The following is a 60,972-nucleotide window of genomic DNA, read 5'->3' as shown; positions in this document are numbered from 1 at the left end:
CTGTGCCCCATCCCCGGCAAAAAATAGACCCATTTGACGATTAATCAAATAAAAATTCGGAGGTTTGCATTGCTACAACGCCTTTCCTCAACGTTTGCATTATTTTTTTCCTTATTGCTGAATGAGAAAACTGTAGACTAACCCTTTAACAACAATAATAGTAGACCCATTCGACACCAGATCTTATAAAATACTGAAACAACACTTCGGTTTGCATTGGTATATCGCTGGCCCTCTTTGTTTGACTTCTTTTTTTCCTTATCCTGAATGGAAAAACTGTAGATCGATCATATTAATGGAAAAAATAATAGATCCATCAGATGCAGAATCTTGTAAAATACGGAAACGCTATTTGGGTTTGCATTGCTACATCGCTGTTCCTCAGCGTTTGCGTTGTTCTTTTCCATTTTTCTGAATGGATAAAACTGTAGACAAACATATTCGCGGCAAAAATAAAGACCCATTCGACTCCAAATCTTATAAAATACGGGAATACTACTTGGATTTGCATTGCTATATCGCTGTTCCTCTGGTTTGCGTAGTATTTTTCAAATTTTTGAACGGGAAAAACTGTACACCAACCCTACACAGGGAAAGAATAAGACCCATTAGACGAAGGATCTTATTAAATACGGGAATACTACTTGAATTTGCATTGCTATATCGCTGTTCCTTTGGTTTGTATTTTTTTTTTCAAATTTTTGGACGCAAAAACTGTACACCAACCCTATACCGGGCAAAAGTAATAGACCCATTAAACGAAGAATCTTATAAAATACGGAAATACTAATTTCGATTTGCTTTGCTGTATCGCTGTTCATCTGGGTACGTAGGAGAGTCGTCCATTGGGGAAGGGGGTCTACGTCATTGGGGTCAACGGCGAAAGGAGATATGGGATAGGGCTGACGTAGATGCTCAAACCCTGTCGTAGTGTCAAATCCGCGATGGTGTCGACTGTCGAACCAGATTCACGTGTAACGCGATCGCACAACAGAGAAGAACAGCGGGATTGTTTGCGTTGGAAAGAAGACAGAGCGGCACATTGTAGCGCACAGGAACAGCGGTAAAATCAAGGGCATATGGATTGATAAACAGTTAGATGTATGGATGAATAGATGAATTTGCTTGATGGGTAGAACTATTGCTACGTAGGGCAGACGGAGATAGACTGATAGACGGAGATGGCTACATACATAGGTAGGTAGATGGGGGGAGATTGAGATATAGACGGAGAGCCATAGAGAGAGAGAGAAATAGACGGAGGAATAGAGATAGAGAGAGATAGACGTAGGGACAGAGGGAGAGAGATAGACGGAGAGACAGAGAAAGAGGCCGATGGAGATAGACGGAAAAACCGACAGAGAGAGAGGGAGAGAGAGATAGATGGTGAGACAGTTAGAGAGGGAGAGAGAGATATACGGAGGTTCATCGAGAGATGGACGAAGAGAGGGAGAGACAAAAAGACGGAGAGACGGAGACAGAAGGAGAGAGATAGATGGATAGACAGAGAGAAAGGGAGAGAGAGAGACGGAGAGAGGGAGAGAGAGATAGACTTAGAGACAGAGAGAGAAAGAGAGGAAGAGAGATAGACAAAGAGAGGGAGAGGGAGAGGGAGATGAAGAGAGATAGACGGAGAGACAGAGAGAGAAAGAGATTAAGAGAGATAGACAAAGAGAGGGAGAGGGAAAGAGACAGAGAGACAGAAAGAGAGGGAGATGGAGAGAGAGATAGTCAGAGAGACAGATAGAAAGGGAGATGGAGGTCGAGATAAGTAGGTAGACGGAGAGAGGGAGGCTGAGATAGCTAGAGAGAGAGGGGAGAGGACGGAGATGCTAGAGAGAGAGATAAATGCGCCGAGAGAGAGATATATGCTAGATAGATAGAGATGGGAGGAGAGAGAGAGAGACGGAGATTCACGATAGCTAGATAGAGAGAGAGAGAGAGACAGAGAGAGAAAGACAGATATAGACTGAGAGAGAGTGATAGACAGAGAGAGTCGTATTCATATAAGGATATAGTTGGTAAGAGAGAAAGAAAGAAATGGGAAGTATAACTGTAGGGAGAGAGAGCTAGAGAGAATAAGAGAAGAGAGAGAATTAAAGAGATGCTGAGAGAGAGAGAGCGAGGGAGGGGCGCAAGGAGACAGTAGATGAGTCGGTGGGAATAATAAGTTAATGGTGTGTGGAACCGGAATTACTTGGGGATGCACCGCCTCTTTCTTCAGCGATTTTGAAACCTGCAGACGGCAACAGAGCTGATGATGTACAGGTTTGACTGTGACCCAGACGAATAAGAATCGCAAATGGGTGGGCTTCTTGAATGCGGCGTTAAAATTCTGAATGGCGTTCATATTATCTCGCTGCGGAATAAGGAGACTGCGGACAAAGCTGGCTAGAGATAGAGAGAGAAAGAGCTTAAGGGAAAGATAGAGACAGAGAGACGAGACGAGAAATAGATAGAGACAGCGAGAGAGAGGGATGGGAGAGAATCGTATATATAGAGAGAGATGGACTGAAAGTGAAATGGCGTGAGAAAGAGAGAGAAAGGAAAATATGAATCAGGAGGCGAGATAGAGATAAAGCTACATAAATAGTGAAAGAGACATGAGATAGCAAGAGAGAGAGAGAGAGAGAGAGAGAGAGAGAGAGAGAGAGAGAGAGAGAGAGAGAGAGAGAGAGAGAGAGAGAGAGAGAGAGAGAGAGAGAGAGAGAGAGAGTTTATAGGTTCGGGAACCTTGCCTTTGCTAGACGTGCAATCTCAAGGAGATCAGAGCGTAGGGTTTCCATGGAAGGAAAAATGAGGGAGGAGAGAAAAAGGAAGAACAACTAAGCTGTGATCAAGCTTTTCTCCTCTGTCCCTCATTCTCCGATCAAAATCGCAGAGATGGAAGAACATCTGACCTCCTTCGCCATGACTCATCTTCTTCAGCACACCTTGCGAAGCCTCTGCATTCACGAAGATTCCAAGTGGGTTTACGCAGTCTTCTGGCGCATTCTCCCAAGGAATTATCCCCCGCCTCAGTGAGTAACACATCTCTACAATCCAATGACTAGTAATTTTCAGTTTTCTCACTCTCTTTCTTCCTCCTTCGTGAGCGAACAGATGGGATCTTCGTGCAGACGGCGCCGTTATGGATAGAACAAGGGGGAACAGGAGGAATTGGTAGGGTTCTTCGTCGCTGCAAATCTCGATTTTTCAACTTTATAAAAGATTGATATGTTTCGTTTTTTGTCAGGATCCTCGCGTGGGAAGATGGATTCTGCAATTTCGCTGCTTCTTCAAGTGGAGATGGTGGGTTGCAGCCGGCGGTGTTTTTTAAGATGTCCCACGAAATCTACAACTACGGCGAGGGGTATGGCGGTGAATTACACGTCTGCGATATCTCTCTCTCTTCTCTCTATAAATCTCTAGACAAGTCTATATCATCCTATCTATATCTCTCTCCTCTTATTCCCATGTCTGTGACATGGGCAGATTAGGATAGAGAGAGAGATAGGGAGAAAAGGAGAAGAGAGAGGTAGAGATAGGAACAATGGGAAGGGAGAGAGAAGAGAGACTGATATAGGGGGAGGAGTAGACAGAGGGAGATAGGAAGGAAGAGTAGGAGAAGATGGAGAGAGAGAAGAGAAACAGATTGGGAGAGTAGGAGAATAGAGAGAGAGAAGATAGAAGAGAGATAAGAGAGAGAGAAGAAGATTGGGAGAAGAGATAGGGAGATATAGATATAGATAAAGAGATAGATAGATAGATATAGAGAGAGAGACAGAGAGAGAAAGAGAGAAAGAGAGAAAGAGAGAAAGAGAGAGTTTCCTTGAGTTCTAATTTCGAGCTTGGGCAGCTTGGTTGGGAAAGTTGCTGCGGATCGGAGCCACAAGTGGGTGTTCAAGGACCAAGGAGAGAGAGAGAGCTGTCTTATGCCTTCATGGCATAGTCCTTCAGACACAGTAAGCGCCGCGCCCGTTTTATGGCTTGAATTCGTTTTCCGTAAAATTTCTTATCTTTTCTCTCCCCCTTCTCAAACCTTTGATCGCAGCATCCAAGGACCTGGGAGTCCCAGTTCAAGGCCGGTATCAAGGTTCTTCTCTCTCTGAAAACATCATTTTTCCTCCTCTTCTAGCATACTCAGTTATTCACCCCCGCAAATTCTTTCATAGACCATTGTCCTTATCGCTGTCAGAGAGGGCGTCATTCAGCTCGGTGCCATTAGCAAGGTATCTCTCTCTCTCCCTCTCTTTCCAAAACTTTATCCATTTCTTCTACTCTCTTATCTTATTCTCCTTATCTCTCTCGCTCTCTTTCTCTGTCCATATCTTTTTTCCATTTCTTCTTCTCTTTCAATCTCTCTCTTCTTTTACTCCACCAGTCTCTCTCTCGTCTCCTAGTCCTCTCTCTCTCCTAGTTTACCTCTCGCCCACCTTCTCTGTTTCAGTCCACCTCTCTCTGCCCCTCTCTCCCACCCACTCTTTTTCAGTCCATATATATATTACGATTCTCATCTCTCTCTCTCTCTACCGCTCCATTCTATCTTCTATTCATCTATCTACCATGCACCCTCCGATACTCTTGCTCTACCCTCCGATACTGCCCGAGGTGATAAATAAAGGGGATCCATGCACGCATGATAAATCTAATCCACGCCATAAATAGAAAACAAAAAGAGCGAGTCAGTGGCATCAACTTTCTCTTCCCTCTGCATGCAACGCAACGTGCAAATCCACAATCTGATCTACGTGATGGCCCGCCTTGACGCTTCATTAGGTAATGGAGGACCCGAGCTTGGTTCTTCTTCTCCGCGACAGATTCGCCTACCTTGAGACTATCCCCGGCGTTCTTCTTCCTCACCCTTCTTCCGTCGCCGCGCCAGAAGGCTGGCCGGGTCCGCCGCTGGTCCATTATCCTATTGGCCCGCCGCCGGCCATGAGCAGCCTTGAAGCTCTCCTCTCTACTCTCCCCGCCGTCTGCCCGCCGTCGTCGCCTCCATCTATCGCGCAAGCGAGCAAAGAAGAGCTCGGCGATTGCGACTATTCCGCCTCTCCTGAGATGAACGGCCACGGGCTTCTCTCTTCTATGCCTGCTCGGTTTCTTCACGCTACTAGGCCTGGGCATGGCTGCTGATCCGACTAGGTTCGTTCTTTACATGTCTGATTTGCTAGTCATTCGATGTCTGATTCGGGTCTCTTTGTAATTTTGATCCTGTTGATATAATCAGATTTTGTGAGGCCAGTGTTCCATTAGATGTCTTGGGTATTGGCCCACTCTCTGATTAGTGTATTTGATCAGTTATTTCAGTTTCTGCTCAAATCGTTCGTGTTTTCTATGTATTGCATTTTAGTTTTTGCTATTTTGCTGTTGCAGAATGTGAAACTTGTTCGGTGTGTTTGATTTGGGAGCCTTGTTTCTTGGAAGGTTGAGGGCGGAAACCCGCGAAGAAGATCGAGGGAGGAAGATAAACTGACGTTGACTGTTTGGGTTATGAGCTGAGAAACGGATTCGTCGCCGTAATGAAGATTTGGCGAGCTAAATGAGCCAAGAGTTTATGAAATCTTACGAGTTTATTAGTGATGTACTTACGTTAATTAATGCAAGTGTTACTTTTAAATTTACTGCCGTGCGAACGATGGAGTTGGATTCCTGTTCGAGGTCATTTACACTCCAGTCTAGTAAACAGAAACGAGGATCGAGAAAGGAAAATTAACAGACGATGACATTTTTTTAGTAATGAGCGAAGAAAAATATTGATGGCCTTAATGAATAGTCGGATAGCTTAATGAGCCAAGATCACGAATTTTTTTGAAAGAGTTCGTAAATGTCAAACAGAATGTTTCTTACTGCTGTAATCACGTCACTTACTGCAGGCGTTGCTTTTTGATTTAATGCAGTGAGAGATTCCGAATTATGTGAAATTGAGAGGACGATATGATTCTGGATTTTGTTCTAAGGTGATGAATAATGACATGATAAGATATTAGGCTTAAATGTTTTCAAATTTATCATTGAAGATAAACAAGGATAATAAAGAGAAAAAGTGTTTCGTGATTTGTGTTAGAGATGATATGATGAATAAGAACAAGAAAGAGAAACGGGGTTCTGTTTTTAATGCTGCAGAGATGAACAATGATAGGATAAGAACGCTAGGTGTTGTGATGGTGAGTAATGTCTAGAGAAAGATTAGAGTTCTGGGCTTTAAATTCTTTGTTATGGCGGTCTGGTAGAAAGAGAGAGGTTATTGTTTTGGGTTCTAAATAGTATGAGAAGATCACATACTGTTCATCTTATATTAAATTCCCAGGTTATTTATTATTCCGTAGAACGCACCTCAAGAAAGAGAAGAGAAAAGGATTGGCCTTTGGCGTGGAAACATGTGACACAAGAGTCCAAAGCGCACTTCTGTCCTTGAATTTTGGCGATAAGATTTGATTTGTCTGCGCAGACGAATATTGAATTATTGAGTGTCAGGAACTGTCGCTACCGCCAACTTCTAAGTAAGAAAGTTAGATCGTGATTACTTACTATGATTATGAAGCCCTCTGCGTTTGGAGCAAAAAAAAGAGTTGGGCATTAAAAACTGGGAGCATTAACTCGCAGGAAAACAATTAGGATTATAAAAGTATAATCATAGTGCGAGAAGAATCATAGCAGAAAAAATTAGCACTGAAAATTCAATAGAAGAAGGAAAAATGCTTTCATTGAGATTTGAACTCAAGACCTCCCGCTTACTAAACGGGTGCTCTAACCAACTGAGCTATGAAAGCTGGTTGTAAATTATTTATTTCAACCAAAACAATTCAATTGTTCATGTATTATATATTCGATCTAAATAAACTTAAAATATGTTTTCTATGAATATACCATTTGATGAATTTCATTTGATGCCATAAGAGGGTGTTAAGGAGAGTGTATTAGACCCATCAAAGAATCTGATACACTAAAATATATTTTGTAAAATTCGAGTCGGTGCTCATAAACTAGTGTAATCTTTTTCATAATTTAACCAATGTAAACCTCATTTATAGTTCAAAATTTTCAAATAAGTCAAATTCATAAAGTTTGAGATTGTGATGGGGATTTAAGTACTATGACATTTTGGTCCCTCGGAATCTCGCCTCTCAAATTTATACAAAATTCGGAAGAGGTTGAACAAATTAACCCAATACTATTTGAGCTATTTTGTCTTTAAGATAAAAATAACTATATTAACTTTTTTTATTGAAACTTCTTATAATTGAATTGAATAATGAAAGTTAAAAATTAAACTAACAAAGCTTTGTTTTAGTTCAAATTACATTCTAAAATGATCTGATGTGCACCAAAAAATTGAATTTTGAAATTAAAATACCTCCCTAAAATTTTACAAGAACTCAGGAGAAGAATCCAAGAATAGTGATAAACCGAAAAATTGGCGTTACTTTTTTTCATTTAAGGCTTATGATTTGTATTTATATTTTTCTTCTAGTAGATATCGACTAAGGGTCAAATTCACATTGAAAAAATATTGAATAAGATAATTATCTTTAATTTTTATAACATTTAGATAATTTTAAAAGATTCAATTTACTGAAAATTAATTAAAATTATCTAAAATTAATTCTAAAATAATATGAAAATATTTTATAATTTAGCTAATTTTATTCTAAATTTATAAATGGATTCCATTAAATTTATAAAATATTTTAACAGAATTCTATAGTAGAAAATACTAATTAATTCTAAACAAATACATTGTCTGGCGCTTTGGCAGCACCAAGTGAGAGTAGGAAATAAAATGTCTCGGATGTGATCGCTCGGACATGATGGTAACACATGGTGACAGACGGAAGCATGATGGGAAGTTTGACATGTCCCCTGTCCCTTCACGCATTCCTGGATTTTACAAAAATCCTTCATATCTTCGTTACCGTCACCTATCCATCCTCCCGTCCCCCTCACAGGGGACAAAATGACATCTCTCTCTATCTCTATCTCTCACTCTCTCTAGATCTCCCACTTAAGGTTCGCCATTCTGGACCAGGGACCTGTCAGACCAAACCGGACCGGGACCGGATGTGGTCAAACCCCAACCCCCCCGGCAGCCGTACCCGCCCACCCTCTTCCGGTTCGCACCGGCCGCCCCTCCCCTTCTTCCTTCTCTTCCACTTTCCTCTCTTTTGTCTTATTTTTCTCCTCTTCCTATTTTATTCGCTTCTTTTTTCTTCTTTCACTTTCATTCTTACTTTCTTCTTCCACTCTTATTATTTTATAAATCTTTTTATCTTTTGTTTTTTTTTCTTCCTCTTCTGTTCATCTTCCTTTCTTCTTCTTCTTCTTTGTTATAAATATTTTCATTCTCCTTTCTTCGCATTTTCACATTTGTCTCTTCTTTTTTCATCTTCCTTTTTTTAATCCTTTTTATTATTCTCTTACTTTTTTCTTCTGCTATTCTTCCTCTCTCACTTTTCTGTTCTTTTTCTTCTGCTTCTTTTATTCATCTTTCCTTCTTCTTTCCTTATTTTTTCAACTTGTTTTATTCTAAGTTTCTCTTCCTTTTCCATGTCATTTTTTTACTTATATTCGTTGACTTTGACATTTACTAGTCAACATGACTGGATGATCAGACAGGACCGGAACAAGACCGAAGTTTAGATAAGGTGCAGATCCTCTCTAGAAACCTGGACCGGACCAAGACCGTCAAACCCTATTCCCACTCTCCCTCCCTCTCTAGATCTTCCTCTATCTCTCTCTATCTCCCACTCTCAATCTTCCTCTCCCAGTCTTCCTCTATCTCTCTCTATCTCCCACTCTCAATCTCCCTCTCTCTATCTCCCACTCTCCCACCCTCTCTCGATCTTCCTCTCTCTCTCTATCTCCCACTCTCCCTCCCTCTCTTGATCTTCCTCTCTCTCTCTCTCTATCTCCCACTCTCCCTCCCTCTCTCGATCTTCCTTTCTCTCTTTCTATCTCCCACTCTTGATCATCCTCTCTCTCTCTCTATCTCCCACTCTCCCTCCCTCTCTTGATCATCCTCTCTCTCCCCCCCTCTCCCCACCTCTCCCTCCCTCTCTTGATCATCCTCTCTCTCCCCCCCTCTCCCCCCCTCTCCCTCCCTCTCTTGATCATCCTCTCTCCCCCCCCCTCTCCCCACCTCTCCCCCCCTCTCTTGATCATCCTCTCTCTCTCTCTATCTCCCACTCTCCCTCCCTCTCTTGATCATCCTCTCTCTCTCCCCCTCCCCCCCTCTCCCCCCCTCTCTTGATCATCCTCTCTCTCTCTCTATCTCCCACTCTCCCTCCCTCTCTCGATCTTCCTCTCTCTCTCTCTCTCCCACTCTCCCTCCCTCTCTCAACCTTCCTCTCTCTCTCTCTCCCACTCTCCCTACCTCTCTTGACCTTCCCCTCTCTCTCTCTCCCACTCTCCCTCCCTCTCTCGATCTTCCTCTCTCAAGATGGGATTGTTTGACCACAATTTTATCATATATTGACCTAAGGAAGATGATGCAATTAAATCCCTAGCCAAGATAGTGGAAATATAAAATATGGTGTCCTCTGATATTTTTTCACTCATCAGTACTAAATAGAATGAAAAATTAGGGTTGGATGTTTAACCATACCCTAAGTCATTAGGAGTCTTGCATATATAAAGAATTATAGATATACGGTAATGAATGGCGACAAAATTTCTATGAGAGAATCGACATACTTTTTTTAACTTGAAGGGCACAAGGTGTAACTTGGCACCCCAGGGACTGACATCTTAACTAATCAGCTAGTTACATTGATTCTTCATTAATTAATTTATAAGTATAATTAATTGATAAGGTCAGCGTAATAAAGGTTATTGTGCCATTGAAGTTATTAACTAGATTGATACATAAGCCTACATGGTCATACATGCAAGATTTTTAAAATATAGTGGATATATTCTAAGTTTTGGGACTTCTATTAATTGTTCCGAAGATATGGACTTAAATAAAAATTCCCCAAAAAAATATAAATAGAGGGGGCACCCTCATTTGATACTTACGCAACTCAGTTTGAGTGGCCCCCCTTTCTTCTCTTCCTTTTCCTTGAGTGTTTCTAATAGTGGAAATTGGCTGGAGAAGAAATCAGATTCCTAGCAGTAAAGGGAAGAGGCAAGAAGAGGAGATCCTGTGCTTTGAAGGTTGTGTGGATATGCCTAGAACTATATATTCAATCTGTGCAAATGTGATATTTTTGGTTTTCTATATTCTTGGTATTCAGATCCATTTACAATTCGATATTCCACTGCATAATCAAGTTTGGATCTTGTCGATTGAATCTCCAAAATTTCCTAGAGTTAAGCCTTCGGTTATGGGACTACGATTTGGTGCATGAAATCAGATTTGATGCAGCAAAAGCTAAAGATCAATCCAAAATTTATCTCTAAAATACATTATACGTAGAATACATTATGTGGATTTTTTTCCACCCTTGAGTTGCTTCCTTGGAGAGCTTCTTGAAGATGGTCAATTGCCCGAGTTCGAGAAGTATCCACAAGGCTAGAAAGGTTACTAGATCTCCTTTACTTCTTCACAAACTATTCTTGAAGACATTTTGGATCTTCTCACCATAAAGGAGTGCTTGTGGAGTGAGTGGAGAAAATTGAGAAAGAAGAAAGGGGAAGGGGCACTCACATCTAGCTGGCATGGGCATCTAAAATGGTCTGGTCCTTATTTATACTTATTGAGAATATTTCATGAATATTGTTATTAATAAAGTATGTCTTCCAACATACATTAGTGTTGTGTGTGTAACCTTCTAGGCGCATGTCAATTTATTTAATAGCTTTAAACGTCCAATAACATTTATTGATCAAACTTATTAATTATGTACATCAACATATAGATTAATTAATCAAAGATCAATTTAACCCAATCGATAGGTTATTTCCAATTGTAGGGTGCCAAGCTACACCTCATACTCTAGAAGATATAGAGTAGTGTTTGAACTCTCTCATGGAGCCTATTTTGTCATCGGTTTTTGTAAATATAAAATCCTTCACCCCCATGAGACTCTTGATGCATAAGGGGGATCATTGAATAATTTGTATCCTGACTACTCTGGCCAGGGATTTATTTGTATCATCTTACTTGAATCAATCTCCTCCTCTACCTAGGGCAAATGATTCTGTCTTGATCACTTTATCACCTATGTTCTGATGGAGCACGCCAGCCCGCCCTCGCGGAGATGTCTTCACTACCGGCATCCTCGTCATTCGACAGCCCGCTGGTTAGCTTTCAGTCTGACCGGCACGCCAAGGCAACAAGAAGACACCCGGATTCGAATATTCTGGGTGAAATATCGCTCGTGTCTTTATCATGTTTGGTTCCGTTCGTCCCCTTCGTTTAGTTGCATTTTTTTTTCGGTCTCGTCTAGTCGTTTTTGTCGAGTTGTGAAGTGCCCGTCGTGCGTCCGTATCCGTCGTCTTCTATGTCCTTTATTTTTGTTTTTATTTGGTTGTAATTGGGGCCCATTATATAAGGCCCCCCCCTTAGTAGACCATATTCCCCCACCTTATGGATCTCTCTAGGGCCCATTTATTTCCCCCTTTATAAAGGAAGAGTGGCGCTTCAAGAGAGGTTAGACTAGGTGTTATCTATTTAGTTGTTGTTGTGTTTTTGGTTGGTCTCACGAGGAACAGAGAAAGGAGAAGAAGAGGCGAGGAAAGATAAGAACAAGGAGAAGGGGATTGGGAGAAGGGAAGGAGAGGCGAATCCCTTGGCATAGGGAAACACCCATGCATCGGCTGTTCTAGCCGCCAGGTTCTCTCTATTCGCTCTCTATCCCTCACTTTTTCTTGCACTGGATCAATCGATCAAAGGGACTGGTGGATCCTTGTCATCGTCCCACATACGGGCATCAGCTTGCACCCGTACCGCCAGCAAACGGGGAAATGCTAGTCAACGGTTCTCCTTGTGCGACAGACAGAATTGGCGGAAGATTCTCGGTTTCTCACAACTAGGACGTACCGCCCACCGACTGAATGACTCGTATCCTGACGAGACCGCCGCTGATCTAGAAACCTGTGGTCAACGGCACGATTTGACGATGCCATTCTCTGGTTGTGCCAACCATCACGGGTGATCCCTGGCCATTGTGTTGCGGCCCGAGTCATCAAAAGGGGTGTCCCACTGGCCTACATTCAGAAGGCTCGCTAACCTCCGACGACCCACCCTGAAGCCACGGCTCCCTCGTTGACGACGCCCGGACCTACGTTGTGGGCGCATGTTGGATTCCATCGTAAGTGGAGGTTGTTGGTTATTTGATGGTCGGGGGGACCCCACTGACGACAAGGATGCCCTCATGCATTGTTGACGGCTGTGTTGCCCACAACTGGTTTCCCTCCTCCAACGGCCCCGATACCACCAGCTGCTCGTGCTCTACCCGATGATCTTTGCACACCAACGACTGACCCGCTCGAGAGTAGCCGGGTGGCCCTACTACCGCCACCCCGCCTCTGTGCTTCATTGGGTCAGCCGCCGTCGTCGACACTGTCGATGATGTACCTGACCACAATTGCTCTGGTCTACCACTAACGTAGCCGTACCGTTGAGCCCAACCGTTGTTCGTGCCCCTTCGTCTCTGCACACCCCGCAGTTCGATTCCTCGTCTTCAAACTCCACTGACACGCTCCTGCGCCCTATTGCCAGTCGAGCAGCTGATCCTCTCCGGCTCCTCTCCAGCCGCCTCCTGCGCTGGCTACTGCAACGACGAAGATCCTGCCCGACGAGCGGCTCGCCAATGAGGTACGTCGTCTTCTCGCTCACCTGTTATATTATCCCTTGCAGTATATTTTTCGATCGTCTGCACCGCGCTCGGGCTAGGTAGGTGAGAGAGAATTGAAAGATAACTACGAGAATATGAGTGTCTTAACGGTACGGGTCGAACCCGTCCGTTATGTGCGAGCCCCTATGGATTGATTCGGTTCGGCGCCGTAGACGCCTTCGTCCCTCCGACGAGGCTCGAGAGGCCACCGTTGTCATCACCCGATGACCCCATTTAGAACTTGGAGCTTGGCACATCTCATCGAGTCGGGCCAGCAATTACAACCACATAGGACACATCATTTCATTGTAATTACATACTCGTTAGGGTTTATCCGTCAGACAACGTCGTTGATGACTTCCGACACCACCATCTAGGTATCCGCGCATCGTCTCGGTACTGACCGGATGACGTCCTAGACGACGCCCGATATCATGTTCCCTTGTTACTATATCTGAACTAAGACTTATTTGAATCCCATGGTAAGATACTCATGATTCATAGTCAAAACATGGTCATCCATCCACAAATACATCCTTGGTGTCTTAAGTCACCATATCCCTTATACCACCATGAAATGAATCAACCTTCTTACTTTAAGTGGGTAAGGAATAACCTGGGGAGGTGAATTAGGTTTTGTATCAATATTATATTTTTCTTTGTTCAGTAATCTAAGATTTTTCTACCTAGGAAATTAGTTAGAGTAAATGGGAGAAATGATAATTTTTTTAGAAAGCCTAGGCTAATCCTTATTGCTGTTGGGGGCTATCCATCCCAAATAGCATTAAGGATATTATTCAGCAATATGTTTTGTATACTAATCCTTCAGTGGTATTCAAAAACACGGTTAAGGGTCAAGGATGACATAGCATCCCATTTTTTTCCTTTTTAGGTATCTTTGTTCAGCCTTATTTCCAAGTGATTTTCTTGGGGAGGTGGGGGGGGGGGGCATTCGCACAAACACAGTTAGGGCACATCAACACTTCGGGATGGATACCCCCAAACAATATCAAGGATTAGCCTAAGCTGTCTAAAAAAATGTGTATCTCCCATTTCCTCTACCTCAGTTCTTAGAAAAATCTTAGGTTACTAAAAAATAAAATGATACTATATCTAGAGAACCTGATTCACTCCCTCATGTTATTCCTTAGCCACCTGAACTAACACTATGCATTTATATAAGTGTTACCAACTAGTTATAAATTCAGCAAAAATCTCTAAATCAACCTAAAACTTAAATTAAAGATATCGAACTTATCAAAAGGGCTGGAGGACGTCAGAAATTCATAGGCATGCTTTCTTTCCTTGGAATCTTGAATCACCTTGAACTAAAAATCCTTTGGACTCAGATTGACATGCGCAATAAATATCCTCTTGAAACAATTCTGAAGAGTGGCTTGATATTTGATTTAGGGATTGAAAGAGCTATTTAGCTTTTGGGCTGAGATTGTCAGGGAACAAGGAGAAGGCAGTTTGAAATGTGAAATTAAAAACTCTAAATGTGAAATAAAAATCCTAAAGGGCATACTGATAATTTATCAAGAGTTGAATAGTCATATGTATTAATTATGATTAGACAATATGAAATAGTAATCCTCATAATTTTGAATTTTAATATTTACTATTTTTCCATAATTTCAAAACACCTCTCAAGTGTTAAGAGTAAAAATTAGCCATTATGCTGACAACCTCAACCCTAAAAAATTTAGAAATTTCTGTTACTTTTACTGCATCATTACTCAAGATATCACCATTGGATGATAATATATTCGTGTATTTAATATTCATTAAGTCATCAATAATTTCAGCCTTAAATACCCTAAAGTAGTTATCGGGAATTAGACAAAATCATTAAACCAATCAAATGAGGTAAAATCAACACAAATATTTGAACAGTCTTAGAGCATATGTTTGCATTCATGTCATAGAAAATTCAACTCCTAAATCAGTAATTAGACATGTTCACCATATTGTCAAACTTAGTAGCCTTTTAATATAACTAAGGATGATATTTGGACTTTACTTACAATCAGTCAACTAGTTGACGTATGAAATTTTATGCTTGGTCTCAAATGATATTAAGGCATGCATTACTTTAAACATTCATATAAAACACATGAAAACATTTGATTAAAATGCCCTTGATGCTTAAGTTTCAATCTCTCCCTTTTTTATCAATTTTAAAACATGCCACATCGCGCATATTTCTCCTCCTTTTTTAATATAAAAAAGGTATGATGGCTCCCACTAAGCTCTAGATTCCCCAAGCTCTAACTCCCCCTAAAAACTAGCTTACGCTAGTGAATAGCTCCTCATACATTAGAGGTTCCTGTCAATATTGGCAAGTCAAACTACTCATTGGATATCTACATACATGGATAGATTCAATATATCAATGTGAATATCTGAGACACAGATATGGGAGAATCCACATAAAATGGAAAAACAAATCATCATTTGGTGCAATAGTAGATGAAGATAACATTTTATTTATAGTCTCTAGCAGTGAAAAGATATTAGAAAAATATTTTCAAAATATTTTTATGGCGCTTATTGGGATAGTAGGAGCATCATATTTGATGTCTTATCTTTGATGGATCTAAAAAACATGTCGATAGAAAAAATTTGGATAGTCAGTCATCATAAATCTATAGCATGAGGCATACCTAGATCTCTTTGTAAAGTGCTAAACTGATCTTTACCTAAAGGTTTAGTGAATATGTCTACGACTGGCTTTTCTGTTGCTATAAAGTGAAGATCAAAGTCATATCTAGAGATATGATCTTTAATGAAATGATGCTTCACTTAAATGTGCTTTGTGCATGAGTGCATGATGGGGTTTTTGGCCAAATTAGTGGCACTTGTATTATCTCACATAAAAGATATTTTGTTCAATGTGACCCCATACTGTTTACATGCTACTTAGCTTAAAGAGTTTGAATGCAACACAGTCTACCAGCTATATATTCAACCTCAGCTATGGATAAAGCATTCAAGTTTTACTTCTTAGATGTCCATGATATGAGGCATACCCCAAAAAATGCACAAATGTCATTTGTGCTTTTCCTATCAGCTTTGCATCCTGAAAAGTCTGAATCACAAAATTTGACTACCGTCAACTTACAATTAGTGGTCCCTTTGAGGTACCAAAATACTCTCTTCACTGCCTTCAGATGTGATTCAGTGGGATCATGCTGAAACCTATCACAAAGACATATACTAAAAAGTATGCATTTTTGGCTAGTTGTCAAGTATAATAGGGATCCAATCATTCTTCTATACATGCGCTAGTAAATAATTTGACCAATGATGTCAAGGTCCACATTAGCATTTAGACTCATGGACGTGCTTGGACTCATGGGAGTGCTTGGACTCATGGCAGTCCTGTACTTTGAACTTTTTCAAGAGTTCCTTAGTGTACTTCTCTTGGCATATATAGATGCCATTTTGCTTTGTAGAATTTTAACTCAGCTGACATAGCTCAGTTTCCCCATTACACTCATCTCAAATTTATTCTACATGAGATGCAAAAGTTATTCTCTCAACTTTGGAGTTGTAGATCCAAATATAACATCATGAACATAGATTTGGACTAATATCAAGTCCTTTCCCTCTCTTTATAAAGAGAGTAGTATCTACACATCCTCTCCTGTAGCCATGGGACGTTATGTACTTCACTTCTCATACCAGACTCTAGGTGCTTGCTTATGACCATAGAGGGTGTTATGAAACTTTAGGATCCATTCAGGTTTCACTATATCTTCAAAACCTAGTGGTTGCTTCATATTTACTTCTTCCTTAATCTCTAAAATTAGAAAGGAACTCTTTTCTACCATTTGTAATGATTTAAAATTATCGACTAAAGTAAAGTCCAATAATACCCTAATAGCATCATGTCTTGCCCCTAGGGAAAGTATCTCCTCATAATTGACTCCTTTGATTTGGGCATACGCTTGAGCAATAAGTTATGCCTTATTTATATTGATTTCCCCTTTTTTATTTAGCTTGTTCTTGAACAACAACTTTGTGCCTATGACATTCTTAACCTTAGGTCTATATAATAGCTCTCATACCTTATTCCTTTCGAATTGATCTAACTCCTCATGCATAGTATTAACCCAATCTGGATCATTTAGAGCCTCATACAATTCTTTGGCTCAATTTGAGATGTAAATGCTACATCTACATTGTCTCTAAAGGTAGATTGAGTTATAATTTGATACATCGGACTTTCAAGAATGTTCTCTTGTGGATGTTCCTTAGATATTTTTTCTAAGTTTATCGCTAAGTTAATTCATTTCTCAATCTCTATGGTGGAAATATATGTTGCCGACAAGCACATCACACATTCCATATCTCATTCCATGTTCATAAATAGAACATTTTCATTATAGTGCATGTGTGATGCTTATAATGAAGTCCATGAATACATGATCTGACTTAGAGGATTATGATAGTGGTCAAGATGGGATCATTCACCCTCGATATAAAAGGTGACAACTCAAGGAAGACAATGTGATGAAGTCTTTGGCCAAGTTAGTGAAATATCGGAGAAGAGTTCTCACATAATTTCCAAATGCATCAGTACTAACTTGGATGATTGATTAGGGTTTTACAGTTGACCATACCCTAAGTCGTCCTAGGAGCGTAAAGTGGATGAGGGATTATACATACATGGTAACTGATGATGAACAGGTTCCATGAGTGAGTCGAAGCACACTCCTTTGTATCTTTTAGAGCATGAGATGTAGCTTGACACCCTACATGTTGGAGACTCAACCTATCGATTGGGTAAACTCGATCTGATGTTAATTAATCTATAAGATGATATAGTTAATTAATTTGGAAGGCCACTAAAGGTTATTGGGCCACTCATGTTCTTAACTAGACTGATACATGGGCCTAGAGGGTCACACACAAAAGGTCTTTTGGACATCAGAAGATATACTTAAGTTTTGGGGGTTTATGGAAAAATACCCACTTAGTATAAATAGGGGACGACCTTGAACAAAATTTACCCAGGCCATAATTGTTCAGGGGATTCCCCTTCTTCTCCCTTCTCCCTATGACTCCTCTCCATTCCAATGTGATTCCAATGGCATAACGACGATGACGGAGAGTAAATGGGGCTCATCAACGAGGAGGAGATCCAACGTGATGAGGACCGCGTGGATACATTTAGAGGTTGCACACTTGATCAGCTCAACTCGTCTCGCTCCGGGATCTAAGAAGTCACATATGTGATTCGTACACAGGTTCTTGATTTAATGATTTTGTCAATGCCATTAGGATAACGTTATGAGTTTCCGCTGCATGGAATCCTCATCTTTCTCTAGATCTAGGCCTCTAGAACCCAGCACTCTATAAAATTTTGAATTCTCTCTCTCCCTAATCTTGTCATTCATAGTCCTCTCCTCATTTTTCTCATCATCTTCTAGACCATCAATTGCTTCATCCTCTTAAGCCTCTTTAAATTTCACAAAATTCACATGGATAGATCCTTGATTTTTTCTTGAAGGTTTGTTATACGCTTGATAGGCCCTTGACATCTCTGAATATCTGACTAAATTCCCTTCATTGTAAGATGGATCAAATTTTCGAATGCCTTTCCCATTGATGTTCAAAATGTATCATTTACATCTAAATGGTCGAAAGAATCCAAGTATAGGTTTATTTCCTTTGTGAAACTCATATGGAGTCTTCTCCATATAAGGTCTGACAAGCACCCTGCTCAGAATGTAACTGGTCGTGCTCATTGCCTCTATCGCTAGGACCTTTGACATCTCATATTCCTTTAGCATAGTCCTCGATATCTCAATCAAGGATTGATTCTTCTTCTCAATCACCCCATTATGTTGGGAGCTCTTGGTGCTGAGAACTTATGTGTGATCCCATTCTCATCATAAAAATCAATAAATACCTTTTCTTAAACTCTCTCCTATGGTCACTTCTGATCATCTTAATCTTGAACTCAAATTCATTTTGGATTCTCTATGAAAATTTTGTGAAAGTTTTAAGGGCTTCATTCTTATGCGCTAGAAAATACAACCAGGTATATCTTGGATATTCATAAACTATGACTATGAAAACTATTCAAAATGTATTGTCATATATACCTCTTCTTAAACTCTCTCCCCCAGTCACTTCTGATCATCTTAGTCTTCAACTCAAATTCATTTTGGATTCTCTATGAAAAATTTGTGAAAGTTTTAAAGGCTTCGTTCTTATGTGCTAGAAAATACAAGCAAGTATATCTTGGATATTCGTAAACTACGACTAGGCTGTATACCTTTCCACCCAGACTTGGGGTTTGGTTTGGCCCAAATATGTCCATGTTATGTAACTTAAGTAGTCTCCTAGTACAGACACACAGCTTTGAGGGAAAACTTTCCTTCACATATTTTCTCTTAAGTCATCTTAAGACATGTTGAACACACTTTCTTTGTGAATTTAAACTTGTTTGGTAGGCCTATGACTAACCCTTTGCTAATCAGCTTCCTTAATTGATGATTTCCTATGTAACCCTTTGCTAATCCGCTCGTTGCCTCTCACCATAAAAAATGCCTTCTCTACTGATTGCATCTATATCTATCTATCACACAGTCAAATTACAAGCTGGGATAATTGCTCGAATCTAGCGCATGACGCCCTCAGTTCTTGGAGCAGAACACTGAGCAGTCGTGATCTCTTGTAACGGAAGTCTTTTGCAATAGCTTAAGATTTCATAAAAGGGGTTAAAGGAGAGGGTGGGAACGCAGTCCCATCTAGGAATAGGATCATTGCATTGATATCACCAAAGGGTTACATAGTCATCATAAGCATTACATGTGGAAGATCAGGGTTGATATCGAAGTAATGAGACAAAGCACTGCATGCCTTGGTAGGGGCACCTCTGTGACTTGAGGCCCTCAGCCCCACTTGCGCCAGCCAGCTCCACCGTTACACGTGTGCCCCCAGCCCAAGCGCTGCATGCCTGTGGGCATTGCGATCATACACGCCACCCCAGCCTTGGGCGATCACACACGTCATAGCACCCGCGCTGACACCTTTCGCTCGGTCCACTCGAACGCCATCGTGCTTGGCACCTCCAACTGGGTGCCGCATGCCCAACTACCCGTGGGGGTGCCACGCGGCCCAAGCCGTCTCGGCGCTCAACGTGCGCCAATACCTTAGTCTCTTAGCAGGATGTCTCCTGGCCCGTGCCCCGCACACGTGATACCCGTGATTCCCGCGCGCAATCGCACGGCTTCCTGCACAGCTCCGCATGCCGCACTGTGGCATCGCCACCAGCCTGCACGTGCCATGCGTGCACGTGGCACTTGGCACGCATGCACGCACACTCCTGCCAGCTCACGCGCTCCCGCGCACGTGGATCACCCTGCTCCCCGCGCAGAGCGTCTATGAGCACGTTCACCATCCATAGTGTGTTACCGCCACAGGGGCGATGGCCTGAAAGATTAGGGTTGGGTGTCACCACCCTTAGTGCGCTGCAGCATTTCACTTCATAGGACTCAGTCGTAAGTATCGTGAGTCAAATTGCGAACACGCCCTCCCAAAAAGCACATAGGCCTCTGGGCAGGGAAGTCACCTAGTTAGGGTCCTAATACTATCACATAAATATTTTATAATTTTTTCCACTAAACAATAGTTCTCCAATAGTGGAATTAAGGACAGTACATGTGTCCTTTGTGAATTCAAGTTGAAGGTTGTTATCACATAACTAGCTAGCATTGATTAAGGTCGTCTCAACAGAGACTAGCCTTTAAAAGTAAATTTAATAATTTAGCTATTGTAAATAAGCAAAAATAATAAGGATAGTAAATATAGTAAATGATAAGTAATTAGTAAGTGATAAAGTATTAAGTAGATGAGAGATTAGATATGGAGAGAATGTCAGATATGAATTATATTTCTTATACATATAAAAGATAATAAGAAATATGATGTTGAGATGAATTAATGGCGTTAGAGTTAAAGATGATATGAATATTGGTAGTGAAGAAGTATAAGACCATATGATTGATATATTAGTAAGATACTATTGATAGAAATAAGAGGATATTTATTTAACTAAAAGGAAGTTATATTTTAGATAGGAAATATGTATAATAATAGATTTTAAGACTTAATTGGTAGGATATAGATAATAATATAGATATCTACTGATATATTGATATGCTAAGAGCTAAATAAAAGGAGAGGTGTGATAGTAGATTTTATGTAGTTTTATAGGGGTTTAATTAAGTAGAAAGAGATAGTGGTTAAGAGAGAATAAAGGGTTTACTAAAGGTAATTAGGGAGTATATATATATTTATAAAGTTACCTATAGTAGTAGTAGAATACGATTTATAGAGGTATAATATTTATTATAGAGTTAATATATTTATTTTATATGTTTTTTATATTATATATAGTAAATTTTTGGGAGTTAATGGAAAGTTCTATCGAATAACCTTGTGGTGTTCAACAAAATTCTCAAAAGGAGATTGAATTAAGATAGATGTATATTTTTTTTATATGCCTCTTATAAAGCATAAAATCAAAGTTATTGGGGTAGTTCTGTCGAACACCTGAGAGGTGTTCGACAAAATGCCCAAAAGAGGTCGGAATAAGATATGTATGTATTTTTTTATTTTTTATAATATTGATAAAATAAACACTTATATAATTCGAAGAGTATTCCTCAATCACGCAAAGTGTCTGATGGAATGCCAAAAAGAAATCGCAGTACAGGCTTTGATCGGATTGAACTAAATTGATGAATAAAATAGCTTGATTCAAGTATATGTTAATCTTCTACTCTATTGCAACAGAGTCAAACTAGAAACTCACTAGATCCACCTTGATTTGAGGGACAAGAGTGGTGGCATTGGTTGCCGCCACGAAGCTTCAGTGTGCGGTCTCCCTCACTCTTCTCCTTCGTGTTGGTGCATAATTGAGCTCTCCTAACTCTTCCATGAAGCCTCCTTGAGCCGTTATCACCCACCAGAGCTGTCACGATGCCGCACAAGCTTCCAACTTCAAGAGTGACCTCCGCTGGCCATCTTCGTTCCTGCGACAAGAGATGGTGAAAATAGAGCACACAATCTTCCTTTAAGGGGTCGAGAGGGGTCCTCTCGATCCCTCAAGGGATCAGACTTGATCCAACGGCCCTCCAGGGGCTGTTGGATCGGCCTGTGGTCCCCTCATCGTAGGCCTCCACCAGTCGACCGACAAGGATGATGGCTGGGCCGAAGAAAGGTAGTATTGGCCCCATCCGTTAAATCTAGCTTTGAAATGGGTCAGCTGCTATTTAATCGCAGTCATGTTCTCATCTCTAATTGGTGTACCTCTTTGCCCAGGTCAGCTTGCCCCATCAGCCGCCTCTTCAGCCTTCAACCCTTCTGATTCGCCACTTCAGGTGGCCCTTGGTCTACGTCAGCCATCATGGCCAATCAAAGGGCCTGAAAAATAAAGAAAACAATATTAGATAAAATGAGGCAGATCTCACCGTCCGATCTTCTTTAAGAAGATCGGACGAATGAGATCATGTTCGTTTACTTAAAAAGGGCCCAAAATGATATAGGCTTCGGGCTGGGTCGACTCGAATCCCGGTCACAATGTCTTCCCTGTTTACTTAAGATTGCGGCTCATTGGGCCGCGATCACTTGGTTGCTCATTGACCCACCCTATTCAGATCTGAAAATAACACCCCATCAATCATCAAACCCTAATCAGTTATTCTAGTTAGTACCAATGCATGGCAAAATCATCTAAGAACGCCATATCCAGTATTTCCACCACCTTGCCTAAGGATCTGATGGCATCCTTCTTAAGTTTACATCCTCTAATATAAAGGGCGGACTATATAATCACTTTCGTGGACTTACAAATGCATCCGAGCTGGAATGGTTTAGAATATCACAGTTTGAGACTCGAAATGTAATTTTTAAAATACAACCACCCATCAATATTACATGAATCCAAGGATCGCTTAAACAACTATTACATGAATCATCCTTATTGTCTTTAGGTATAAGACCATTCAGGGATCCATACACCTCAATTTCTTGAGCTCTTTCTCCATAGAGAATCAATTACATTTCCTTCATGTATCCGCACTAATGGCTATGTGATCAGTCATACTCGTCATGTGTGCATCATTTGGATAAGAATATTATTTCTGGTTATTTGGTTATCCTTGTCAAGTATCATTTGAATAAGAATATTTAAAATACAAATGAACAGTGTATTATAATATCATCATAATTCACATGGTCATTTCATGTATTCATGGACTTGATAATTGCACGTGCATTATAACTATCATATTGTCTCAATGAATATTGAACAAGATATGGAATTTGGAATTGGCTTGGAGGTCACATACTTCCAAATGAAATGTCTTGTTTGGATTTAATATTTTTCACTATATCTTCCGTCACTCATGGAAGATCCTAGCTTCACATGGCGAAAGTCAAATCCTCTATTTGACTCCCTCCTTCACTTTGTGGAATTTGGAAGTCTGATTTTAGGTAATATTCCTCCAATGAGATATTTGAGTTGACTTCCTGAGTTAAGTGGATGCCAACATGAAAAAGGAATACATATACAAGTAGGTGATAGTGTACTGCAAGTATTGAAACTAGGTTAACTAGGTTGTTTCAGACATATTTACACAACTCTATACATTCATCTACATTTCATGTGATTATCTAATCCCATAATTGAAAGAATTCCTTAAGTTACTTATACTAAATCTCTCTATCTTTAATAATTTTGTGGTTGTAATATTTCACACTAGTTCTTACTATCAATTCCTATAGATTATTAATTTAACTCTATTCCTTGTGATTAATCTCTAACTCATCATATGTGCAAAGTATGATGAGTTACTTAAATGACAACTATGCTTGAACATGAGTATGATTTATTTATCATCATAACTACCTCTAATCCTAATTTGAGAAATGCATCTTATCCACTGTCAATTTAATATTGGTTGGGAAAAGATACTGCAGAATTTTCTGGGAAGATTATAATGGTTGACCAAATTAAAGGTGGATATTGTGAAAAGTTAGCTTGTTCAACCTAGAGGCAGTGATATGTTCAGTAAAATGTCTTTTTTTACCTGGTGTTGTCCCTGCGCCACATATTTGGTACAAATGATGTTTTAGGAACTTATAGAATTCGTCTCTAACCCCAAGTTTATGTCTTGAACAATGCTGTCATGTCAGCCTTGTTTTTTTTAATTCACAGTCAGAAATATGCGGTCATCTTTCTTCAATTACTTTCATTGTAGTTGAATTTAATGCGAGATTTATATCATTTTGGGTGTTCTGCGCTATTGTGGTGCTCTTGAATTCCTCTTCTCAGCATGTTCCTGACTGTGTGCTGCCTTTTGTAGAAGTACCTGATTTTTGTACTTTTGTAGAAAGCCTTCTTTTGCTGAGAGAAAGATAAGAGTGTAGTATATGATGCTATAAGGAAAGATGGGAACAATCGCCATGACATTCATACTACCAAACCACTCACATCCCCTGCCATTTAGAGAGAGGAGAAAGAAATAGACCAAGAGAGACTAAGATAGCGCTAGAGGCAGAGATGGAGATAGATAGACATAGGTAAGGAAGATCAGGAACCATGGGAATGTGCCATGTAGTTGGGCACCCTGTACCTTGGTGGAGGCTGATTGTCACTGCCTTGAGGGACTGCCCCAAAGACTACCTCATTTGTAGCATCACAGCTCCTCTGGAACACAGTCTGGGGCTGCGCCGAGTACAGCCTCTGCTGCAGCACCTGCTGCTTCCTCTCCCCTTCCCAGCTCCCAAAGTAAGCTCTTCCCTGCTTCAACTGCTGCAGCTTCTCTGAGTCCTTGCTCATAAAAGCATATGTCTTCCTCGGCGTCGGAGTTCTTGTTTCTGCCGGTGGCGGTGGCGGCGGCTCGTCCTCGTCCCTGATCACGAAACTCTCTTGTGCCGGCCATGCATGCCGCCGCCATGGATCCTGCTGACGTCTGGCGCTGCGCCTGCTGCGTCCGGGGAAAGGGACGATGGCAAGCAGCTCTCCCACGGCAGCTGCAGTGCCACTGATGAGCTTACCAAGGGAAGCAAAGATCCCCTCGTCCTCCGGCCTCTCGGGGTCGCCATCTGATGGGATCAGCGGCGGCCTTACTGAAGTCATGAAGGGTTTCTGGTATGGGCCAGGTGGGACTGCAGTCGCCTTTCCAGAAGCTCCCCGATCCTGTAGATAGTTCAAGTTTTGGAGAAGATGAAACCCAGAAAATAGGATTATAAATTTCAACTGGAAAGATTCTTCTGGAATGGGATTTTTATATAGTCCCACAAGAATGCGAAAACATTATTGAAAGCCAAGAAAGAGATCATAAATTTACCAAAAAACTGGAGGGATTATTTTGGGCTGACTCCTTGATTTGGGATAATTAAATCCGAATCAGGGTAAAATAGACCAGTAAGGTGGTATGATTTGCTCAGAACCAAGAACTATGAGAAAATTAGGATGATTCACCCATAACCAGGAAAAGTACAATCGCTTCACATAAAGGAGAGGAAAAATAGCCATGGGTGGCTTTTCAAGAATCCCAGAAAAAATGACTTTTTTTTGAAGAATAAGATTATCTCAAGGAAGATTAAACTCAAACCCCGAAAGAATAATGGGAAAAGATATCCTGACCCTTGGAACAAAATAAAATATTGGAATATTCAAAGAATCAGAAAAGAGAACTCTGAAACTCGGGAAAAAAAAGTTCTTAATTTAGGGAGGTTTTTCCAAAACTCTGCACAACTGAAAGTTGATAAAGCATTTCAGATGCTTACAGATGCTTCAGCAGTGACCATGCCGCCCACCCTCCGCTGCAAAAGCGCAAGCATGTAGCCAAAGAAACCAGCAGCTAAGAGAACTGCAGTTCCTGCAACCCGAGTTATACATATTTTCAGTCTTACGCAAGGAGAAAGAAGCAAACAGAGTGAAAGAGAGCTAGAGATTAGAGCAATAAATAGACAGCATGAGAGACAGCTAGAGAAAACTAATTGAAAATTGGAACAGAATGGGAGAGAAATAATTGAAAAAAGGAGAGAAGAAGAAAGAGAATAAAATAAAGAGAGAAAGAGAAAGTGAGAGAAAGACAAGGAGTTTATTAAAATGAATATAGAGTAGGAGAGAAACATAGATGAAGAAAGATGGAGACTAAAAGGACGAGAAGATAAAATACAGAGAGAAATAAAAAAAAAAGAGATAGGATCCGAGAATCCAAGTACCCAGAGGGAATCCAGAGCCATATTGGTAGGCGCAGTCATCAAAGTTGAGCTGAATCTCTCGGATTGCCTGGTTTCCCCTGTCAATGACGAGGAGCGAGCAGCTGCTGCCGACGTAGACCACATCGAAGTCGTTTGAGAACTTTGCATCCTCGCTGGGCCCATCCACGTGGCCACCTTTGCCCCACTTGGCCGAGCTGCTACTTCCCCCGGCAATCGTTGTCACTCCTGTACAATAGAAATTGATTCACAGTGAAGTTGATAAGTACCTCATGAAGACTTACCAAAGAAGAAGGGGCATCACACTTACGGGTCACAAGAGGCACGTGCAAAGATTTGAATAAATTGGTGGGAAGGAAGGTTATAAATAAAGAGGAAGTGAAGAGAAGAGGCATTGAGCAGAGTATTCTATCACAAGGGCGAGGGCCTGGCGTAGATCCTCCGTGCCAGAGGGGAAGGGCCGATCCGGCATTGATCCGTTTTCTTCTTCAGGGATTTTCTTGAGCGGTACCATTATTTCATGAGTTGATCCCATTCTTGAGAAATTCTTGATTGCTGATTTTTGAGCTCTTTGGCGGGATCCTATCAGAAGTCAATCTCTCAATAACACAATCTGCCACCTTATCCAAGCCCAAATTCCTACTTTCTTGAAATCAAGGTAACTGATGGTGCTTCTTTCTTATCTTGAAGCAGTTTCCGTCCAGATGGGAGATTTCTATAGTACAATTCAAGGGCAAGAATATGGACAGATAAACAGCCTTGAAGATAGGTTTCCCAGATGATGACGAGGTCTTCGTAGTCATTGGCATCCCCAAATCATCATCCATGCTTGTGTTTTGAGGAGTGACAACAACATTTGTCATCCCTGAATATCCTCATCGGTTATCCATACTCGAACTTGAATGAATTAAGATGATGATGACAACTTGTCGTCATCATCATCATTATCCCCAAGTCATCATCACTGTTGATGTCTAACATGGGTTGGCAGAGATTGATCATGCTGTCGACATCATCATTATCCCCAAATCGACAACAAGTTAACAATCCCCAATCACATTACAGTTTCCCATTATTGGGGGAAGATGAAGGATGACGGTGATGTCAACAACTCATCATCATCATCAATGGTCTACAACATCGTTGTCAACATCGATGTCTAATTAAGGTCTCGCCGATGATGAGATTCATCGTCATTAATGTTAGCCTAGACAATCAGTTAAAGCTCATCCCATTAACCTTGAAGGCCATTTATAAGACCCCCTAGGAAAATTACCTTTCTATTTTCAACTAAAAAGACCCATCATCTTAAGTCGCATTCTCTCTTGTATAACTGGGGGTTTTCCACCTATTTTTTAGTAATTAGAGTTCACAAACAATTACAAGTTAGCCATTGTCCTTGTAGGGGAGCCGAATTATGGGGAAAAAATCGAAATCATCATTCTAGTCACTGGCTAACAAGAACTGTGACGACGTATCATTATCCTGGTCATGCGAAAGAGTAAAATTAGAGAAAGTGACGAGAGGACGATGAACACGCCTTGTCACTGTCATGCATCAACAATTCGGGACAAAAGATGTCGATGAACTCGTCATCATTGGAATCATGATGCCAACAAATGACAAGGACGATGATAAGCAGACATTATGGGTTCAGCACAAGGTGATGAGCAGACTTTTAGAGACCAAAACCTACAACGTGTGTTCGGCACCAAACAATTCTGGAATTAGACGCAGGATGGATAGTAGAGCAGAAGCAGAAATGCAACTTTCCCGCATGATTTTAAACATCTACAGACGTGAATCTGGCGGTACGGAGAGAATTAAAGATAACTTTTATCAGCTTCCCATGACCAAGAGAACCTAATCATCTAATACAAGAGGAATAAACAATAAATAACTTGTTGATAAGAAGACACAATGATTCAAAAAATAAAATGCGGGATTATAAGAGAGTTAAGGATTAGCTACTCTGATATCATCCATCAGTGAAGATCTCGAAAGAAATACCGAGAGTAGTATTACATAAAACTACATCAGCTTCCCATGGAAATCCAAACATTCCAACATTCGGTTAACTCTCCGTTGAATAATAACATGCGTCGATTGCAGTAAAAAAGCACGTTATGACAATAAAGAAGAAGAAACAATGCAGTTTAACGCCAACCCGTTTGGGTAAATCATGAAAGAGCAACATACAGTAGCAGATAAACTGAATCAGCCTCCATGGTCAGCGAAAAATCAATAATCCAACAAATGATACCCCGAGAACAAGAACACACAATTATTCAACATGTAAATAAGGACCAAATTTTCAATTAATTGACTAATGCATCTCGTTAGTTGGTAAGTAGATCACAATCTCGTCATAGGATCAGAGCTCGTAAAGATCGAATAACTCAGACGTTAACCCATCAACTCACCTGCGTCGCTGATCTTCCTGATCGCCATGTTCATCGTGTCAGCAACATAGATGTTACCACGATCATCGACAGCGATACCCTTGGGATTATTCATCTTCGCTTCCCTTAGCTTCCCATCAACGTGCCCAGCATTTCCCTCCGGCGATCCCGCCACCAGCCTCGGCCGACTGTCTACTCCCCAAGAACAAGAACACCCAATTAAACCCCCATTAAACCCTCAAATCGAATCGAAAAACCCCACGAGATGAGCGAGCTCACATCTGGAAAGGGGCTGCGAGATGCGATAGACGTTGCTGTTGACTGAATCGAGAACGAGTAAATCCCCAGAAGGCGCGATTTCCACAGAGTAAGGCTCGATCCCGAGCTTGCTCCCGTCGAACACCGTCTCCACGCTGTACCCGCTCTCGAACTTCATCATGGATCGGCCGGAGATAGCTGATCGAACATCACCGTCGGATCAGAGCAAAACCCAGATCAAATCGACCAAAGAAACGGCGAAGATTGGGACAAACCGCTGGTTTTGGCGCTGGATTTCATCGACCACATCCATTTCATCAGCGCCGAGAGCGCGTTGGAGACGAACCCACCAACGATTCCTGAGAAATATCACAACTCGCGGTGAAAACGGGGAGATACCCAGATGAAAAGAGGGGAAAATACGAGATGGGTACTCACTCGCTGGAGCGTGGGGCGCGGCAGAAGCAAGAGAAAACACTAATAGTAGAATCGCGAAGAACATGAGGGCAGAGCTGGCCCTATTCTTTCCCATGGCTAAGGCACCAGAGGGGAGAAGAGAGAGAAGGGAATGGGAAGAAGGGCCGGCCGTCGCCATGGCCGACTCTGGCCTGCTTTTTCTAGGCTAGAGCGAGAGAAAAGCAAGCTCTTTACAGAGCGCATGATTGGACCACCGTCTGTAGAGCGATTCCAGAGAGAGAAAGAGACAAAACAGGAGCGAGTAGGGAGAAGGGGAGGAGTGGGTGTCCCCCTGCGCCAGTCTGCCGCCATTGCCGGTGGCCTCATTTACTGCTCTGAGCAGGGAAAAAGTACAGCAAGAGATAGAGAGAGAAAGAGAGAATCTACACCCGAAACGACGCGGAAGAAGAGGGGTAAAGCAGAGGATGAGAGGATTCCACCCAATAGATCGATTTCCTTCTCTCCCTGATGAAATCAGAAGGGGAATGTCGCTAATTTCCTCTAATCCCCGTCTGACTGAGGAAATCTAGAGTTCTTTCTCCGAGCTTTCTGCCATTGAATCTCCAACAGGGTAGGAGCTTGCCGACAGAAACAGGAGATGGCGATGAGAATTCTCAAATACCCAGATGGAGTAGTTTCAGGGAGAAGCGCTTTCTCTCTCTTCTCTAGAGAGTTGCATAGAGAGGATTAGAAGAGGAAGAGGGAAGATGACAGAGTTCACAGTCTTGCAGAGGGCTGCGGACCCACCTTAGAATTTGTCGGGCACAGATGGACCCGTTTTAATATGGGAAGAATCCGAGAACACTATAATACAACAGCAAAAGGTTTTTAGTGATCATCATGGAAGAGTGAAGAGCTTCATTGGCATACTTTTAAGTGAAATTAGTTTTCTGTGAGTTGTTGTAGGCATGGAGCGTAAAAGTACAGTAATATAAATGTGGGTATGGTCGTCCATACCTATTATAAAGAGAAAAATGACAGACTTTCGTAAATAAACCATTCCTGAATATGTCAATGTTGATTGATGCCAAATTTGATCCCTCCACCAAATTCAGAGATATTTAGGAGTTCACCCCATGGTTGGCAAGAACATCATCTATTTCACTCCCCCTTTTGTGAAACTGATGTTGAATTCCCAATAGCTACATGCAGCACCTGGTGATGTCCTTCCAAATAGACTTCAATCACACATTCCTACATGTTCTTGCACAAAGTATATTTAGAAATAGTTGTGAGTCAAATTCTAAGAAATGTCATCAAATTTTTGGTCCTCACAAAGGAATAGATCGTTACGAATTGCAATAGATTTTCTGGCATTACTAGTTTGAGTGTGATAAAAATATGAAAAATGCAAATGTTATTCCACGTGTGGTTGCGTAGTTACTATTTTATATCTTCATATTTTACGTACATTTGATCAACAAACCAAAATATATGTAGCAGTTTCTCAAATCTAGGTATAAAATCCTAATAAAACACACCTAGGCGATCAGGGTGTGCCTTTCCACATAGATCAAGGTTGTGAAATTTATGTTATAGAGAAGTATAAAGGTATCAATGTCCAAGTAATCAAGTAAACTTATGTGTAATATAATCACATATTCCACAAATCATACTAATCATCGCAGCGACTGTCATAATTCATGTATTACGTAAATCAACAAATCATATTGAACTGAATGAGTTACATTGAAACTTAATTTCATGGTACAAATTTCTCCAACATTACATAAATTAATCTACATTATATATCTTGTATTGTAAACAGTTAATGATCCCCCTCTTAGATGCCCATCCCAACATTAGGGACCCAACAAGTTTGGGTTCCAAAAATCATGATTGAGATATGCATCAATTTTATTAGTTTTGAGGTTGTCAAAACCAAAATATCCTCCCCACAACCCAGAATTAACTTGCATAAAGAATATCTATATTGGGTGATATGTTTCTCATTTTTTTCTCATTTAAAATGGTTCTTTCAATTAAGTTTTCAAGATTATTCAAAGAAAACTTATTCATATAATCTTAACTTAAAATTATGATGAAAATATAACCAATTAGATTCAGGGTTGAAACAAAAAGTGGACCACTTGAAACATATGTTAGATATTTTAGCTTATTTTTAAATGCATCAAAACTAATTATTTACTATTATTGTGATGCATTGATCATAAATCTGGAGTTAGATTATGCGCTAAATAAACGTTTGAAATTATGGCTCATTAAAGGAATACATACTGAAATAATTCTGATTTGGCCTTACAGCACATGAACACTCATAAGGTCGTGCAATGAGTGAAACATTGGCTCAAGATTATTTAAGACCAGTCACCCTCCACATAAATCACACGACTCGTGTGATGTTAAGGTCATGAAAATTAGATTTTTAGGCCATGACTGAATACTTGAAAACCAATTTTATGTACTTTAAAATAGGAATTAATTCATAGTTAATCTGTAGAATAATGAATAATCAGATTGCTCTGTGAGGAACTTGTTCCACCCTTAACTTGCTCCTTGAGAGAGTGTCTTCAAGCCATTCACATGCCCGACCTCTAGATATATACATGAAAGTAAAGGGGCTATTGGATCCCTTCTTCTTCTTCTCCAGCCCTTGTTTGAGGTCTAGTTGATCTCTTCACCATCAAGACCTTCAAGATCAAGTGGAGTTGATGAAAAAGAATAAGGGAGGGCGTGGTTTGGGGGTGTCAAATTCTAGTTGGCATGGGCAAAAATGGGTGCCTCCTATTTACACTTATTGAAGGATTTTTCATTAATGTCCTTAAGTGTGACCAACATCCATTAATCGTTTGTGTGTGACCCTCTATGCCCATGAATAAATATAGTTGATAACTTTAATTGCCCAAGAACATTTATTGGGTAGCCAAATTAATTAGCAAAAACAACAAAAATATTAATTGTGGATCAATTTAACCCAATCAATAGATTAAGTTTCCAACTCGTGGAGTGCCAAGCTATACCTCATAATCTAGAAGGTATAAAGTATTATTTGAACTCTCTCATTGAACCTCTATTGTTATCAGTTACCTTATATGTAGAATCCTTGGATCACACGATACTAAATAATCTATTAGGGTATAGTTATCGCCACTTCACTCGTCGTGGTTTTAATGCATTTTCTTCCTTGAGTCAATCTCCTCCCATATTGAGGGCAGATGATCGCGTCTTGACAACTCAATCACATTCGTGTATTTTTTGCTATGTCTTAGCTAAGATATGTGTGAATCCCATGATTAGATACCTGCATGCCTTATTCAAGACATAACCATCCATGCATAAGATGTTCATGTTGTCTTATGCCAACAAACTACATGTACAACCGTGACATGAATAAACCTGATTGAAGTTAGGAATGATACCATTCAGGGTTTCATACATATCAATTTAGAGAACTCTTTCTCGAAAGATTACCCATTTTATATCCTTAATGTCTTCACTTTAATGGTCGCATGATCAGCCATATTTATTGTATAAGTAGGATCATATAGTGATATTTTATTTAAATAGTACAATGTCCATCTCGAGCATCCATCGAATATGAATATTTATAATACACACTTAAAGACTAGTGATGTTATATCATTATCTTATCATAATTGTGCGTATTCAGGGACTTCATTAAAAAACATTATACTAAGATAATAGTGACTAGATATTTATTTCAATGATCTAACTTATCTTTTAGAACCAATTAAGGAGATCAGGAATCAATGGTTATCTTAATGCACAAACCTTGGTTCAAATTTGTCACATGAAATTTGAAAAAGTAGAAGTGCTGTATTTTTCCATTAAGGAAGTCAAGTACATAAGTTTGAATGAGATTTTCATATGTATAGATTGGGAATCCTCACTCCTACTTTGCATACTATAACAATTCAGTTTCCATCTTCTTTGAAAGAAACCTAAAGATTCAGGGTTTGTGAAGAATATTGAGGTAAAGACTGTTACAACATTCATGAGAGTGTGATTCAAGGATTGATCTTGGCACCTCACATCATAGCCATAGATTAGCTCATAGACATCTTCATAAAGATTTTTTGGAAGCCTTGATATAAGGGTTTTTTCCAATCTCGATGCTAGTATTAGATGTTGATATCAGAAGAATTGAGGAGTGCAATAAGGGTTTATATCTGATCCAATATCAGTCATTGGCATCAAATATGAGATATCGTATCTATTGAAACGATGAACTCAAATTTGGGTCAATAAAATTTTCTTATTATTTGAGTAAAATAGTAAAAAAAATTGTAAACATTGACTCAAAAAATAATTTGAAGCTTGTAATCAGAAAATTTTTCTCCATAGGTAATGAAAACTAGGGTTTAAAATATTTATAAATGCATTTTATATGGTGACTAAGTATTGACAGGAGATATTTATAAATGTAAGACTACAATGAGATGGCAAAGATAATAATTAAAGATAGATTTATGTAATATTTAATTTACATAAATGAATGGAAACAGTAGGTATGGTGAATGACGATGAGGGATGACAGCCATTGATATCATAGATGAGATGGATGTTGATATATTGATCTGGATGAATTGATGTGAATGAGTGGATATGAACAGATGAGAAGTCAAGAAGAAGATGATGAAGTAAGTGAAAGATGGCTTACTATAATGGTAAAACCCCTCCACTCATCTTTGCTGTCTAACTTTGATCAAAGAAAAACATTGAGAAAACTTGATGGATCTCGAAATCACTTTCTTTCACTTAGCTTACGAAAGTAGGAGTGATTCCAGGATAATTTTTATACTTATAGAGATGTAAAATTAGATCTGTTATAGGTTAACCCATAAATATGGATTGAGGGAGAGAAAGAAAGAGAGGAAGCTAAGCAAAAAACTTTAGCCCAAAACCCCTTTTGGATCATTAGATATTGCGATTTGAAGTTGAGACAATCTCAGTCATCTGATTTTCTCTCTCCTCCCTGATCAAAGTGGCATATTTCCAGCAAGGCATTCAAAATTTAGAAACAGAAAAAAGTAAAAAAAAAACACTCGTTCAAATTCCATAAAAAGGTTACAATTTTTACAATGCTAATAAATATAGTATATCTTACAAAATTATTTTATTTAGAAATTTAATTCATAAAATTATAGAACATATATTCTAAATTAATTTTTTTACTTGGGAATTTATGTCAATAAAATTATAAACCTATATATATTATGATTTATAAATATATTTTGTTTCTGAATGTGCGGTCAGAAAATTTCAAAAAAATACTAAACAAATCCATAAACATTTAAATGAAAAAAAATAATAATCATTTAAGCTTGTTAATATGCACATATAATATTTTCAATGTAAATTTTGTGGTATTCAATTAATACTTGTTGTGTTATCAGGAAATTGATATCTGATAATCATCTGGATAGATCTCAACATCTGTCAATGTATCACTATTTAGATGTTGATATTGAATATTGTTGGTGAGTATCACATACCAAATTAAAAAGACTTACATACCTGATACAATAACACACTTTGATTTGTACAAACAAATTCCATCATTTTTTATATGTGAAAAAAAACGCTTGACAAACATTGAAACAAAATAAAAATTCTGCAAAATACCTGGCAAGATTAGCTAGTAATGACGCCCGAAGGGTCAATATCGATCTTAGTTATTGAATGTTAACTCTGATAATGTAAAATTTTGATCGTGATATTTTAGGATTGCCTCATAATGATAACCTTTCACTCATTAAATAATTAAATGATGGTCTTTAAATCATAAGTCCACATCATAATTTGTGTCATGTTTATTTAGTGATAATGTAAAATTTCATCTGATAATGTAAAATTTTGATGGTGATATTTTAGGATTGCCTCATAATGATAACCCTTCGTCCATTAAATAATTAAATGATGATTTTTAAATCATAAGTCCATATCATAATTTGTGCCATATTTAATGAAATGTAAAAATTTTTTTATTAAATGTTACCTCTGATAATGTAAAATTTTGATCGTGATATTTTAGGATTGCCTCATAATGATATCCCTTCACCCATTAAATAATTAAATGATGATTTTTAAATCGTAAGTCCATATCATAATTAGTGCCATGTTTAATGACCTTAGGAAATAGTACTTTTCATATGATGAAGTCTAAAAAATGAATGACTCATTTTCGTTGGGGTGATGGTAACATATTAAGTTCAGAACTACCTTGATGAACATCCTGAGAAGTCAGTTGGATTGTATAATCCCTTTGTTCTTGATTTTTATCTTCTGGAAACATTTGAGTGTGATACTGTGGTATATTCTATCATAATTAATTTTTATTTTCTAAATGTAAATCAGCTAAAAAATAAGTTTTACATAACATAGATTTTTAGTATTAATTCTAGTTTTTCTTTCCTAATGTAGATAAAACATACTTTATAAAAGTAATTGTATTCCTTATGTTAGACAAAACATAGTTAATCTATATAATTTTTTTTAAAGACATAGAATGCACTAGTTCTTTGGAAAATCAAAGCCTTCACATGATAGATTTGTGTACTGATAGACTAGAGTCATTGTGTTTCAACTTTTATGTGAAAATTTTCCTTGTGACAGATGTAAAATATAATATCAATGCATATAGAGATGTTCTTGAAAAAATATATTATTTCTTTGTTTTTACCAACTACCTTCGCATCAAGTATACTTATACAAGCAGAAGAGTTAAAAAATGCCCCCCGTAATAAGAAAGAGTGCAAATTTTTTGAATTACCAATTTTCGAAGAATTAATTATTTATTTTTTAACATGAATTATTGGATTAAAATAAGGCCCCAATGCTTGGCGGATCCCTCTTTTTATCGCCCTACAACCTTTCTCTCTATCTCCATCCCCCTCTCTCTATCTCTCTTTTCCTCTCTCTCTCTCAATACATCTATCTTTTTCTCTCTCTCTACCTCTCTTTTCTTCTCTCTCTCTCTCTCTCTTTCTCTATACATCTCTCTCTTTCTCTCTCTCTTCTTCTATACGTATCTCTCTTCCTCTATATATATATATCTTCCTCTATCTTTCTCTATCTCTCTCTTTCTCTATAAATCTTTATCTCCTTCTCTATATATCTCGTTCTCTTCCTCTATATCTCTCTGTTTCTCTATATATATCTCTCTCTTCCTCTGTCTCTCTCTCTATCTTCCTCTCTCTCGTCCACTATCTCCCTCTCTTCCTCTATCTCTCTCTTTTTCTATCTCTCTCCCTCTCTCTTTCTCAATCTCTCTCTCCCTCTCTTTCTTTTTCTATCTCTCTCCTTCTCTCTCTTTCTCTCTATATATCCCTCTTTCCCTCTCCCTCCCTCTCTCTATACATCTCTCTCCCTCTCTCCCTCTCTCTATATAGCTATCTTCGTCTCTCTCTCTCTCTCTCCCTCTCTCAATCGCTATCTCTCTCTCGTCTGTAATTGCCAGTTTGTTCATTCTCTGTCAATCCAGCTTGACCTCCAAAGACGCGGAAGAATTCAGGGAAATGCCAATTCGCAGTACAAATATGGACTTCCCACGGTTAGACAGACCAGCAGCAAACCTCCAGCCTCTCGATAACTCACAAATCACATCCATGCACGGCTAACCCCCCTTCTTCTCTCCCTATAACCCCTCTCCACCTCTCTATCTCTCATATCCCTCTCTCTCTCTCTCTCCCTCTCTCTCTCTCTCTCTCTCTCTCTCTCTCTCTCTCTCTCTCTCTCTCTCTCTCTCTCTCTCTCTCTCTCTCTCTCTCTCTCTCTCTCTCTTTCTCTCTCTCTCTCTCTCCCTCTCTCTCTTCTCTCTTTCTCAAGAGACCCGAAAGACGTTGTGCACCAGCGGCTCTTCTCCGCCTCTCCATTTCACCAGTCGGAGGAAATCAGAAACGCTCCTCTCTTCTCTTCTCTTCTCTTCTTCCCCCCCGCCGAGGCCAAACCCGCAGACCGCAGAACCTCCCTCCCCACTCAAAGATGTGGCGAGCAGCGGTGGCGCTGCTGCTACTATCAGCGGCGGCGGCAGCGGCGGAGCCCCCCCTCACCGCCGACTACTACGCCCAGACCTGCCCGCAGGCCGCCGACATCATCACCGGAGCGTTCATAGCCAAGCAGACGTCCAGCCCCACCACCGCGGCCGGCACTCTCCGCCTCTTCTTCCACGACTGCTTCCTCGACGGCTGCGACGCCTCCGTTCTCATCTCCTCCAACGCCTTCAACCGCGCCGAGCGCGACGCCGACATCAATCTCTCTCTCCCGGGCGACTCCTTCGACGCCATCACCCGCGCCAAGACCGCGCTGGAGCTCGCCTGCCCCGCCACCGTCTCCTGCGCAGACCTCCTCGCCATGGCCACCCGCGACCTCCTCTCCATGCTCGGAGGCCCCCTTCTAACGCTGAAGCTCGGCAGGAAGGACAGCCTCGTCTCCTCCGCAGAGGCCGTCGACCGCCGCCTGCCCCGCTCCAACGCCACCGTCTCCGAGCTTATAACGCTCTTCGCCGCGCGCGGGTTCTCGCCGCGCGAGCTCGTGGCGCTGTCCGGCGCGCACACGGTCGGGTTCGCGCACTGCAGCGAGTTCGCGGCGCGGTTCGACGGGGGAGTTCGCGCGGGGGAGTTCGCGCGGGTCGTGCGGCGGGCCTGCGCGGGGTATGAGAAGAGGCCGACGCTGGCGGTGTTCAACGACGTGGTGACGCCGAGTAAGTTCGATAACATGTATTATCGGAATTTGATGAGGGGGATGGGGCTGCTGGCGACGGACCAGGCCTTGGCGGAGGACAGGCGGACGAGGCGCTACGTTCGGCGCTACGCCGGTAACCAGACGGCCTTCTTTGTGGACTTTGCGCGCGCCGTGGAGAAGCTTAGCGTGTATGGCGTCAAGACGGGCCGCCATGGCGAGGTTCGCCGCCGCTGCGATCAGTTTAACTCCCTCCCTCTCTGACCCTTCTCTCTCTGTCTCTCTCTCTCTTTATCCGTCTTTGTATGATTGTATCTCTATCGCGTTTGTAATTGCCGGTTTTTTTTTAACGCTTTGTCAGTCCTGATTATTCATCTGTAAAGATGTGGGAGAGAGATTGAGAGCCGGGGAATGCCGATTATCAAAACTGCTTCTCTCTCTCTCTCTCTCTCTCTCTCTCTCTCTCTCTCTCTCTCTCTCTCTCTCTCTCTCTCTCTCTCTCTCTCCCCGGTTCTTTTCTCACTCAATTATCGAAATTGAGGGTAAGGTCCAACATTCATGTTGATTCTCTCTTCCTCTCTTTGTATCTCTCTCTCTCTATCGCTATGTCTATCTCTATCTATCTATCTCTATCGCGTTTGTAATTGCTAGTTTTTTTCTTACACTTTGTCAGTCCAGAGTCACCTTTAAAGACGTGGGAGAAAGATTGAGATCCGGGGAATGCCAATTATCAAAACTGCTACTCTCTCTCTCTCTCGCCAGTTTTTTTTTATTTTCTCTACACCCAGCATTATCCTAGAAAAGCGTGGGCGATCAAAATTGAGGGTAAGGTCCAAGATTCATATTGATTATCTTAATCGATCTATCTCTATCCAGCTTCAACTCCAAAGAAGTGGGAAAGAAGATTGATATTTGGGGGGCCAAAATCTATACTGCTTCTCTTTTTCTCTCTTACTAGTTCTTTCTTATTTCGAGGGCAAGGTCCAACATTCTTATCGATTTTCTTTCTCTCTCCTTCTCCCTCTAATTAGTTATTTCTTATTTTGAGGGTAAGGTCCAACATTCTTGTAGATTATCTTTATTATTTTGAGGATAACGTTTAACATTCTTATTGATTTTCTTTCTCTCTTATTAGTTCTTTCTTATTTTGAGGATAACGTCCAACATTCTTGTAGATTATCTTTCTCTCTCTTATCAGTTCTTTCTTATTTTGAGGGTAAGGTCCAACAGTCTTGTTGATTATCTTTCTTATTTTGAGGATAACGTTTAACATTCTTATTGATTTTCTTTCTCTCTTATTAGTTCTTTCTTATTTTGAGGGTAAGGTCCAACATTCTTGTAGATTATCTTTCTCTCTCTTATCAGTTCTTTCTTATTTTGAGGGTAAGGTCCAACAGTCTTGTTGATTATCTTTATTATTTTGAGGATAACGTTTAACATTCTTATTGATTTTCTTTCTCTCTTATTAGTTCTTTCTTATTTTGAGGATAACGTCCAACATTCTTGTAGATTATCTTTCTCTCTCTTATCAGTTCTTTCTTATTTTGAGGGTAAGGTCCAACAGTCTTGTTGATTATCTTTCTTATTTTGAGGATAACGTTTAACATTCTTATTGATTTTCTTTCTCTCTTATTAGTTCTTTCTTATTTTGAGGGTAAGGTCCAACATTCTTGTAGATTATCTTTCTCTCTCTTATCAGTTCTTTCTTATTTTGAGGGTAAGGTCCAACATTCTTGTAGATTATCTTTCTCTCTCTTATCAGTTCTTTCTTATTTTGAGGGTAAGGTCCAACAGTCTTGTTGATTATCTTTCTTATTTTGAGGATAACGTTTAACATTCTTATTGATTTTCTTTCTCTCTTATTAGTTCTTTCTTATTTTGAGGATAACGTCCAACATTCTTGTTGATTCTCTCTCTCTTATTGGTTCTTTCTTATTGACGTCCAACATTCTTGTTGATTCTCTTCCTCTCTCTATAACCGAATCTTTTTCATTATCTCTCGGCCCAGGTCTTTTCTACATCTGAAAACATGGGAAAAAGAGATCAAATTTCAGGGCAAGGTTTAATATTGATACCTTATTGATTCTCTCCCTCGGTCTATCTGTTTCAGTTTCTGCATGTATGTATGTCTGTCTCTCTTTCTATCTATCTCTGTCTGTTTCTTTCTCTCTGTCAGTCCGTTTGTGTGTGTCTCTCTCCCACCCCCTCTCTCAATTAATATATATATACACACACACACACACACATTGTTCTTTATTCTCTCTCAATCCAGCATCATTTTTGAGAAATATGGAATCTAGATATCAACATTGAGGGCAACGCCAAGACAAGATGTGGATTCCCTCAAAGAGGACATCTCCATATATGTATATATATATTGGTGCATAATGCTCGCTTTCCTATTTTTGGCAAAGAAAGAAGGAAAGAAAGAAAAAGGCAATCTAAAGGGAAAGAATGGGCAAAAAAGCACACCTCTATTTTTTACTTACTTTACAAACATACGAAGCATTCCATCATCAGAAGACAACAAATCACTCCAACAAGCATAACCTGACAAAACAAGACAACCCGGATTACCCAATTAACTCAAAACCCAGAAAAGAACAGGTCAGTGCAAACCTCATTTGTCGGCACTCCACAATTTGTCATACTTTTTTGAGAAATAATTTCTCAGCAAGGCTTCTTCTTCTCCACCCGGAAGTGAGCACTGTACCACTTCTTCTTCTTCTTGGAGCGGTCCCTGGAGGAAGGGGCCTTCTCTCTCTCTCTAGAGTCCTCTTCCTCGGCTTCTCCTCCGATGGGAGAACCCCTCGCCGCCCTTTGGCTCGACCCCTTCACTGGCTGGATGTTGGTGTAAGATGCGTGCACTGTGTCTCTCTCCTTGAGCAGTGCATCAATCTGCTCGAATGAAAGAAAAACATCTAAAAGAGGAAGATGACGATGAAGACAGAAAAAAGACGATAATGATGATGAGGATGATCAAGAAGACAATGAAACTGATGATGACGGCGGCGATGATGATGATAATGAAGAAGGTGGAGAAGAAGAAAAAAAATTGGAAGAAGTAGAACTGGAAGATGGCAAAGAAGAAGAAAAAGTAGAAGCAGAAGAAGAAGAAGATGATGATGATGAGGAGGAGAAGGAGGAAGAAGTTGAAAGGAAAAATGAAGTAGCAGAGTGATGATGATGATGACGAGGAAGAAGTTGAATAAGAAAAATGTAGTAGCAGAAGATGATGATGATGATTGGGAATAAGTTGGAGAAGAAGAAAAAGTAGTAGCAGAAGATGATGATGATGATGATGGGGAAGAAGTGGGAGAGGAAGAAAAGGTAGTAGCAGAAGATAGAAGGGGTAGAATGACTGAATGAATACAAGCTGTGGCTAATACCCGAGGCCTAAAAGAAGCATTTTCTTGGAAATCCCTAGTTTTATTAAAGCAGCGTTCCTTTTACCACGTCTGGATTCTTCGGCTCTTCCTTCTTCGAGCTTGGGTTATGGGAGAAGGAACTGAAAAGCAGATAAGAAGGCCCTATGGAGAACGCGGTCATAAATCCATAATAGAGTCCAACTATAACAACGGAATTTAGTATTTTCATGCTTAAGAATAATGTATTATCTAATAGAAAAATTTCGAAATCATGACAACTCTCCTCCCTTTCTTTTATGTTGCAATTTATCGATTATTATATGATGATTTTTTCACTTCCATATAGAGATGATGATAATGATGATGAGGAAGAAGTTGGAGAAGAAAAAGTAGTAGAAGATGATGATGATGATAATGAGGAAGAAGTTAGAGAAGAAAAAGTAGTAGAAGATGATGATGATGATAATGAGGAAGAAGTTAGAGAAGAAAAAGTAGTAGTATAAGAAGAAGAAGATGATGATGATGATGATGAAGATGAGGAAGAAGTTGGAGAAGAAAAAGTAGTAGTAGAAGACGATGATGATGATGAGGAAGAAGTTGGAGAAGAAGAAAAAGTAGTAGCAGAAGATGATGATGAAGATGAGGAAGAAGTTGGAGAAGAAAAAGTAGTAGTAGAAGATGATGATGATGATGAGGAAGAAGTTGGAGAAGAAGAAAAAGTAGTAGCAGAAGATGATGATGATGATAAGAAGCTGGAGAAGAAGAAAAAGTAGTGGCAGAAGATGATGATGATGATGATGAGGAAGAAGTTGGAGAAGAAGGTGATATTGATGCTGATAAGGCTGATGAAGAGGAGGGTGGAGAAGATGAAGAAGAAGATGATAATGATGGTGATGAGGATGATGAAGAAGATGACGAAGACGAAGGCGAAGAAGAAGATAGATGAAGAAGCTTGATCATCCATAACCCACCGTCTGCATCTCCTTTGTGTATCTTCCCGTCATCTCCGTGAAGTGCGCCAGAACCTGCAACAAAATGAAGAGAGACAGAGAGAGAGATTGCTGGGTCAGTGCGGAGAGTTGAGAGGGGTTCTCAAAGGAGGTTGGAGTGGGCCTAACTTCTTTGTATTCCGTCTCAAACTTGGAGAGCTCAGCCCGTTTGGTCAACAGCTTGGCCTCCACCGTCCGAAGCTTCTCCTTCTGCTCTGAGAAGGGACCTGCAGACATGACCTCCACCGTGTAGCTCGCACTTTTGAAGAAGTTGTCTCCTGCAAGTCAAGGATTGAGAGTACGCAAGAAAATCCAGTTAAACATACAGAGATAGAGACAAAGGAGAAAAAGATAGATGACAGAGAGAGAGAAGCGAGAAGAGAGAAAGAGTGAGAGGGAAGAGAGAGAAAGGAGAGAGATAAAGAAGCGAGAAAGCAAGAAAGGAGAAAGATAGAGAGGAGAGGAAGGAGAGAAATATAGAGGACGAAGATAAAGAGGAGAAAAGGGAGGAGAGAAAGCATGAAGAGAACAGTGGAAGAAAGAGAGAGAAAGATAGAGAGGAAAAGAGAGAAACGAGAGAGATAGAGAATGGAGGGCAGAGAGATAGGGAGGAGAAGAGATAAAGGAGAGAGATGGAGAGAGGAGAGAGAGTGAGAGAGGGGAGAAAGGAAAGAGATAAAAAACAAGGAGAGGAGAGAGAGGTTGAGAGGAGAATAGAGTAAGGAGAGAGATAGAGAAATAGGAGGAAGAAAGGAGAGATAGAGAGGAGAAGAGAGTAAGGAGAGAGATAGAGAGAGAAATGAGAAAGAGAAGAGAGAGAAAGAGAAGAGAGAGAAAGAGATGAGAGAAAAATAGAGGGAGAAGAGAGATAGACAACGAGATAATTAGATAGATCGGTAGACACAGAGAGAGAGAGAGAGATTTTAGTAATGAGCACTAGCCATAAATGGCAAAGACGTGGGTGCCAGGTTTGAGCTCTGTGATTTCGCATGGCTGGAAACCCTCCAGTTTCTTGAAGAAGGCCGCATCAGGGTCCTTCGACGCTGCCATCTACAGAGGAGTTTCAAACATGACGGGAGAGACAAAGGGATTTTACTGCAATCATGGGAAAATGACAATGTGGTAGGTTCATATAAGGCGATCCTCACCGAGTTGATGTTATTATCAAAACGGTAAACTGGGAACCGCAGAAAGTACATGCCTGCCGAAGTCACCTTTCCCGTTTTAGTACTATCTTCCTGAAAATAAATAGAGTTCATCATGTCAGTTGACATTGCAAAATACGTCAACCGCCAACTTCAACCACCGTTGGCATTGACAATGATGTTGAGGGGGGTACCCGCTGAAGTTGACGAGTCATGATTCATAAAAACCCGGTTAAACTAAGGTGATGGGGACTGCCAACAAGTTAACATCACATCAATGTGGACAACAATTGTTGGCGTTGATGAAGACATTAACAAGTTTTTATTCTTAAAGTTGACGTCCTTTTCAGTTGACACAATTAATGTCAATGGCACAGCGTCAATTTTCAAGAATGAATAGAAATACATCTCGCACCTGTAACGCAAGGTTCAGACCACCATTCTCTTCATGATCAAAGTACAGCAACTGCATCAACAACGGAAAATCTTTTATTTGTGATGCTAATTTCGGTAGAAAAGAAATGCGTATCTTAGTTCCTTAATTAACAATTAAAATGGAACAATCCTGAACATACAATGCTGACGAAACTTCCAACATATTAAGTAGCAAAATCTTTCGAGATTTACTTATTTTACAGTGCCTCCAGTTATTAAAATTTTCAGACATTATTCTCGAAAGACCGTTAGTTAAAAAATTGATCAGAAATCAGACTAAAGTAACTTGAAATATGCATTTGACGTAAACAATCTGGCAAAAATTGTTTTTGATTAGTTTTTTGTTGGATTTATAAGCCAAAAAAAACCTTGAATTTGCTCTTATCAGAAGAGTACACACGGCAAACTAGCCCGGCATCTGCTTCCTGCTCTGACAGTTCTACAGAATAAAAATGAGCAGACTGCTTCTCTACCTGTCACATGCAACAAAACCATGATGCCTCAACGATAAACTGAAGATTTTATAAATATAAATGAGTTGAAAATTAGAATGTAACAAAATAGTTGACCTTCTTTGTCAAAGGTTGTCCCAACCTCAGCGGGAAAATGGTAACAGAGCCATGAAGTGCTTCCTCCAGCACCGTAGCTGAAACCGTTGTCTTAATTGGTACGCCAAGTTTACTTCCATTGCGCAAGATGAAAAACAATCAGATTAAACAACAAAACAACTCCCAATTATATGACGATTAAACTATGCCTACCTGAAAAGCGCGGCAAACATGGTGTTCACTGCACTTAAACTTGAAAGATCAATTTCCAGTTCTTGGCTATCCAATTCAACAGCCTAAAATAAGAATAACTAGCAACCGTAAAGCACTTAAAACAGATTACAGGAAAAAAATAGCCGCAAAGATTAAATGTACCTCGAAACCTGCTGAATCATATTGCCGCCTTTTATCAGGATCGGAAAGAATGTTGTATGAGAACGTGACCTCCTTAAATGAGTCCTCCGCAGTGGGATCATTTCCATTCTTGTCAGGATGATACCTGGCGAGGTATGAATATAAAAAAAGGGTGAAAAATATGAGTCTACAGTCCAAATGATTGATGGAAGCTAACCTCGAAATATCTTCTTCTATCCATTAGAACCCAAAGAAATAAAACGCAAACAAGAAATGGGCAAATAATAAACCATTCAAGAATGATGGTGACATTTTTGGAAAGTCGAAAGGAAAGCGCCCTGAGCTGTACACATTAATTATAAAAATATTCTTACAAGTATTCTCTACTCTCTTGGTACTCATATCATAGGGGTATTAGAGTGTAATTTACAAGACTCGGTCAACTATGCCAGAGTTCTGTGAAGTGGGTCAATGATGAAAGACAGGGGGAGTTTGCAGAAATGTTATTTCAAGGTTCCATGGGATGGAAGTGCCGCAAGATTTTTTATCATATCTTTGGGGAATACTGACGGGGTTGCAATGGCTCAGAACATGGAATGGATGGATTAGCCCAAATTATGATCTGATGAGTATGAAATTCCTGGATTGACATCAAGCTTGAAATTCTCATGAAGAGCATAGTGGAGGAAAGCAAATTTGCTCAAAAAACTGGAAAATAAACTAAAAATGGGCAGCAAGGGTAATTAGCACTTCATGTGCAGACAGAATAAAATTATTCAAACAGAAAATCAAAATTTTTGACATTCACATTTAAAAGACAAAATAATCTCCAAACCAAATGATTATGCAAATTGTTTAAATTTACAACCCAACCCAAATTGAGGCATTGTCGCAGGATGCGTCTGAATCCTAGCTTCAACAAAATGAATATAACCTAGACACGCCTAATCAAGTGCACTTCACAGCAAAATAGAACTGACGGCTGACTTTACGCATTTCCAGGACACCACTTCCCGAAAACAAAACCTCAACACATAATGCTAATCACCCAAATGAAATTTCACGGTCCTACGAGAAGAGAGAACATGGGTACCTCAGAGCAAGCTTCCGGTAGGCACTCTTGATTTCCTGATCCGAGGAGCTGCGAGAAACGCCCAGGACCTCGTACGGGTCTCTCCTAGACTGGCCCTGCTGTTGAGACTTACTCCCGCCCCCTTTCTTCTCCGCCTTGGCCGGCATTCTCAGCTCCCAACGCAGATTGCGAGAGCAGATGAATCGGAAACCAAAAATCAAATAAAGAACACGATCAGGAAGAGGGCAAGAACGGCGATGGGATGCAAGAATTGGAAAAGGGCGACATCCAGCGATTGATTAGCGTAGAACGCAGAGAGAATGACGCCGTGTTCGATCGTAGAACAAGGGGGCCAATTTAAACTAGCTACTGAGAGAGAGAGAGAGAGAGAGAGGGCCGAAAGCAGATGACGAACGGGACGGGACGGAAATGGAACGAAATTCCTTTCCTCTCTAGAGATAGATTAAAGTGAGAGAGAGAGAGAGAGCAAGTAGGTTTTTTGCTCATCTTGCAGAGAAAAAATAAATTGAGTTGGAATTTATAATAGTGTTCTGAAATAAACGTTTCTGTATTGTGTTTGATATATTCAACACACAAAACCTATACACCCAACAATTAATGTGCATCGTGATGATGACGGCGGATGACGTGTAAGCCAAGACTAACGTCATCAACTGATGTGTAATTGACGAGGATGATGACTATGACTGTCATTGATGATGATTGTCGTCGAATAGGATGAGGATCATTGTCATCGATGGTTGTCGTGGATGAGGATGATGATGCTTGTTCATGAGGACTATGAGTATCATTCATCAGGAAAACAATTTGTGGGTGATGATTTGTTTCTTAACGATGATGATGACGACTGTTGGTACAATAACAGCATCAATGGAAGCATCATCAACAATGACAACCATTTTTTATGACATGTGACCACATTGTCAGAAGCCATGGAAACACTACCAACAAGGACAATTGTTGTTGGTGAGATTGATAATATTTTTTTGTGATATCAACGAGGATGTCAACTGTCGTTGATGACTACTATGATGGTTGTTGATGAGAATGATGATTGTCATTGATGAGGGCCAAAACTTGCTAGAGGCAATGAATTTTTGTTGTTATTGATGAGGGTTTGCAAATGTCATTGATGAGGGCTATGTCAACGTAAGCCGCGTGGTCGGGAGTGATGACTGCCATGGATGAATACCACAACAGTATTTGATGAGGATGACAATTGTCATTGAAGATGATTTTTTGTCTCTGACTATAATGATGACAATTTTATGTCGATGATGATAGACAACGTAGAAAATTCTTTGTTGACAATGATGACGATTGTTGTTGATGAGAACAATGACTGTTCTTGACAAGGAGGATGACTATCACTGATGTCAATGATGACTACAACTGTCATTGATGACAACTACAACTGTAGTTTTAATGAGAACTATTGTTGGCAACACCTATTTGTATGCCTATGTTTGTTGTAATTGATAATGAAAATAGTTCTGGCTTTGGCACTTATTCATGTCTACTAAGTCATCAGTACATGTCAAAGCAAACATCACATGTTGATGTCAACAGGAAAGTGTCGATTTCTATACTTTTCACATCTTCACATTATAATTTGACTCTTCATTTGTCATGCACCATAAATTTTCCACAGCCCTGATGGAAATATATGTGGCCGGCAAGCCAATCACACATTCGACATCTCGTGATATGTTCATTAATAGAACATATTCATTATAATGCACGTGTGATGCTTATAATGAAGTCCATGAATACAAGATCAAATTTAGTGAATTATGATGAGATCATAATACAAAGATCACTAATCTTTAAGCTTGTATTCTAAACATTCTTATTCGAAGGATACGCGAGAAGGACAACAAAGTATCCAGATCGAATAGCACTATCTAGCCTAACTCATATGATGAGTATGGCCAATCCCGTAGCCATTAATGTGGAGACACTAAGGATAGATAGTGGGTGCTCTTTAGTGGAAAGATTTCACTGAATTGATCCGTATGAATCCTTAAACGGTATTATACCAAACTGTCAATCAGGTTGATTCACACCACGGTTGTGTAAGTGGTCCTTAGACCTGCGACACCAAAGACGTGTTGTGGACGGACAATTGTACTTTGACTATGGCAACGGGTCTCTAACCATGGGATTCTAAATGGTCTTAATTTGGCTACATCAAGAAGTTCATAAAGACAATTGGATGGTCAAGATGGGATCGTCTAAACTCGGTATAAGAGGTGACAGCTGAAGGAAGATGATGTGATGAAGTCCTTGGCCAAGGTAGTTAAATAGTGGAGAAGAGTTCTCCGATGATTTCCGAATGCATCAGTACTAACTCGGATGATCAATTAGGGTTTGGCAGCTGGCCATACCCTAAGTCGTCCACGGAGGGTCAAGTGGATTAGGGACTATATATACACGGTATTTTTGATAACGAACAGGTTCCATGAGTGAGTCGATACACAGTCCTTTGTATATTATAGAACACGAGGTGTAGCTTGTCACCCCACGTGTTGGAGACTCGACCTATCGATTGGGTTAAATTGATCCAACATTAATTAATCTATATGATGATATAGTTAATTAATTTGGAAGATCAATAAAGGTTATTGGGCTGTTGCAGTCGTTAACTATATTGATACATGGGCCTAGAGTGTCACACACAAAAGGTTTTTTCGACGTCAAAAGATATACTTAAGTTTTGTGGTTTTTATGAAAAATACCCACTTAGTATAAATAGGGGAAGGCCCTAAATGAAATTCACCCAGGCCAGAATTGTTCAGGGGCCTTTCCCTTCTCCCCTCTCCCAGCACCCCTCTCCATGCCCGATGTGATCAGAATGGCATAACGATGTGCCGAGGATCGCATGGATAAGTCTAGAGGCTGCACATTTGAGTAGCTCAACTCGGCTCGCTCTAGGATCCAAGAAATCACAGATGAGATCCGTGAGAAGGTACTTCGTTTAATGGTTTTAATGATGTCGTTCGATTCCGTTCAAGTCTTCTGTTGTAGAATATTTTGATTTATTTGTCGATGTCAAGGCCTCTAGAATCCAACAAGCCCAAACACATTCGTCGATCTAAAATTATTAATTCAAAATACATCCCCCATTCCAAACAATTAAAAACATATTGTCCACTATTGAACATTAGCTAGCTTCTAGAAAGACAGCTTGCCAAAATTCAATGTTCAGGCCTTGCTCATAGAAAGAGATTGTAGGGACCAATAAAAATAGACTTCAATAAATTTTAAGTAAGAGCAGCTAGAAGAAACAATCTCAGCCAGAGGGATTTGAGAGAGGGAAAGATATATAGGTGGTAGGAAGAGAGAGTGAGTGTGTAAGATAGTCAGGTGGTAGGGGGAGAGGGTAAGAGGGTGAGAGGGAAAGATAGAGAAAACTGGGAGGGAGGGAGGGAGAGAGAGAGAGTAATAGGATTGGGAAGATAGATTGGGAGGGAATAGAGTGTGAGAGATAAAGAGAGAAAGGTGGGAAATATAGAGAATATTGGGAGAGGGAGAGATCAGGATGGAATGAAAGAGAAAGAGAATTAGAAGGAGAGATTGAGAGCAAGATAATTGGGAGAAGAACAGGCCAAGAGAGGAAGAGAGAAAGGTGAGTAGAGGAAAAGAGTGGGAGGGGAAGACAGAGAGAGAGATATATATAGGGGAAGAGAGAAAAGGGGGTATTGGGAGAGAGTGAGAGGGAAAGAGAGAATGAGAAGATAGGGATAAGGATAGAGAGGGGGAAGAGAGATAAGGGTAGAGGTAATAAAACAAAAGAGCTGGTCAGGCGGATACCTGAGGTGATGACACAACGCAATAAGATACGGACTCGTGAAATATTTTCCAAGCAATCATTCACATTATAAGACTATTTTGGCATAAGCGTGTTCCATATTATTTCATTTTAGTGCAAATTACATTTCATACATTGATTGGCTCTCGTATTATTTCTACATTTCTCATCATGAACTTTACATGATTTACAAAATGACGTTACAATAGAATTAATATCGTGAAATCATGTTTGCTTTGATGTTATGACCATAACATGCATAATACCATGGGAAGAAAGACAAGGAAGAAGAAGCAAAAAGACTACTGGTTGTGTTGTGGCTAGCATCCAATGAGTACAATGGCACTCAAGCCAACCTGACCCAAAACTTATGTCATGATGGGGCATTCTTTTAATATAGTGATATGAACTTGACTGTATGATCTTCTTAACAAAGATTACACAGAAATACATTTTATTACTCATTTTTTCTTCTTTACACTTGCTCTGATTGGTTGGAGGCCATTGATGTGGGTGATGAATTCCATGAAAGTGATAAATTTGATTCATGGTAGAGGCTGACAAGGATTAGGCTGTTGAGGGGGGCAACTGAGAGGAGGAGAAGGTCAACTGATCAGTAAAGAGGGTTCCATGACCATGACCTAATTGTTCGACCCCACGATTAATTAGTTTAGACAACCAAAGTGTAGATAAGTAAGTCCCCCCTTCGCCACCCCTACGGCTGCCATGACGTGGATTCTGATGAAGGGAAGGTTGTAGGTGATCTAATAATGCTGGAAAAAGGGCCATGAAGTGGGCTACAACATCCACAACCAAATGATGTAGATTTTTTTTGTAGAGAACTAGAATGGTGGAAGACCCTTGATAGGGCACGGAGAAGCATCCTGGGTGGTGGCAGCTCCATAGCAGCTCAACATACTTGGGACGGTTCCAAAGGAGCTCTAGGAAGATTGGATTTTTTTATCAGAACTGAGGAATTTGAGAAAGGACACATACAAAATAATGGAAATATATGTGGCTCAAAAGCCAATCACACATTCCATCTCTTTTCATGTTCATTACTATAATATATTCATTATAATGCTCATGTGATGCATTTAATGAAGTCCATAAATAAATGGTTGGACTTAGTGAATTATGATGAGATCATAATATAGAGATCACTTGTATATAGGAATGTGTTCTAAATATTTGTATTCAACGTTTCTCGAGAAGGAAATCGAAGTATCCAAATAGAATGATACTATCTAGTCTCAATCATGTAACAAGTAAAGATTGCTAGTTGGTCTGTAGGAATCCCCAAATGGAATTATACTAAATTATCAATTAGACAGATTCATGTTACGGTTCTGTAAGCGGTTCTCAGATATGAGACACTAAAGAAGTCTTGTCGATGAATGGTTGTACTTTGACTATGACCTGAGAATTCTTAATCACGGAATTATATAAAATATTAGTTTGGGTGCAACAAGAAGATTGACTGGATAAGATGGGATCGCCTGCCAGTGTTTGACTGTCACGATATCGGTACCGGATGCCGGTATCGGGATGGATGTTGTATCGGATACCGGAAAGGCAATTTTCGGTATCCGTTCTTTTCGATATCCAGATATCGGATATCGGTATCGGATATTGGTTACTACAGTGCCGATATCCGATACCGACATCCGTCTCGATGTCGGCATCCGTCTCCGTCTCAGGGGGGAGGATGACGACATAGGATATCAGGTGTGGATATCGGTTTTCGATATCCACATCAAAAGGAAACTTAAAAATATTATTAGCTTATATGTGTTAAGCGATTAATGTGGGTAAGAGAGTAATTAGTGAGGTTTTTTGATTATTTACACATCTTGTTTAATATATACAGCCAAATATTTTCAATTTCTTCCATATGGGATAACAGGATTCAGGTTTGGTGTTAAACTCCGAATCCCTTTATCCCATATGGAAGAAAATAGAACTTTTTACTTCTGTTTATTGGACAATGTGTTATTATATTAAATAATAAAAAAATATGAGGTCCATTAAATATGGCGAGTATAGATTAAAATAACATTTTACCATTTAATATATAGTCGGAATCATTTAATATAGGGTTAATAGCACGGTATGTCCCAAACTTTTTCAAAAAACTGAGATATAACCCAAACTTTTTTTTTGGCACGATATATCCCAAACTCTCTAAGTGGATTTCAACATATCCCGTTTATGATGTGGAATCCACCGTGGCTGCCTGGTGGATTTCCGGCGGAATCCACTTGGGCAGAATCCACCCAGCAGCCACGGTGGATTCCACGTCATAAACGGGATATGTCGAGAGAGAAATACGTTCTATTAACCCGTTCGAATTGTATTGCCCAGGAGAGAGAGGAGGCACAGAACCGAGACATAGACAGAGAGAGAGGGGAAGGTGGAGAGAGAGAAAGAGAGTGAGGGGGGGGAGAGAGAGAGAAAGGGCGTCGGATTGGTATTGTTTGCGGTGAAATCCTTGGTAGTTTCTTCTTCCCTGCGGAAGTTCCGCGATCTAGGGTTCGTTATGGTCATCAGGGGCTTCCTTTTGGATATTGTTTATCAAATAGGCTTGCTCGTCTGGGGCATCTTATTATCTCCCACTCTCTTTCTCTCTGTCCCTCTTAATCTTCTTATTCTGCACCTCGATTTTGTTTTATTCTATGTCTTATTGTTTTAATTATTAAAAATGTGATTCTGTTTTCCTTCTTTTACATTCTAATTGAAACTTAGAGAAGGAGAAGGGAAGAGAATCAAAGGGAGAGCGACAGGGGAAGACGGAGACATAGAAAGAGCGAGAGAGGAAGAAAGACAGAGAGTGAGAGTGGAAGAGAGAGACAAAGAGAATTAGAGGGGAAGAGAGTCAAAGAGAGAGCGAGAGGGGAAGACAGAGACAGAGAGAGAGCGAGAGAGGAAGAACGACAGAGAGTGAGAGTGGAAGAAAGAGACAAAGAGAGAAGGAGAGGGGAAGAGAGGAATCCACCGTGGCTGCCAGGTGGATTCCGCCCAGGTGGATTCCACCAGAAATCCACCTGTCAGCCACGGTGGATTCCACGTCATAACCGGGATATGTCGAAATCCACTTAGAGAGTTTGGGATATACCATGCCAAAAAAAAATTTGGGTTATATCTCAGATTTTTGAAAAGTTTGGGACATACCGTGCTATTAACCCTTTAATATATACAGAGAAAGGTTTCTAATTTCTTCCATCTGGGATAACAGGACTCTGAGTTTACATTACACTTCAAATCCTGTTATCCCATATGGAAGAAAATAAAAATGTTGTACTCTATATATTAACTGAGATTGACAATATATTAAAACCATTCGACACTAATGTACGTAAGTCATAGATTGATATGAAAATCATATTTTTTGCTGTCAATACCAGTTGCGATATCCGGATACCGGTTCCAATATCCGGATATCGAAATTTGATAGCCGGCACCCGGTATCCGTCGCGTTCCTCTACCTAAGGTAACCAATACCGATATCCGTCAATCCCTCAGAGATGGATATCGTCCGATATCCGACACCGTCCAATTTTTTCCCGGATATCGGACATCGGTTGTCCAATACCGGATGACGGACGGATATCGATTGAGCGCACCCTATCGCCCGCCCTTAGTATAAGAGGATACAACTCAAGGAGCATGATGCAATTATTTTTCTTATCGCCTGATCTTTGTGGATTTGACCCATAATTACCATGTGTTAAAAAAATTATATGCACATTTTTATATCAATTAGAAACCATAAAATGTTACTTTTTATTCGGATATCTGATTTATCATTCCACCATAATTTATCAAAAAATAATCTAAATATCTAATTACTATTTATTGGAAATATATTACTGTATAAAAAATTATATCTAAGTGGGATAACTTTTGCATGTAATTTTTATATGTTGACATCAAGTAATATTTTTTAAAAATATTACTAAAGCATGAAATTCTCCATTTTTGAAATTTCCCCAATTCATTTAAACCTACTCATTCAATAATGTAATTGCTTCTTTAAATTCTAAAAAATACTATAATACATTTAAATAAATTTTTTATATTTACATTCCCATTGATGATAAATTACTTCCTCACATACCTTTTCAATTATCTTATTAAAATAAATAAGCATTGAACATTATATTCTCTTGTATGTTTATATTATTACATTTTTTAACTGTCACAGTGATGACATGACTTTTATGATACTATCATCATTATAAATTTTGATATTTTAATTTTAATCACGATTTGGCTATAATTATATCTTAAATTTCTTGATGCATCATTTTTATTTTGATAAGTATATAATGGCTATTTCTATAATTTAATAAATATGATTGTAATGGTGAATTCATCTCACTACTTTGGGAGTTTATTTTTCTTCAAAAAAGACCTTCAAAATGGGGCCTATTGAGAAAATCATTTCCCACTTATCACCTGAACTTTATGTTTCAATGCATGCTCATATTTCCTTTGAGGAAAATGAATTATGATTATTTTCTTCTCTTACTTCCAATATATATGAATTTATTCTTTACTCCATAATCAAGGAAATATAAAACCTCATGTATTAAATCCAGGAAATATTTATTCTTTATTACATAAATTAAATCCCCTTCAATCACCATTATAATTCATCCTATTGAACTATCTTTTTTTATATGATAGTTCCAATTTTCACCACCAGAAGTCATCATGTATTATTAGCTTTTGATATAAACGGTATTCAAAATGTGTCATCAATAAAAATATATATTTAAAAACATAAATACACATCATTGATACTCTAGTATACCTTTTTTTTTAGAATATAGTATCCATTTGTATATATTCATTTGATACATATCTTCATCAAGATTATAGTTATTTTTCTGTGTGTATTTTTTTTAATTAATCTCTATAAGGATGTTTAGTCCAAAAGAGAGATCTTAACAGGATACGATAGATACTATGTTTAAATATGGATCCCTATGTCGTGACATTCAGTTTAGGATTAGAAATGGATATAATCTAATATTCTTTGGACATATCTATATTTATTTGGGTATCATATAAAGTTATTTTGGATCCTATTAAATTGAGAAGTAATTTTCATTGCACATATTTACATTTTTATATATTTGATTTAGACTTTAATATTAATTTAGATTATTTTCAGTTCATTTCAAACGTGAATATAAATATTTTTAAATTTGATGCTGAACTTAGGAAGGGACTTATTTAGGTTTCTAGTTTCATATTTATACGTGAAATTGCACATTAATATTATTTTTTACCATAACATCATTGGTTGTCCTCTAATTTAATCACAATTGGATATACTGATGAATCTAAAGAGAGCATAAGCTAATAGGGTACTGAATAAGAATAAAAACTCTTGGATTGAAGTTTGGTATTTGTTTCACAATTTTTAGATGAAATAATACTAAAAAGTAAATAATTTTAATATACAGATATACGTTTCAAGTAAATATTTGATTTTCCTGTTGAAAATTAGGTTGAGTATCTCTGATATTGAACTTAAGATTGTAAATGTCTGACCTTTAGGAAAATCTAATTTTTTTTCCTGAAAATAGAAATGTGGATTTGAGTGATAAACTTTATGAATCATAAAGTTTTTCAAGGTGATCTGTAAAATTAAATGGTACACTTTAATTTTACATTTTTTAGAGAAGATGATTCAGTGAAAGTTTGGGGAGACTGCTATTTTCAGGATATAAATATGTGATAGTTTATTTTGAAAATTTTGGTTTATAATGAATATTATCATGACTATTATATCATTATGGAAGAAAAATAGGATCGCTTCGTGATTGGCATTGACACACGTAAATACCTTTAGAGTTCAGATGGAGAAACCTAAGTATTCAAGGGAAGAACCAGGCTTTTCGAACACCCATAACATACCAAAAAAGGATTATGATATTATCATGACTATTATATCATTTTTTTATAAAAAATTGTACACATAGTTTGATTATTTTTGTTAGAATAAATATGCAACTTCTAACCACCATTCCAGGCCCTTGGACACTTTTTTCATGAAAAAATTATTTTTCAAAAAAATCATAAATTTATTCACTGTAAGATTAATTCAAAGTTTTAAATATTTCTACGATTATATATCAGTAACATATATCAGAAATTTGACCCATAAGGGAAGATCCTTTTTCTTTATTCCAACCAACTAATGCAGGCTAGAAATTAATAAATCCTAATGGCACTATTTTATCAATAGTAATCATTATATAATAATTAAATATATTTAGTTGTGTATATTTTTTCTAATAATATTTACCATATTATAAAAAATGCTTAAAAATTCTTTTAGAACATAAATCATGGAAGAATAAATATAATCTTATTATGCCTAGATTTAAGTCTGACTATGACAAATATTTTGTAGGGATTGGTATTACTATGAAGAAAAATAATTTATGTTAAATTAATCAAATTTACCTACGTATGGTCCTCTTAGTGGTTCAGCACAAATGTAAAGTCATTGTGTGGATTCAAAAATACTTTTTTCAAATTTCCATTACGATTTAAAGGCTTTCAAACTAAGAATTTACAAAATAAGTTAAATCGATTGATAATATGCATGAATTTCAAGTTATATTCATATAATTATAGTTTATAAACATAACATACTTATTCATATTACATATATTTTAAAAAATTAATCATATGTGAGGATCGGTGTTATTATTCATTTGATTTATTCAATACAATTTAGTAAAATATTTCAGTAATATATTTTTGAATATTAGATAAAATACTTGTGACTAAAGAAGTATAGTAAATTATGAAAATAATCGCATGGATGTCATGGTATTTTTATTTTTTCCTTATGTTTTAATGATATTTTAACATGTAAAGTTGAACCATTAATAGGAGGATTTCCTAATGTTTGAATATATTCACGGATTACCAAAATATAACTGAGATTCGTCCCTTTTCTATGTTATAAAAAACTATTGGGTTTACAATTAATTTTATATAATTATTTAAGCTTACCTAGTTAAATGTCTTTTTTCTGAATTTGTGAAGGCATTTCGTTTCGTTGTTAAATAATAAGAGTCTTATTACTTATAATATATGCGGTTTAAATTGATAAAATTTGGCTTAATTATTATATATCTTTGTTTTAATAATATATAAATTTAAGAGCATCCAAACTTAATTCACCAGGTGAAACAAGGTTATGAATTAAATTAAATTTTATTTTAAAATTTTAAAGTTAAATTCAATTCGAAACTTCATAAAAATCCAATAATTAAAATACCTTTCAAGAAAGCTCATAGTGAAATATTTGATACGAGTGATTATAAAAGGCCAGTGTCTTTATAGGATGATTTAAATATGTCATTATAACACAAAATTTTAGTATAATGCTAACCTTACTAAATCAAACACTCAAATATTACAGATATTTTAGATAATATAAATTTGTATGGATATATTTTTGAATGAATATGTCATATACATTTTGGTATATTTCTTCAAAATTATATTCCATAAAATCCCAAAGGATGTTAAATTAAGAAAGCATACTATTGCTAACATGAATTCCTTACGAATGAAAACCTGAAATATTTAACGTCGGCATCTATCAACAAGTACTTTGAAATAATGTATTTTTATCACAAGTAAAATAAAATTTAAAAAATATGTATATTTATACTCAGAAAAAAATTTAATGGAAATATTTTAATTTTATTTGGATTTTACAGTGGTGGAGAGTTTGATACAGAATGACCCTTTTGATTTTTTTCATTGATCTTATAAATCGTGAAGATAAAGTTTTGTCTGAGAGCTTCATTATTATTTAGTGTATAAGAAACCTTTTTGTCTTGGGTCATATTTGAATGATATAGTAACAATTTGCAAAAGAATTTCAGAATTAGTGAATTGTAATTATTTAAGATATGAATCGTTTAATGCACGTAGTACTTTAACTTTGGGTTTAATTTTCTGTCTGATTTCGATCATGTATGAATCTAAGAAAGAAATAAATTGAAAATGAATTGAATAGAGAAAGGGAGCTACATTGATCAGTATATTAGAGGACTTGAAAATTAATCCTGAAATAATTTTGAGCTGAAATTACACCAGAATATTTTTAAATTTTTTGAGAAATAATAGAAGAAATATTACATAAAGCAGAGAATAAAGAATAAAATAATAGTACCACATTGGAGAGGAAGAAGAACTTAAAATGATCTGAGTGGATTTTCAGAATTTCGTTCATCGTGGAAAGATACTAAAGTTGAATTCATCTGATCTTTGTCAGCTGAGGTGCAGAGAAGCTAAAGATATAGATAAACTATTGGTCAACCTAGAATTGGTAGTAAAGGGTCAAAGGATATGTATTTTTAGGGCCAAAGGCATTGGTGGCATAAATAATAAATAAAGAAAAGTAAGCTGAGGCAGAGGAGGAAAAGAGAGACGTCCAAAGAAAGATTTGGAGTTAGTCTGAAACAAACTTGATTAAAATTTTGAACCGTCCACTCTTGCATCCCATTTGTTAGAAATTTTGCTTAAAATTTGTAGAGGCGTCCATGAAGCTTGGATGCTAATTAGGCAAACTAGTACGAAATGAAACTAAAAAATATTAAAAGAACCAGTTCTAGCCGCTTAGTCTTGGCTAGTTTCCAAGAAAACCATCAACACAAAACCAGTGCACACTTGTTTATCTGGATAGCAGTAGAAATATTTTTTTTAATACTATCTAACCGGCCTTCTTTCCTTGATATCTCAGTCCATGACAAATATCAGAAGCTTTGGTTTAAAATAAGTCATTAAAAAAATAGTCAACATTTAGGATAACAACCAAACTTTCAATCCTTAATCAGGAGACTTCCAAAAAGGTATTCACACAAATCTAAATTCTTATTCTGATGTGCTATATAATAGTTTGAAGATTACATGATGGTTACCTAGTCTCCCACATATTTCATGAAATAAATTATCTTAGAGGTTTACTCCTGCTTTATTTAAGATCAAGGTCTCAGGTGGCATTTGCCTCCAAAACAGTTGAAGGGTTGCGTGAGTTGACCTTGCACAAAGCTATTAGAAAATTAGACGTTTTCTTGAATATCAGTAGCATAATGAACTAGATGCTCATTTTTTCCCTTTTTCAAATTGGAAAAAAAAGAGAAAAAAGACGGAATGAGACAAGCTCTGACTGGAAAGATGCTTTGAGATTCCACGGTGGGAAACTACCCCGGTTATTTTCAGGTGAGCCCTTGTAACAAGGAAAATTGGATTTCTAGTCTCTTCTAGATCCAGCCCAGTTTGAAAGAAAATCCATGAGCGTATATATACTTCTTCCGAGGTTAAAGTTGGCCTTCTACTCTCTCTCTTATCTCTCTCTCACTCTTTTTCTCTCTCTTAGTCTTTCTCCCTCTCTTTTTCATGCTTTTTGTCTCTCTATCCCTCTATCTCTTTCTCGCTCTATCTTTCTGTCCCCCCTCTCTCTCTCTTTCTCGCTCTATCTTTCTGTCCCCCCTCTCTCCCTCTCTCTCTCTTTCTCGCTCTATCTTTCTGTCCCCCCTCTCTCTCTCTCTCTTTCTCGCTCTATCTTTCTGTCCCTCTCTCTCTCTCTCTCTCTTTCTGGCTGTCTTTCTCGCTCTCTCTCTCTGTCTCCCCTCTCTCTCTCTCTCTCTCGCTCTATCTTTCTCTCCCCCCTCTCTCTCTCTCTCTCTTTCTCGCTCTATCTTTCTGTCCCTCTCTCTCTCTCTCTTTCTGGCTGTCTTTCTGTCCCTTTCTCTCTTTCTCGCTCTTCGTATTTCTCTCTCTCTCTCTCTCTTTCTGGCTCTGTCTTGCAGTCCCTTTCTCTCCCTCTCTCTTTCTCTCTCTCTCTCTCTCTCTCTCATTTATCCTTCCTCTCTCTCCTCTATCTGTCTTTTCACCCCCCTTTCTCTCCTCTGTCTTTCTCCCAATTCTCTCAATCTATCCCCCTCTGGCTTCTCGCATCTCTCTGATCCCTCAGCGAACTTGCAGAGTAAATCTTCCGAAGCTTCCTCTCCGTCTTCCCCTAAACTCAAGATTCGAACCCAGACGATCAAATCCCACCCCATCTCCTCTCCCTCGTCTTCCCCTGAACTCAAGATTCGAACCCAATAAACCAAATCCCACCCCATCTCCCCATCCCCAACGATGACCACTCCATGACCACCGACCCACCATCTTCATCACAACAACAAGAACAAGAACAAGAACCAGAAGAAGGAGGAGAAGAAGAACAAGAGCAAGAACAAGGAGGAGAAGAAGAGGAAGAAGGAGAAGGAGAAGAAGAAGAACAGGAGCAAGAACAAGGAGGAGGAGGAGAAGAAGAGGAGGAAGACGAAGAACAAGAACAAGGAGGAGAAGAGGAAGAAGGAGGAGGAGATGGGGAGCCATGAAAGGGGGCGGAAGCCCGATCGGACGGAGGAGATACCGCGGGAGTTCGCGTGTCCGATATCGGGCCGTCTTATGGCGGACCCGGTGATTATCCTCTCCGGGCACAGCTACGAGCGGAGCTGCCTGCAAGCGTGCAAGAACCTCAACGTAACGCCGCCGGGCGCCGCCGAACTCGCCGCCGCGAACGTCGTCATCCCCAACCTCGCCCTCCAAGCGGCCATCTTCTCCTGGTGCGACGCCCACGACCACCCCCGCCCCCTCCCCCTCGACCTCCCCGCCGCCACGCTCTTCGTCTACGACCTCCCCCCCGCCTCCCCCCTCCCCTCCCCCTCCGCCTCCCCCGACGGCCTCCTCGCCGGCCTCACGGCGGCCGACACGGCGGCGCAGGAGGCGGCGCTGCTCTCCCTGCGCGCCGCCACGCGCGGCGACGCGGCGGCCGACCGCGCGGCGCTCTGCGAGGAGCCCGTCCTGGCCGCGCTGCAGCGGCTGCTGCGGTCGCGCCACCACGGCCTACGGCTCAACGCGGCGGCGGTCGTGGTGAACCTGTCGCTGCACCCGCCGAACCGGGTCCGGCTCGTGCGCGCCGGGCTGGTGCCCGCGCTGGTGGAGGCGCTGAAGAGCCCCGCGGCGGAGGCGCAGGACCACGCCGCGGCGGCGCTGTTCAGCCTGGCGGTGGAGGAGCAGAACCGGGCCGCGGTCGGCGTGCTCGGCGCGCTGCCGCCGCTGCTGCAGCTCGTCTGCCGTGCCGACGCCGAGCCGCGGACCCGGCGCGACGCGGCGATGGCGCTGGTGCACCTCTCCACGGCCGCGACCAACGTGTCGAAGCTGCTGAAGCTGGGCGCGGTGCGGGCGCTGCTGGGGCTGCCCGGGGGCGGCCCGGGGGGGCTCGCCGTGATGGTGCTGAGGAACCTGGCCGCGGTCCGGGAGGGGCGCGAGGCCATGGTCGAGGCCGGCGCGGTGCAGGCGCTGACCCAGGCGCTGCGCGGCGCGGCGGAGGAGGACTTGAAGGAGAGCT

General features: G+C 39.6%; 5 protein-coding genes and 1 non-coding gene across 9 annotated transcripts in view; 3 read left to right on the top strand and 3 right to left on the bottom strand.

Annotated features, from left to right (window-relative positions):
• Nucleotides 1-2,583: 2,583 nt before the first annotated feature.
• LOC144713079 (Serine/threonine-protein kinase WNK (With No Lysine)-like protein) lies at nt 2,584-5,603 on the top strand. Of its 2 annotated transcripts, none has more exons than XM_078587564.1 (8): nt 2,584-3,020; nt 3,103-3,162; nt 3,236-3,352; nt 3,839-3,944; nt 4,034-4,075; nt 4,155-4,211; nt 4,759-5,124; nt 5,356-5,603. In XM_078587564.1, exons 1-7 carry the CDS (start codon nt 2,884-2,886, stop codon nt 5,113-5,115), a joined length of 876 nt encoding a protein of 291 aa, XP_078443690.1. In that variant the 5' UTR covers nt 2,584-2,883; the 3' UTR covers nt 5,116-5,124; nt 5,356-5,603. The 2 variants fall into 2 exon arrangements, with proteins under 2 accessions (XP_078443690.1, XP_078443689.1); XM_078587563.1 differs by having other exon boundaries at nt 2,588-3,020; nt 5,407-5,603.
• Nucleotides 5,604-6,678: 1,075 nt separating this feature from the next.
• On the bottom strand, nt 6,679-6,752 carry TRNAT-AGU (transfer RNA threonine (anticodon AGU)). Its single transcript has one exon. It is a non-coding gene; the product is annotated as a tRNA-Thr (tRNA).
• Nucleotides 6,753-24,229: 17,477 nt separating this feature from the next.
• Nucleotides 24,230-29,764, bottom strand: LOC144712869 (NHL domain-containing protein). Its single transcript, XM_078587237.1, has 7 exons — nt 29,111-29,764; nt 28,948-29,031; nt 28,694-28,870; nt 28,436-28,606; nt 26,016-26,240; nt 25,575-25,666; nt 24,230-24,981 (listed from the first exon to the last, which is right to left on the bottom strand). Exons 1-7 carry the CDS (start codon nt 29,265-29,267, stop codon nt 24,373-24,375), a joined length of 1,515 nt encoding a protein of 504 aa, XP_078443363.1. The 5' UTR covers nt 29,268-29,764; the 3' UTR covers nt 24,230-24,372.
• Nucleotides 29,765-36,939: 7,175 nt separating this feature from the next.
• LOC144712969 (peroxidase 41-like) lies at nt 36,940-38,099 on the top strand. The gene has a single exon (XM_078587414.1). The coding sequence runs from the start codon at nt 37,094-37,096 to the stop codon at nt 38,051-38,053; it is 960 nt and encodes a 319-aa protein (XP_078443540.1). The 5' UTR covers nt 36,940-37,093; the 3' UTR covers nt 38,054-38,099.
• A 2,111-nt stretch (nt 38,100-40,210) lies between these two features.
• On the bottom strand, nt 40,211-46,044 carry ARL1 (ARG1-like 1). Of its 3 annotated transcripts, none has more exons than XM_078587411.1 (12): nt 45,722-46,044; nt 44,650-44,773; nt 44,488-44,570; nt 44,296-44,407; nt 44,095-44,199; nt 43,707-43,757; nt 43,295-43,384; nt 43,088-43,196; nt 42,276-42,424; nt 42,129-42,182; nt 40,409-40,687; nt 40,211-40,339 (listed from the first exon to the last, which is right to left on the bottom strand). In XM_078587411.1, the coding sequence occupies exons 1-11, from the start codon at nt 45,865-45,867 to the stop codon at nt 40,460-40,462; spliced, it is 1,251 nt and encodes a 416-aa protein (XP_078443537.1). In that variant the 5' UTR covers nt 45,868-46,044; the 3' UTR covers nt 40,211-40,339; nt 40,409-40,459. The 3 variants fall into 3 exon arrangements, with proteins under 3 accessions (XP_078443537.1, XP_078443538.1, XP_078443539.1); XM_078587412.1 differs by lacking the exon at nt 40,211-40,339 and adding an exon at nt 41,179-41,319 and having other exon boundaries at nt 40,548-40,687; XM_078587413.1 differs by lacking the exon at nt 40,211-40,339 and adding an exon at nt 41,179-41,297 and having other exon boundaries at nt 40,548-40,687.
• A 13,410-nt stretch (nt 46,045-59,454) lies between these two features.
• Nucleotides 59,455-60,972, top strand: part of LOC144712788 (U-box domain-containing protein 39-like) — a 1,980-nt gene continuing 462 nt past the window's right edge. The window contains exon 1 of the mRNA XM_078587103.1: nt 59,455-60,972. This exon is cut by the window's right edge and continues 462 nt beyond it. Coding sequence (XP_078443229.1) covers nt 59,946-60,972 — 1,027 coding nt within the window. The 5' untranslated portion in view covers nt 59,455-59,945.

The sequence above is a fragment of the Wolffia australiana genome, chromosome 15 (assembly GCF_029677425.1).
Source record: "Wolffia australiana isolate 7733 chromosome 15, ASM2967742v1".
Classification (NCBI taxonomy): Eukaryota; Viridiplantae; Streptophyta; class Magnoliopsida; order Alismatales; family Araceae; genus Wolffia; species Wolffia australiana.
The sequence above is the reverse complement of the archived record's forward strand: the minus strand, read 5'-3'. Positions and strand labels throughout refer to the sequence as shown.

Excerpts from the sequence above, each read along its gene's own strand:
- LOC144712869 (XM_078587237.1), bottom strand. The coding sequence starts at position 29,267 with ATGGCGACGGCCGGCCCTTCTTCCCATTCCCTTCTCTCTCTTCTCCCC. Across the intron at positions 28,607-28,693 it reads CTCGCAGCCCCTTTCCAGAT|ACAGTCGGCCGAGGCTGGTG; the intron begins GTGAGCTCGCTC and ends CTTGGGGAGTAG. Across the intron at positions 26,241-28,435 it reads CAGGAAGATCAGCGACGCAG|GAGTGACAACGATTGCCGGG; the intron begins GTGAGTTGATGG and ends TCTATTGTACAG.
- ARL1 (XM_078587411.1), bottom strand. The coding sequence starts at position 45,867 with ATGCCGGCCAAGGCGGAGAAGAAAGGGGGCGGGAGTAAGTCTCAACAG. Across the intron at positions 44,408-44,487 it reads ATGTTTGCCGCGCTTTTCAG|TAAACTTGGCGTACCAATTA; the intron begins GTAGGCATAGTT and ends GCGCAATGGAAG. Across the intron at positions 44,200-44,295 it reads GACAACCTTTGACAAAGAAG|GTAGAGAAGCAGTCTGCTCA; the intron begins GTCAACTATTTT and ends TGCATGTGACAG.
- LOC144712969 (XM_078587414.1), top strand. The coding sequence starts at position 37,094 with ATGTGGCGAGCAGCGGTGGCGCTGCTGCTACTATCAGCGGCGGCGGCA.
- LOC144713079 (XM_078587564.1), top strand. The coding sequence starts at position 2,884 with ATGGAAGAACATCTGACCTCCTTCGCCATGACTCATCTTCTTCAGCAC. Across the intron at positions 3,021-3,102 it reads AGGAATTATCCCCCGCCTCA|ATGGGATCTTCGTGCAGACG; the intron begins GTGAGTAACACA and ends GTGAGCGAACAG. Across the intron at positions 4,076-4,154 it reads AGTTCAAGGCCGGTATCAAG|ACCATTGTCCTTATCGCTGT; the intron begins GTTCTTCTCTCT and ends ATTCTTTCATAG.